The sequence below is a fragment of the Panicum virgatum genome, chromosome 1N, assembly GCF_016808335.1.
Source record: "Panicum virgatum strain AP13 chromosome 1N, P.virgatum_v5, whole genome shotgun sequence".
Classification (NCBI taxonomy): domain Eukaryota; kingdom Viridiplantae; phylum Streptophyta; class Magnoliopsida; order Poales; family Poaceae; genus Panicum; species Panicum virgatum.
Window position 1 is genome coordinate 20278663 of NC_053145.1, and position 72089 is coordinate 20350751.

A 72089-nucleotide genomic window follows, 5' to 3' on the forward strand; every position below is an offset into this window, starting at 1 on the left:
ACCGGTCTGACCGGTCCCGCGGGTATAAATACCTCTTCACTTGTGTTAGGTTAATTGCGGCTTTTGTAATCTGTTCGTGGATTCTCTGTTTCTCCAGGCCGCCGCCCCTGCGTCTCCCTCCCTCTGTTCCTCTTGTTTGAGTTGATTTTGTCCATGGATTGTTGAAACCTTGTAAGGGATTTGATTGGGAAAGGAGGCCCTATCCTCCTCGTGCCCTCTGGGCTTTTGATTTGATTCAATCCCCTAGTTTTGTGCCTTGTGCAATGGATTTTCGATTTCGTTTTTGGCACACTTGATTGAGAGGAGGCTACGAGTTCTTTGCTGTGATTCCCGTGCTCCCAACCCTGACCTAAACCCTCTGGAATCACTGGCGTGTTCGAATTCGAGTTCTTGAGTGTTTGAGAAAACCCCAATCCCTTTTGATCTCCCCCATAATTCTCACGATTCGTTGATCTTTGGGACGAGATCTTTTGGGGATATGTTCACGGGGTAGGGGCGAAGCAAACCCCCAAGTTTCATCGGTTTTAGTGGTCGTTTGCTCGGGTTTCACCGTTTGAATCCAATTTCTCGGGGGTTTTCTGGGTGCTACCGGTCAGACCGGTAGGCACGACCGGTCAGACCGGTCCAGCGCACCGGTCAGACCGGTCCAGGCAGATTAGTTCTGCAGTTTTCCCGATTCGCTTCCGATTTACTTCGTGGTTTCGCTCGCTCGTTCGAGGTCTTTTGTGTTGGTTTAGCTTTTCCATAGCTATTCCAAACTTTGGCCAGAACGCTTGAGGGCTTGGGTGATTTTCGGGATATAGACCGACGGTTTGAATTTTGGAAGAAATTTTGATCGGCTCCCATTCACCCCACTCTGGTCGCCGGCTTCGGTCCCACGAGATGCCACCGCAGTTACGCTGTTACCACCATTAGCCGTGGTTGGTGTTGCATCTGCTAAACATCGACCTCGTCTACGTATACCATTAATTCCCTTTCCTTCTGTACAGAGTAATCACGATGGCATGGCTGGAGTCCTCGTCGTGTTCCTTGGTCAGCAGTGGATGGTCGCCGCCTGGTCTTACCGTATTACGCTCCTCTCTCATTGCCGGTGTAGTTGCCTCGAGGTAAGAGCACCTCCAGTGTTGGGCTGGAAGCGAACCGTGGGACTTCCAAACCGAACCATCACACTACAGATAGCGAACCATACATGTCAGAATTTAAAACGAACCGTGTATAGAAGCCGAACCTTGACGATTAAAATAATATGGGCAGCATATGGCCATTGCTATTCCTTTTCCTGTTCAATAAAATAGTACGTCTACAAGGCCCACAAAACCGATGCCTATACTGCAGCTGTCGAACCATACTTTGAATTCGATGTCTCCCAACCGTTCGGTTCGCTCATACACTGGAGGTGCCCTAACAAATTAAGACCCTACTGATTAGTATATTTAATCTACGGACTAACATGCATGCTGGTGATGCATATATAAGCATGATTTATATATGTCGTGCGTGAATCAGTGCCAAGTTTGATTTAAGTGAAGGAATATAAATCTAAATATCCTGGAGGATCTGATTTTGATTTTGTCAAGCACTTGCATGTGAGAGCCAGCTCAGCTACCCAATTTTGTTTTTGCGAGCTGTGTCATAGCTGCACCTGTTTAACCAATACAAAGTCAGCTCTTAGTGTGTCGTTAGTAGATAATCATCAGCTCTGTTCCTTGTGCCGAAAGTCTTACGATCAAAGACTTAAATCATTTAGTACAAACTAACTATTTTCAATAAGAAAAATCCTCACATAATCAGTACTGTTTTGGTAGTGTCGCAAAGGCAGAGTCTTTCGCACGTCTGAGTTTCGGTGACTACATTTTCTGTTTTCTTGAAGTGTTCAACTCTTTTTCCTTCTCAACTGTTGCAGTTTGCAACAATGCCCTCCAAATGTATGTTTTTGTATGGAAATAGCACGACATTGTGAACCGACTGTTATATAATGGATCGCCATGCTGATCATGAGTATAAAAGAAATTCACCTCTAACCTCAGATTCTTCAGTCATCATGCCAATCAAAGCTCTGCAGCCATCTCGGGAAAAGGATTTCTCGCATCTCAGCTGCATGTGTTGGGGAGGGTCAACAATGCATGATGCCGCATGCGCACATGTGACGGCAGGGTCCACTTCTTGTTGTTATCTTTGCCTGAATTTATTTATTTTTTATTACGAGGATTCAATCGCTCTTAGGAGGGCATCAGGGAATCTGTAAGCACCTCGGGCTCTATTGGGGCACTACCACAGAACGGTGTGTTTTTTCCAGTGTGCCATAAACTCCCACAATAGGAAAAACCACCAGAAAATTGATTCCGGAGGCACAATAAGAACCATTGTAGTGGCGCAAGGGTGGAGAGTGATCCACAGCACGGAAGCCATGGCGGAAGTACGTAGCAGCAGGATTTCTAACATCCGCGGTCGTCAATGTTGCTTGCGATAAGTTAAGCTCCGCCATCGTGGAAAAGGCAAATTTGGCCTTCAACTTCAAAGACGATCTCGGAAACCTGAAGGATACGATGGAGTCCATGAAGGCTTAGAGAAGCTATCAGTAAGACCAAGAGCCAGCACTGTTCACCTTGCTTTTTTTTTCTTTTTAGAACATAACAAATCAAGCGTAGTACAAACGATTCGATAATCTACAGCAATAAGCAATAAGCTCTTTTAGAGCAGCAAAAGCCTCTGCACCAAGCACACAGCTCATTATTTTAGCACGTTTTGAACCATTGCACAAAACAGGAGATCAACAATTTCCCCTTCATTGAACGTACTATAGATGGCGGGTCATGGCATTTGGAAGGAAAACGTAACCATGTGAGATCCAAAATTAATCTACATTTTATTAAATACGTAAATAATATGTGCAACATTCAAACAGAGCATATATAGGATATGAGAAAAAAGATCGCTTGATGTCGATATGTTTGGATGAAAAAAAATTGTAATATGATCCAAACGGTTTTCTGGGAGTCCTTGATGTATTATAAAATTTTTAGAAAGTGTATGCTTTTAGGCTGTCGGCACTGGGTACCAGATAGCATCCGCTATCCCGCCCTGCGGTACCGATTTGCCGTTTTGAGTCCTGCAGCGGCGAACGTTATCAGGAACGCTATCGTTCCGTATTGCCCGCCGCACGCCAAATTGAGCGGGGTAGAGCGGTATCCACCGATAGGGCATGGGCCCGCTCTACCGCGCGCCATCCCAACCAACCACGCCGGCCGAAGATGGAGGTCGAGCTCGCGCCGTTGCTGTCGCCGGCGACCACTGCGGCCCACCTCGTCACACGTGCGCCTCTGCCTCGCCACGCGCCGCCAGACCTTTGCGGCCCGCTCACACCCTGCCCCGCGCGGGCCTTCGCCGCCGCTGGGGCTTCAACTCCTGCCTCCCGTTGGGGCTCCGCCGAGCCGCGCTCGCGCCGGCCGAGGCCCGTCGGCTGCTGTGGCACCGCCGCGCTACGCTCGCGTCGACCGAGGCCCGTTGCCCGGCGCGCAGGCCGCCCCGGCCGCCGGCTCCAATGAAGCCGAAGTCAGAGGTCCACCCGCTATGAGGAGCTTTCGCCGCCTTCCCCTACTGGCAAGGGAGGAGTAGGCGCAGCAAGGGATGGGGAGGGAGGAAGACCGTCCGCCGCACGCAGAGGGGATTTGAGAGAGCAGGGGAGGGAGCGGCGCGTGAAGGCTGTGGTGCTCGAGGTAGGCGCAGCGCTTGCCCGGTGGGGAGGGAGGGAGGGAGGGAGGAAGGGGGGAGGAGGAGGGAGGAAGGAGGAAGGAGGGGGAGCGGCCGTCGGGGAAGAAGAGGGGGGTGGGGGGAGAAAGAGAGAGGGGAGAGGGTGGGGTAAAAAATTAGAACGGGAGACTGACATGTAGACTCCATCGATGGGTAGTTGGGATAGAGGAACATAAAGAGTATAGATGGCTGCAGAAAAACTAGATATAGTGGAGAGAATATGGATGATCAGGATGAAATATTCCTTTTAGATGATAGGTCTAGAGTACGAGGAGTGCAGATAGCCTTATTGGGAAGGGACTTTAATTTGAAGGCTTATTTATTTTCTGAATCAGCTGTTCCAGCTGGCGAAGGGGCACTATCCATATTTTTTTGAGACCATCTAAACCTGTAAGCCATGTAAAGAAAATACTAAAATATTTGTTCTGCTGAATACATAAAGGAGCACTTTGGGCTCCTCCGTAGGTCCTCGCGCACATAACCATTCTAGTGGCGCAAGCAAGGGTGTGTGGAGAGTATTCCTGAGCACTGAAGCCATGCCCGAAGTAGTAGGAGGATGGCTAGCGTCCGCAGCCGTCAATTTTGCTTGCGATAAGCTAAGCACCGCTATTGCGGAGCAGACCACTTTGGCCATCGACTTCAACAGCGATCTCAGCAATCTGAGGGATACCATGGAGTCCATGAATGCTGTGTTCAAGGACGCCGAGAAGCGATCAATCAAGGAGTCCGCGCAAGAGCGACTGTGGCTCAAGCGACTCAAGCATGCCGCCTTAGACATCTCCGACATGATGGACGACTACCAAGATATTGAAGCAACTCCAAAGGTGCGTAATTAAACATTTAATCACTTATATTGCAAGTTGTAGACCAACGCATGCCGCACCACGCGTTAACCAAGGCCGCTAATGATTTTTTTCCATCTTAGAGTATGTCTGTTTGTATTTGTTTTATTTTCTCCTTTTTAGCAATTTTTCAATTACGATAACTTATAGGTAAACTACGAATAATGTTATTTTAATAAATTTTATATTAATAATATATACGTAACTTAGATATATAACTTGTCCTCTAGCTTATATGTATAATAAATTATAGTTAACTTAAATTTATAACTTATATACAATAGTAACTCAACGTGCACGAGAGAAGAAAATTGTCATCAGTCTGTCACACGAGAGAGCAGGCTCTAGAAGCGCATGTGAAATTTGCCCACATGACGCAGGGTGACAGATGAAAAACAGAGAAGGGGGGTATTAATTGGTACGCAAAGAATAGGAAAGAAGCGTGTGGTTCCACTCGGCCGTAACTTCGTAAGATACGGACACACATAGAAATGAATTTCCTGCGGGGCAGACACGATGGAAGATGTCAGCTCGAGTGTGAGGTGGGTGGCCCACTATCGACGCTAAGAATAACGATGGGCTTATACCATCAACACAAGAACTAGAGCCACCCGTCTCGTCTTTCCACCCCAAACCCTAGAGCTGCCGCTGCCAGCCCTGTTCGGCCCCCTCTCTTCCTCCCACCGGCGATCTCGCCGGCGGTGAGAAGGAGAGGAGCCGTCCCGTCTTGGACATGTCTCGCTTTTTTTTGGTGTTCTCGTGGTGCTCTTCTCAGTGGTCGCCGCCGGCGGCTTTGTCCGTCGCGATGTCGATATCCGGCCGGAGTGCCGCCTGAATAAGGTAATGGTAGGTTTTTTCTTCTCAGTTCTTTGATGAGGGATTGGATATGTTTTTCCCTCTGGTGGAATCGTTTTTCCGGCCGTTGGTGATACCACTGGCAGCAACCAATTTCCTCTTCTGGCCGCCATTGGTGATGGCTAACTGCGGCGTCGGATGTTATGGGCTTTTCAACCATCAGAAAATATAGTCGATGTGCTTTTGGCGCCTTTACTCCCTAGAATGGTTGGGCATACAGTGCCTCTTTTACGGCCTCCACATCGTGGAATCTTCTGTTGGTGAGAACCTAGTTCAGATCCAGTTCTGTTCCATGGCGATGGAATTTTTCGAAGCAGTGAACGGTGCTGGTTGCAAGGAAGACAAAGGGTAGAGACCTAGTGGTCGCCTTCAATGTAATTTTATTTTATGTTGAGGTCTTGTAAACGGAGTTATATTTTAATGAAAACTGATCCCTTTCTCTGTTTCTGAAAACAAAAAAAGAATCACTATGGGCTTGTTCGGTTAATGGTTGAACCTAGAGGATTCAACATGAATGAGAAGGATTAAATCCTTAGCTAACTTGCAGAGGAAGTAATTATATTCAATCTGACTCTAATCCTGGTGAGACCGGGAATAACCTCACTCTAACCTATTGAGTCCGGGAATAATAATGGAATCATGCCTAAGGTGGTGGGTTGTCGGATTACAATAAGAATGCTCCTATACGTACGACTGGTTCATCCGACCCGGCCATGCAACCACCGCAGTTAGCAAGGGATGAATCAGTAGGAACTAATCATAATTAGCATCCAATAATAAACAGTTGGACAACTGGGTCGGACAATCAAGTTGGACGTGGAAAATTTCCCATTAATAAATTATACTACTACAATCATAATAAATAAATAAATGCTGTGTTTTTGGGCTTCATGAGCTCTTGTTCTTAATAGTAATAGGGAACATATCTGGTACAAACCACAATTTTATGAAAACACGTGCAAACCACAGCAAAAAAGTCGTCTAAATTCACCAAAAAAATTACACATGTAGATGATATGATGCTATACAATTTTGTAAAATTCACCAAATAAGCATTAATAGGTCAATTCTGACCTCTCTTTTATAGTAAAGAAATGTCAAATCCTTTGATGGGAATATTTGGTAGCAGCAATATATAATAATTCTAATCTTATTTTGTCTGATGCTTCATCCTAGCATGCCAACTGAAAGAAATGCAACTATTGCAGATGTCAGGAATGTTCCTTTGTCTCACGGCTCAATGCAAGAAGCAAACCCTGGCTAATAAGATGAAGAAGATGAGAGAAGAATTGGAGAGAATCAATATGGAACGCCAGAATTTTAATTTCACCATAGAGGGCAACACCGCTGCTAGTCGTCAGGACCAGCAGCGTGGTGATGGACGTGAAACAACATATAAGAGTGAAGCCAAAATCATCTTAGGGAGAGATGGAGAAAAAAAAGAAAATTATTGACATTTTATCTGGAAGTCACAGTGAAGATGGAACTATGTTCCTCCCTATTTATGGCCTTGGAGGAATGGGAAAGAGTACCTTGGCACAACTTGTTTTCAACGACACTGAATTCAAAAGGAGGTATCAGCATCATGTATGGGTTTATGTTTCTGAGGTATTTGATTTGAAGAAAATAGGTACATCTATAATTTCACAGCTACCAAGAGTTGGATATCAACAAAATTTGGATGATCTGCAGAATATACAACTGTGCCTAGATAAATTGCTTCCTGGCAAGAATATTTTGATTGTTTTAGATGATATATGGCCGAATGAAGTTTTGGAGTTGAATAAACTGAAAACAATGCTTGAAATAGATAACAAAGACAGCATGCTACATGTCATTGTAACCACACGTAGTGAATCCATTGCAAACAAGATTTGCGCCAAAAAGGCATACAAGCTACAACCTTTAGATGATAATTTATGTTGGGATATCATAAAGAGTTGCAGTGGCTTCGAAGATACAAGCAATAATGGGGAACTAGAATGTATAGGATTGGAAATTGCAAAGAAATGTGGAGGTGTAGCATTAGCAGCTCAAGCAATTGGATACACATTAGGATCAAAAGATTTGGATGAATGGTCAAAAATAAACAACAGTGATATCTGGAATGAATCTTTTGGAGTTGATGTTCCACAACATATGAAAGTGCTTTCTTCCTTGATGTTAAGCTATGAAAGGTTGCCGCCAATCTTGATGTTATGCTTCTCCTATTGTGCCATATTCCCAAAAGGCTATGATATCTTTGAAGATGATTTGATTCACCAATGGGTTGCTCTTGATTTTATTAAGAAGCCCTCAGAAGGCAAGGAATATATTAAGCAACTTCTGGGAATGTCCTTCCTTCAAGATTCGAAGTTACTCTCGGTAAGTTACTGCACTTTACCGCATTATGATCAGTTATTCTCAAGCTATATTTGTTTATGCGTATTATACACAATGTATAGATTATACAAGCATTCTGCACTCTGATTAGTTACTAGTTCTCAAGCTATATTTGTTTATGCGTATTATAAACAATGTAGATTATACAAGCATATATAGGATGCACATATTATTTGATAAGTACACAATTCGAAGTTTTAATTATGTGTAAAAGGTTGTTCTAGTTGCGTAAAAGAAACAAAGAGAAAAATTCTTATATTATGTGTGAGGTACCTGTAACTAATTGGTTAAACTTTATGAAAATGGTGAAGTGTGGTACGTACATAGTGCCAAATTAATTGAATATAACTCTATCTCAAGAAACTCAAATAAGAATATTGGCCATGTTATTGAGATGCAATAATATTATGCACGTATATTCTAGCTAGTTTTATGGGTTCTTGGATGGCTGTGTGAGCACAGGATGATCGATAATGGATATCAAATATTTTGTTTGTTTGTTTGTTCATTTCCTGTATGTTGAGGTTATATATTTACTAAAGTATTCAGAAAAAGAAACAATTTAGCTTGGTAAAAATAATATTTCTTGTGCCAATTAAAATTAAGGTAAAAAAATCTTTCTGTGTGGTCAAATTTGTTCACAGTATTATTTTAGATTGTAGAGATATACATATAAGCCAAGACCCAGCAAATGGTTACTAGCGCAATCCATAGATATGGCACAATAAAATTTTTGACCACAAGATCGATATAGATGATATTCACAATAAATAAATAAAGTACAGAGCGCTGATAACGCCTGGAAATTAAAGGATAATATATCACATTGTTTACAAAACCAAATAGAGATGCACGTGGCCACCTCCACGCAGATACGACGTACGTGCCGCAGGACAGAGAACGCATATCCCTTGCTCCGGCACCCAGCAGCAACTACCGTTAACTAATTGTTTGAATTTGTAGAAAATGTAGTTCGCAAAATTGATTGTACGTGTCGTGGGCTCAGGTGGAAATAGTGAAAGCTGCAAGTCCCGCTCGCCCGACGTGTCCTCCTCCAATGTTTTACCGGTCTGAATTTCTTTTTCCTTTTCTTCTTTTTTTTTAACATGAATTTCCACCGGATGAGACCGCCCTACAGCCTGTCGGTGACCCCGGTATGTTGGTCCCGATCCCTATCACCGCCACCAACTGCATGCGGCCTTGAATGTCGCGGATCCGCTGGGCCGCCTTCCTTGCTTCCTTGGCGCATGCGCTCGGGTCTTTGGTCCGTCACTCGTGCAGAGCCACAAGGCTAGAGACCGCACAATGGCCCGTCGGTATCCGGATCGCGTAGACTGGCACTACACGCCATGGCTATGCTTTTAATTATGTCTGTTATTTATTTTAAGATACAATATAATATAACAAGATTTTTTTTTCTTGACATCTCTAACGATTCTACTGTGGTGTTATTTTAGGCGTCTATGAGAGGGGTGCGGTACACCATGCACGACCTAGTGCACGACCTGGCCACATCAGTCCTCGCTGACGAACTAACTACGGTTGACGCTTCACACAAGAGTAGCAGCAACACAAGAGAGCAGAAATACTGTCGGTATGCACTGCTCACAAATTATGATGGCCAGGCCAAACTATCAAATACTTTGCCTGAAAAGGTTCGGGCACTTCATTTTGCCAGTAGCAGCAAATTGTTGGCCTCCCATGAAGGTTCATTGTCTTTCGCAAAGTGCTTGCGTATTCTGGATTTAAGGGGATGTTCTGGTACAACATTGTTGCCGTGCTCCATTGGCCAATTGAAGAAGCTAAGCTGTCTTATTGCTCCACAAGTGCAAGATACAGAACTCCCCGAGTCTATAGCAAAGCTCTCGAAACTGCAATACATAAACCTGCAAAATTCTCCACTAATGTCTGCATTGCCTGAATCATTCGGTGAACTAAGAAATTTGGTGCATCTAGATATGTCATATTGTTCGGGAATACATTTTCTTCCGGAATCATTCGGTGGATTGAAAAGTTTGACCGAGCTCTACATGATTGATTGTTCTGGAATTATTGGCCTTCCAGAATCATTCGGTGGATTGGAAAGTTTGACACATCTCCACATGAAAAGTTGTTCTGGAATTACTGGCCTTCCAGAGTCATTCGGTGGATTGAAAAGTTTGAAACACCTCCACATGGAAGATTGTTTTGGAATTACTGGTCTTCCAGAATCATTTGGTGGAATGAAAAGTTTGACACATCTCGACATGAGAAGTTGTTCTGGAATTACTAGCCTTCCATAATCATTTGGTGTATTGAAAAGTTTGACTGAGCTCTACATGATTGGTTGTTCTGGAATTACTGGTCTTCCAGAATCATTTGGTGGATTGAAAAGTTTGACACATCTCGACATGAGATATTGTTCTGGAATTACTGGCCTTCAAGAATCATTTGGTGGATTGAAAAGTTTGAAACACCTTGACATAGAAGGTTGTTCTGGAATTACTAGCCTTACAGAATCATTCGGTGGATTGAAAAGTTTGAAACAACTCCAGATGGAAGGTTGTTCTGGAATTACTGGTCTTCCAGAATCATTTGGTGGATTGAAAAGTTTGACACATCTCGACATGAGAGATTGTTCTGGAATTACTTGCCTTCCAGAATCATTTGGTGGATTGAAAAATTTGACACATCTCAACATGATAGATTGTTCTGGAATTACTGGCCTTCCAAAATCATTCGGTGGATTGAAAAGTTTAACAATTCTCGACATGAAATGTTGTTCTAGAATTACTGGTCTTCTACAATCATTCGGTGGATTGGAAAGTTTGACACATCTCTACATGAAAAGTTGTTCTGGAATTACTGGCCTTCCAGAGTCATTCGGTGGATTGAAAAGTTTGAAACACCTCCACATGGAAGATTGTTTTGGAATTACTGGTCTTCCAGAATCATTTGGTGGATTGAAAAGTTTGACACATCTCGACATGAGAAGTTGTTCTGGAATTACTAGCCTTCCAGAATCATTTGGTGTATTGAAAACTTTGACTGAGCTCTACATGATTGGTTGTTCTGGAATTACTGGTCTTCCATAATCATTTGGTGGATTGAAAAGTTTGACACATCTCGACATGAGAGATTGTTCTGGAATTACTGGCCTTCAAGAATCATTTGGTGGATTGAAAAGTTTGAAACACCTTGACATAGAAGGTTGTTCTGGAATTACTAGCCTTACAGAATCATTCGGTGGATTGAAAAGTTTGAAACAACTCCAGATGGAAGGTTGTTCTGGAATTACTGGTCTTCCAAAATCATTTGGTGGATTGAAAAGTTTGACACATCTCGACATGAGAGATTGTTCTGGAATTACTTGCCTTCCAGAATCATTTGGTGGATTGAAAAATTTGACACATCTCAACATGATAGATTGTTCTGGAATTACTGGCCTTCCAGAATCATTCGGTGGATTGAAAAATTTGAGTGAGCTCTACATGATAGATTGTTCTGGAATTACTGGTCTTCCAGAATCATTTGGTGGTTTGAAAAGTTTGACACATCTCGACATGAGTGATTGTTCTGGAATTACTGGCCTTCCAGAATCATTTGGTGGATTGAAAAGTTTGAAACACCTCGACATGGAAGGTTGTTCTGGAATTACTAGCCTTACAGAATCATTCGGTGGATTGAATAGTTTGACATATCTCGACATGGAAGGTTGTTCCGGAATTACTGGTCTTCCAGAATCATTTGGTGGATTGGAATGTTTGATATGTCTCTACATGGAAGGTTGTTCCGGAATTACTGGTCTTCTAGAATCATTCAGTGGATTGAAAAGTTTAACAATTCTCGACATGAAACGTTGTTCTAGAATTACTGGTCTTCCACAATCATTCGGTGGATTGAAAAGATTGAAAAGTCTCTTCATGGTTGATTGTTTTGGAATTACTGGTCTTCCAGAATCATTTGGTGGATTGGAAAGTTTGACACATCTCGACATGGACGGTTGTTCCGGAATTACTGGTCTTCCAGAATCATTTGGTGGATTAAAAAAATTGATGGTTCTCAACATGAAAGGTTGTTCCGGAATTATTGATACTAGTAAGGTGCCCGTGCTAACGCCACGGATAAATTTTAAACGCACATTAATAAAACGTGATCCATAGTTCAAACTGGGAAATATTTTCTTTACACAAGAACACAGGATCTTAAGAAATGCTAGACAAAGAGCATAAACCATCTAAACAAAGAGCAATCAATGTAAATCAGCTTGTAGCTATATTATTGAACTTTCTAGTGTTGTACCCAGAGACCATAACATAACAGAATGTCAACAAGAATACATGGAATTCATATTCATATGGCTTCATCTTTGTATATGTCTTTGTCAAGGTTGTCAAAAAGGCTACCAATACGCACTCAAAAAAAAAAGGCTACCAATACATATCATCGAAGGAAACTGAACTTTTTCTCAGCGGTGCTCAAATCTCTTTATGTGAAAGGAGGAAACTAATGGAAGCCTGCGAATGGACATTTGCTTCATGGATTCTTGCCTCTCATCGCAGCGCTCACAACAGAACTTTTAATCAGCATCAAGGCTCTCAGCGCTTGTTAACCACTCCAAACATCTCATTAGAATTGATGATTGGAATTCATACCAGCCCAACCCCGTTCCCCCTTGCGCACCAGAAAACACTCTGTGGGCAATGCAACAGTCCCCATGGCCTATTATGATAATAAATTACACTATTAGGATGGGTCATTAACTGAGATTATTTTTACTCAAGAATAGCATTACAGCACACCCAAGTAAAGAATGTTATTCTACACTTCATCCAAGAAAATTAGGCTTATTTGTTCACCTAATAATACAGGAAGACTATTCTGTTCCTGTTTGCCTTTGTTGGTGAAAAGCTCCTGCAGGGCTATTGGTGAAAAGCTTCAAAGACACATGGGGCCAACAATGAACATTGTAATTAGTACCCTCACCAACAGGTTCAACAAGTTTTGCTATTCTAAATTTGTAACACATGGATCTGGCTGAACTTGTATTATCAAAAGCGAAGGTTTACTACCTTGGGCATGTGACTTGTGCTGATCATCCTCTATATTTTCATGGATATGGTCAAGGATGGAGATAAAATAATTCATGTGCATCCTGTTGCTCGTAGCTTGCGAGGTTAGTTGCATGCTTCCTTCAACTAAAAAATCACAATAATACTCAATAATCAGAAGAAAATTAATTACTTCTATTCAGGGGGTATAATAAATAGATGATATATTGTTCTATATGCTTGGTCTAATAGAAGACTACCAAAACTAACCTAAAGCATGCGATTCATATGATTGAGAACAAAGAAACAGTGACAAAATCCAATCGGTACGGTAATACAGCAAGTGCCACAGAATACCTTCAAATTCACCTGGCAAACCGTTACCTGCATTGAGTTTACAGCTATTCATGCATTTGGTCACTTTTAATTTTCAGCATGTCAGTTTAACCTGTAAGGGAATGATTCACTAACCTTGCATGATTGCTGACTGTAAGGAGTTCATGCAATAGTGAAAATATATCACCCAAAACTATATAATAGTTGGCCCTAATGATTTATAAGAAATGCCACGGCGATAAAAATGGAAGTTAACAGGCAAAGTCCAAGAGAAATATTAGGATATTTTTTACAGTTAATGGGAAAATGGTCAGAAAATGGAGGTTCAACCCACAAGCATGAATAGTTGAGAATATAACCAACCTAAATACATCATGCTTTGATCATAATCAAAATGATTCCCATTTGCCTCCTCCACTTTGATGTTGTACAGTTTGGGTATCATATATCAGCAAAACCAAAGGACGTAATCCAGTCAAGAGGGAACAATAAGACAAATAAATTATATATATATATCAATTGTAAAAAGACTATGGCAACGTGGAAATGAATATTTAAATCAAACAATGTGGTTAATGTGGTTAACACATACATCATCCAAGATCAATGATGTAAAGCTTCTTATCAACTGGCGATTCAGCCTGACCAAACAGAAAATTCTCCGGTTTCACATCACCATGCACAAACCTGGAAAAATAGGGTCTTTTAGCATAGATCATAAATTTAAGGATTTAAAGTGAGTAAAGTTCTATTTGGTATATTTAGCTTCATCAAAACAGATGCAACTGTAACACTCTTCCAACAATACAGCCTAGCTTGCATAGTGACAGAGAACAACAAGACTCAGTGTGTGTTGGTGAACTAGGGCCAACACACGAAAACGCTTGAACGCGCAGCGAGCGACGACACGATGCAGCGCCGATGCTCAGACCGGTTAGACCGGTCGGGTATACCGGTCAGACCGGTTGTCGCCGGGCAGGCCGGCGGTGAAACCAACGAACGTCGCCCGGGAAGGACCCGTCGGGGCAGGCACACGCAGGGTTGTTCTAGGGTCGGCAGGCCACCTAGAACGCCCTCAATCGACGTAGAGACGAAGGAGGAACAACAGATAGTAGATGGGAAAAAGCTAGGGCAAAAAGAAAGTAAAAAGATAAAAGTTGTATTGATTTGATCGATTGGATGCCCTAATCGGCCGTGACCCTTTATATTTATATGGTGGGGTAGACTTATCCCGCAAGAAATCCTATTACAAGATCTAAATCTATTAAAATCCCTAGTTGTACTCGGATTACACTTGGACCGGTCAGACCGGTCGACCCTACCGGTCAGACCGGTCGGCTGCTGCCGAACCAACTACAGCGTCTGACCGGTCAGACTGCTAGGGCGTACCGGTCACACTGGTCTGTATTGTCTAATGCCAATTTTGGTCGTCAACAGTGTGCATGCTAGAAATGCAAAATAAGAAACCTGATTAGGAAGGCTCATCAATCTCTTGAGGTATTTACAATTTAGCAATGGCTAATTATGTTTGACCCTCTTTATTTTTGAGCATATTGCGTCTGCTCAAAAGTATTACAAAAGGTTAAGTCATGACTTTATAAGCTAGTTAATCTGAGAATATAAATAGGGCAAAACATAGTTGACTTAACATAGATTATGGTCTAGGGAGGTGAGTTATTAGTACCTGTGACCAAACCATGGCAGCAGCTAAGAATGCAAGGGTGTGTATTATCTCATTCACAGCATTGAAACCAACCTGTGTAACTAATTCGCCAGATCTCTGCAAAAAGAAATGATCAGCCAAAATACTTACTTGCACAAGGATATTGATGGAAGCAAGGGATTCATTCAATCTTCAAAACCAGGGAGGAACTTTATAGTACAGTGTTACGTCATCCAGTAATATAGTCACTGCCTCATGAACAAAATGGAAGTAGCTGTCAGATGAAGCAGAAATTTCAGAATCAACAATCTAGATAGATAAGTCAGCTAATGAATTTGGGCATCAGAAATTATTTCAAAACGCGAAAAGGTACAAAAGCATTGTATGAACCTTTTGTCAAGGCTGTTAGGTTGATCTCCACCAGACTTGGCCCAACGCCCTTGTTTGGGCCCTTGACTCGCACCCGGATCGGGGGTGCCCAGTCCAAGAAGAGGCTGGTGGGCCCCCGTCGTGAAGCTCCATATAGAGGGGGTAGGGACTGGCGGCTAATGAACAAGATTCACTGCTGCCGCCAGAACTGCTGCCGCCAGAACTCCCCACCTAGAAACCCTAATCCGATCAGAGAGGGTGGCTGCAGCGGCAGGAAGCACCACCACTACCGCCCTCTACTCCGACCCACTGTCGCCGTCGGCCATGCTGCCGCCATGTGGCTCTGCACACCTTCTCCAACTACTGTGTCGCGCCTCCGTCGCCCCTGTGTCACGCCGCCCCATCATCCTCAACTACTCCGGCGGACTTCCATGGTGCCATGGAAGTCGGCAATGTTTTCTCCCTCTGTAAAGACTACTCCCATTCGATCTACTCCTAGATGTATTAATAGATTCTAACATTGGTATCAAGAGACGATCTAGAGAATGGATCGAGTGTGGGAAAAATGGATTCGTGCGCGAATTGAAAGTACCAGAAAGAAAATTTAAAGAAACTCGATGCAAATCGAAGAACACAGATCGGATCCGGCATCGAATCGAAAGAATCAGAGAAGAGTACATCGATCTCGGATCGAAAATGTTAAATAAATCTCAAACCCTAACACTAGCAAGAGCAAAGAGGCGCGCGGGATTTAGCAGCACATCGCCGGCCACTGCCACGCGTAAAGGTGACCGCTAGCCGCCGCCGGCCGCCCCGGTAGAGCCACGAGCTCGCGCAGGAGAGAATCGTCGCGGGTTTTCCCCTGCGCACGGAATAACACCGACGAGGAGCCCCTCGACGGTGGCGCGCCCACACTCTGGTGGACGGGCGCGCTGCCAAGAGGGCCCACGCCGGCACCAGTGCGTCCTCCGCCCAAGGGCACGGGAAAGAAGCACAAGAAACTCAGTGGTCGCTGGCACGATGGCTGCGCGCACGCATGCGCGTGACGGCCAGAGCTGCCGGCAGCGGCGCCACCTCCTTCCCCATCGAGCTCTGCTCGGACAGTCGTTGGAGAGAACAAGAAAGGAGGAGAGCGCAAGATAAGAGAAATGAGGCTCGGGGTCGCCGGCCATGGCCTGGCGACCGGACCGGCCAGCTTGGTGGCAAAAGGCCGCCGGCGGCGCCGCCGGACCCGAGTTTTTGGATAGAAGGAAAAGGGAATTGGTTTTTAGGGTTAGGGTTCCGCTGGCCGCCGCCGGTTTTGATGGAGCGATAAGGCCGGATGGCCGTCCGATTTGAACTGACGGTCGGGAGCGCTCAGATGTGGTTTTGGGCTATGGGCCGAGTTCCTCACGAGCGGAGCTATGTGCCGAAAGCCCAGGCGAGCAGGCCGAGCCGCAGGCCGTCTGGTGGGCCGGCTTAGCAGGCTGAGCAGGTTGGGCTGTGCCGCTGGGCAGCCGGGCCGCGCGCTAAGGCGTGTCAGTGGGCCGAGCTGGGCTGCGTCCTCGGTGTGGGCCAAAAGCACAATAAAGAAAAGAGACTATGTTTATTATTTACAGAAGAGAAGCATTTCTTTGTTGATTTTGGTATAGATCATGTTTAAAGAACTTACTTTGAGTAAGTTTTGTATAGTTTTATCTCTATTCAATTTCGAACCAACGAGATAAATTGTTTAGAGAGAAAATGAGTACAAAGTACTCTTTCTGAAAAGAAAGAAAAGGTTTTCCGCTGCCATAAAGAAAGGAAAAGTTTTCTGCTGCAAAGTTAAGCTCAATCTTTCAATTAAATCGGAACCAACGAGAAGATTTAATTGAAAGAATAGTTTAAAGGTCTTAGATGAGCTTTTTCCCTGTGGGTAAAAGATAGAAAAGCTTCCGCTGTTTAAAGTAAAAGTTGAGTCTTGGCATTATTCTACCATTTGAAGTCTCAAAGTTGAGCATTACTGGAATCATAAATATATTTCTCAAGGACGAGAAATTTAGTGTTAATTATGGTATTGTTATTTTCTGACCAACGTTGATGATAACAATATTATAATTTTTTTATGAATCATATCTTAAAGGTTAAAGTCTCTGATAAATATTGCATCAAAGTACCAGTTTTTAGAGAATAGATAAAGCACTGCTCCTAAACTAGAGAAATGTATTTTCCTAGTTTTTGCTGCAATAAAGTTAATTATCCTCTAATTAAATTCGAACAACGGGAGGATTTAATTTTGAGGAGCAGATATATGGTTTTAAAGTTTATTGAGTTTATCATACGTTAATTCTTTTTGTGCCCAACGGTGATATGGAATTAATATAAAATAAAGGGTATTTTATTCTATTTCTGCCCAACGGTGATATAGAATAAACTTTTAATTATTGTTTTTTTCAAACAAAGATTTCCATGTAGTCCTTCTTGAAGGTACAAAAGAAAATGAAGTGAGTACTTGTTACTCAGAAAGAAAAAAAGGACATCACATGATAAAGTGTATTCTCTGTAAAGACCGGCTTGAAAAGAAAAGTACTTATGGATATTGATCCAAGAAAAGCAGATAGAGCAATAAGAGATTGTTTTGAGAAATGTCTCTTATGTACTCTCTATCAAGTAGAATTTATTTTTAGTTCATTCAAAGTTGTGATAAGTCATACATGTTTAATTTGACCAATGTCGGATTAAGCATGTGTGTCATGGAATATTCAGATTTATTTCTGAATTTGATATGAGCCAATCCTGATATTTATGTCAGAAAAAAGTATGAAATAATACCCGCATGACGGGGTAAAGTTGGCATAGTGCTAATCCTGCATGGTGGGAGAAAGTTGTGATGGCTCATGTGCTGGTTTATCCCACATTGGGAGAAAAGTTTGGAGTAGCTTTGCTATTCTAGAATTGATCGGGCACTTCTATTGTGTCACAGTGATTAAGCACTCAATGAGTTTAAGAAGAAAGGAAAGTTACATACGAACCTCAAGATAAGGAAGATATGCGAGCGTGACTTGCTAAAGTACTGGTAATATAGGACTCTGTTGAGTTCATGAAGTGAAATGAGGAAAAAGTACTGCCATATCGAATAAAGGACTCTATTGAGTTCTCAAAGTAAAATGAATGAAAAGTACTCCCATACGAAGTAACAAATTACTTGATTCTGCATGTCGTAATCATGTGGATGAAGTAAGTAATAAAAGTTTCCTCATTCACAAAAGTTGTTAATAGTTTTCGAAATTATGGCAGAAAAGTTCAAGCCACATTTCGAGGGGGAGAAATATGAGACAGTTAGAAAGATACTTCCCTGTAATGTGTATTGAAAAGCAAGAGATGATCTATTAAAGAATGAATGTGACCGTCAGGGGGAGTACAACGGTCACTATATTGATACCCCTATGTAAAGAAATAGCTAAATTCCAGCATTCGTTCTTGACGACCCTCAGAGATAGTATGATGGTGCTTACATAGCACATATAAAGTTTTTAACAGATGGAACCAAAACAAAGAGATTTACGGATACACTATGTAGAGACCTAAGACTTGAAGAGGAGTAGGAATGCGTATCCACTTCAATGATTCAAGAACAACAAGTATCTCATACGTGCTGATGTTGTATACAACACATGTTGTTAGCTCTCAAAGAAAATGAATAAAGTAAAGAAGGATCTTGTTATGCAGGATCTAATTAGACAATTGCCATTTGGCGAAAAGGAGCAACAACATCCCTATACAAAGTAAAGAAAATCAAATGGAGGTTGTTCACCTCATTTGAGGAAGTCACAAGAATTCAATGGGTTAAGACCATGGAAAAAGAAATAATTCCTAAAAGAGCCATCACAGAAGGTTATAATGGACCTACAAAATGCAATGTGACTCCAGAGGGAATGTTGAAAGATATAAAGCAAAATTTGTGACAAAAGCTTTAGTCAAAGAGAAGAAAGAACATACGGGATACCACAATAGTAAATTCATTTATGGATTGAAGAAAGCCACGAGACAGTGGTATCTAAAGTTTAAATGAAACATTATGAAATTTTGGGTTTTCTAAAAAGATTGAGGAGACAATAGCTTTTAAAGAAAAGTTAGAGAATGGGGAATCTAATTTCCACACCTTAAATGAAGATAACATCCTATTTTCTAGTGGTGGTGTTAATATACTATTATAGATAAAGAATTCTTGTCCTCAAGTTTTGATCTCGGTGGTGAGTTTTTCATTCTACGAATTGAGACTCATCAAGATAAAAGAAAGGGGTATTATGATTATCACAAAGGCATACTCAGAAAAGATTCTAAAGAAATGAAGTATGCAAAGGAGTAAACCTACACCTGTTTCTATCATCAAGGGTAATAGTTTTGAGAACCTTAGTGTTCCAGGAACCAATGTGAAATGAAAACAGTTGCATATGCTTCAGCTGTTGGAAGCTTTATAAGCGCGCAAGTAAACAACTTACCATGACATATTTTGTGTCTCCGGGTTATTTTGGCAAAAGTACAATCCAGATATGGATAACTGGAATGAAATTGAGAATGTTGGCCTCATGCTAAGTTGGAAAGATCGAGTACTCTCAAAAGGTTGTGAGTACAAAAGTATAACTTGTGAAATGTGTAGCGAAATCCACAATTGTCGCTAACATTCACACTTGGAGGTTTTGTGTGGAAAAGATCCAAAATGAAGAAATTATGATCAGTGTGATGCAAAGACATGGTATAGCATGATACGAGGCTGAGGGACAGGCAAAATGGTTAAAGGAATATGTACCTGGAGTTGATAATGGTTGATAGCAGCGACAACCATTTAAATAGTTTTTACTCCTATGACAAGGAGTCAAGTGTGGTGCCAAGAACATTGACACAAAGTTATACGTTGTAAAGGAGAAAGTTTGGACTATTTAAATAGTTTATATGCATTATGAGTATAAATGACAGAAAGTGTTTGCGGATCCTCTTACTAAAGGCTTGCCGCCCAGTGTGTGCAGAGAACACACAGTCAACATGGGTTTGTGGTATAGCCTATGTTTTCCGGACGATAAAGGGCCCAAAGTTAAAGAATCTGTTTTAGAACAGACACTTGTATTGTAGCTGTTGAATCTATTGGCAACTGACCGTGATGATGAAACTGCTCTATGCATTATCTGTGACGAAATTTGAAAAGAAGTAAAAGATATAAAGTTGACTGTATAAGAGGAGATCAAGGGGGAGAATGTTAGGTTGATCTCCACCAGGCTTGGCCCAACGGCCATGTCTGGGCCCTTGACTCGGACCCTAATCGGGGGTGCCTAGCCCAAGAAGAGGCTGGTGGGCCCCCATCGCGCTGCTCCATATAGAGGGGGTAAGGACTGGCGGCTAACGAACAAGATTCACTGTTGCCGCCAGAACTCCCCACCTAGAAACCTTAATCCGATCAGAGAGGGTGGGCTGCAGCGGTGGGAAGCGCCACCACTGCCGTCCTCTACTCCGACCCACTATCGCCATCGGCCACACCGGCCGGCCTGGGGTTGTCCCCCCTCGGCCCTCAGTTCCACCGACGTGTCAATCAATGCTTGTATTTTCCTCCTCAAGTCGGTTTAGGACTTGGTTCTGAGTTTGGTCAATGCAGGTGGACCCAACTTGTCATGGCTCAAGCCTTTCGATCTTGGTTTGTGCATTTTGTATAAAACCATGTTGGATTGGCTTGTATTTGTACTCATGAGCACTCTGACAAAAAATGAGCCTGAATTGCCAATGTGGATAGGCCGGCCGGCCGGCCTGGGTTTTCTCCCATTTTGGCCAAATTTCGTACATGTTGTTCCTGCATTCAAATACTCACCAAAACTTGTGGAACTTGTTAATATATTTGACATGAATATGACCTTTGTTTCATGAAATCAGGCGGAGCGTTGGCAGCGAAAATCACCAATATCGACCGCCAACACACCCCCACAGCCAGACTTTGCTCGCCCCGAGCAATAAGGTCGGAAAAGAGCGAAGCCTGGTTTCATGAACTCAAAGAATGCATAAGATTTATTTCTAAACTTTTCTCATACCTTGGATTCCGGGTGGCTAACACCTTCACCTTCGAATATTGATCCCCAGAACAACTAGATGGAGAATATGATTCACTTCCTTTTCTCTGTACTTGGAGGTTTTGCAAGATTTTCAAAACAGGAGGCATGCTCTCATCTCTTTCAACTCACTCTTTGTCTCTCATTTTGTGTTTGAATCTCACTAAGGCATTTAGAGAAAACCTCTCCTACGTTTAAATAGTCTTTTGTGTGACTCAAGGTAGGGATAAACTTGCATATCTTCCTCATTTATTTTGCAAGGTCAAAGATCTTGTCTTTGAGAGATCATGTCATCTTTTAGAACTTGGTCATGTGCATGTGTATGTGAGGGATGAATGTCCCTTTGAGTGGTGTTTGACTTTGGCTTCTCCATTGTTTCCGGTAGATTTCGATGATTTATACCGCCAACATTCCTTCGGATTTCATGCTTTTGGAACTATTTGGTTATGATTTGCTCTAACATTAACAAGTTCCATAAGTTTTGGTGAGTATTTGAATTCAGGAGAAACATATATGAAATGCAGCCGAAATGGGAAGAATCCCAGGCCGGCCGGCCTAGGCCAGGCCAACCGGCCTACCACTGTGAGATTTGATCTTGCAGCTGTGTGGCTCATGATCCTGAGCCCAAGAACAAGCCAACTCAAGGGTGGTTCAAGCAAAATTCACAAGTTGAGATCGAAAGGCTTGAACCAAGTCAAGATGGGCTCAATGCCAATAACAAACCAGAGAATTGAGACCCAAACCGGCTTAAGGAGCAATGTGGAACCTGTGAACAATGTGCCAGAGCGACGGAGGCCCGAACCGAGCTAGAGCCAGGCCGACCGGCCTAGGAGAGGCTGGCCGGCCTCTAACTACCTCCGTTGGATCCATGCAACCGCCACCGACCTCAGGAGGGAATCAAGAGCGTCCACGAAAAGGTGGTGGCCAGATGGCCGCATCCCCAGGCCGGACGGCCTAGGGGAGGCCGGTCGGCCCAACTTGGCGGCCTCTGGTGCTCTCCCTTGGCGTGAAAGACAAGCAAAACTGTCTTACCTGCATACAATCGACGCTCAGCTCAGTACCGACCCTGAAGTAGTATAAATAGAGCTGAAACCCCCCTCTTGTAAAAGACACCATCCATTAGAGAAGAGAGTCTCTTTGTTACACTCTTGTGCTAGAGTAGGAAGAGAGTGAGGTGAGTGCTCTGGTGAAAGCCGAGTTAAAGGAGCGGACTCGAGTTCTCTTGTTCTTACTCCACATTTTGTATCCACCTTGGAGGAATGTACTTTGAGTAAGTTCCTTGTCTCAACTTTAGTTTCTCACTAGCTTTACTTTCTGTCTTAGTTACTTGTTTAATTAATTTGTTTGATCTGCGAGATCTTGAGTCTGCGTAAGTAGCAAGTTCTGCTTATTTCTGATTGCTTTCTATCTAAGTACATGGTAGGAGAAAGTAGCTCGAGAGCTGTGGGCGTGGTGCCCAGACTTGGTAGTTATCTCAAGTTGTGTTCCACTCCATGGAACCGTTGTGGTAGGTGGTAGGTGATGACAGCCCTATCCGTCCCTCGTAGTCCACCACGTTCGGGTGTTTTAATAACAGTAGTGCAGGTTGCTGTTGGACACCCCTCTCAGCCTTTTCTGAAGTCCTTCCTCTTCCAGCCGCCGAAGCAGATCAAGTCAGCAGTTAACTTGTCAACTAGTCAGGACAGTAGGTTATCTGGGGTTAGGCACTCTTCCCTTGGTCTTCTTCTCGCTGGTTATGTCCGGTTGAAGATCTTTAAGTCTGGTCGAAGCTTTTCCATTCCTTGGATTCGATATCACAGGTATACTCCCTGGTGAAAGCTATAATCAGTCTCTGTGCGCTTGCGGAGTAATTCGTTAGGCTAAGAGTGCCAACAAGCTTTCTGGCGCCGTTGCGGGGAATGGTAGTGACACTAGACTTAGAGTTAATCAGCCGTATGACCTTCCATCCATCGATATGGAGTTTTCTCCTAGTTATCCGGCAGTTCCATCTCGCGAGTACTTGGAGCCGCCACCATCTTGCCATCCCATTCTATCCGATGGTTACGAGATCCGTCCCAGTCTCATAGCCATGGTTCACGCACAGTCCTTCTCTGGCAAAAAGGACGAGTGTCCCTATGCTCACTTGCAAATCTTCGAAGAGAATTGCTCTCTTCTGATTATAACCGATATGGCCCAAAACACATTACGGTGGAAGCTATTCTCGTTCTCTCTGACGGGGGAAGCCAGGATTTGGTACAACTAGACAACAAGGAGACTTGGAGGAGATTGGATACAATTGAAGGATGAATTCTGCTTGTTCTTCTATCCTATCTCCAAAGTGATTCCCCATCAGAAACAACTGCTATCATTCGAGCAAGGCGATGAATCACTTGGAGTAGCCTGGGCTAGATTCATGCATTTAGTAGACTCTGGGCCACCGCATCAGATGCCGGAGGAAGTACTTATGCAACACTTCTTCTATGGCTTTAAACCGGAAAGTGCACATTTCATGAATGTGGCTTCTGAGGGATCCGTCATGTACAAGACAGTAGCTGAAGTCAGAACTCTCCTGGAGAAAGTTATGAACAGCACTGACTACACCGGTATCTATGATGATCCACTAGAGCCGATAGAGCAGCCCAGCAAGACACAGCAGCTGCAAATCCTCTCAGCCACATCCTCTCCACCTCCACCATACATAGAGGAAATCACCGAACCACCAAAGTCCCTAGATCATGAGCCCCTCATTGAAGACATGCCTATGTTCATACCCGATCTCTTCACAGAGGAAGAGTTTCCGGAAATCGGTAATGTTGCAAGCATGCCGAAGGAGCATAAGTGTGTATGCTCAAGATCTGAGGTGTTCATTCCCGAAGCTTCATCGCAGATAGAGGGTCTTTCTACGATCATAAGTAAGGAATGGACAGAGGAAGCCGAGGCCAGCAGTAGCATTATTCCGATCTACTGCAATCCTAGAGTGCTCCTCTGCACTATTGGGGACGCTGAACCACAAGAAACTTATTATGACCCGAAGGTTGGGATGAATGTGATGTCTAAAATCTTGGCAGATCACGTTTCATGTGAGCCCTTGACCTTCTCGCGTAAGCACCTGAAGTGGATCGGCGGCCAGATAGTGGAAAGTAAGGGAATTCTCCATTCTATGTCCCTAAAGATGGGATGTAACAAGGTCTTCCTGGACTTCCACATCTTTGATGCCACGGAAGGTGAAGAGTTCGTCTTGATTGGCCAGCCAATAGAGCCCCTTGTCAACCTAAATGGAGACCGAGCAACCCTCGAGGTCAAGGTTGGCAAAGAAAAAGTCCCGGTCAGTCTAGTCCGTTCATGCAACACCATTGCTGAGGCTAGGCCAGAGCAAGACCCATTGGAGCACGCAGTGAACATCAGCCAAGAAGAGCAAGCTCAGCCCATTCTTGAGGAAGATGTCTCATACTTCACCCAGGAAACAGATCCGGCCGGCAAAAGTAAGCTCAACGAAGAGGAGATACCACAACCTCCTCTTCCTGAGCTGAAGCCGCTGCCCCTTGTTTAAATATGCATTCCTCCACGACAATAGAGCCATGCCGGTTGTCATCAGCGACAAGCTGACAGAGAGTAAAACTCAGTGGCTCGTTGCAGTCTTCGAGAAATATCGGTCCGTCATTGGATATTCTCTCCAAGACTTGAAAGGGATCAGCCCCAATTTATGCACCCATCGCATTCCAATGGAAACGGAACATAAGCCGTCACGAGAACATCAACGATGGCTTAACAATGCGATGAGGGAGGTAGTCAAGAAAGAGGTGCTTAAGCTACTACACGCGGGTATCATATACCCCGTGCAAGACAGTGAGTGGGTCAGCCCAGTTCAAGTGGTCCCGAAGAAGGGAGGTATGACGGTAGTCCGAAATGAGAGGAACGAGCTCATACCTCAGTGGACAGTGATCGGATGGAGGATGTGTATTGATTACCGGATGCTCAACAAGGCTACCCGAAAAGATCACTTCCCTCTTCCCTTCATCGACGAGATGATTGAACGGTTGGCAAAGCACTCATACTTTTGCTACCTCGATGGATACTCTGGTTATCACCAGATTCCTATCCATTCCGATGACCAGAGCAAGACTACCTTCACCTGCCCCTATGGTACATTCACCTATCGGCGAATGTCTTTCGGTCTATGCAACGCACCAGCATCATTCCAAAGGTGCATGATGGCAATCTTCTCAGACCTGATTGAGCACATCATGGAAGTGTTCATGGACGACTTCTCAGTCTATGGCAAAGACTTCGATCAATGCCTTGAGAACTTAGAAAAAGTTCTCAAGAGGTGCCAAGCGACACACCTAGTTCTCAACTGGGAAAAGTGTCACTTCATGGTCAGAGAGGGAATTGTTCTCGGACATAGAGTGTCTGAGCGAGAGATAGAAGTGGATCGGGCAAAAATTGATGTTTTCGAACAGTTGCCACCCCCAACTGTAACACCCCAGAAGAAAACAGAATAATCCTCTCGGGAATTACCACATGACAGCACAAACAAATAACAGAGTATGCGAAAACAAAAGAAATCATTCAGATAGAATAACACAGATTTCACTGTGGTGAAATAAACATTTCACAAACAGAACAATGTGAGAGAATTTAAAACAACATCAAAATCTCCACATCCGAACATTTTATTATAAGACATTTATTCAACATATATTGAAAAGTGAGTGCACATGTGCTGCTACTCCCATCCCAAGCATGCAACGTCAAGGCTGAAGCACCTGTGAGGGGAAAATTAAAGTGTGAGGTTTATGGAAAAATCTCAGCAAGCAAACTGCTTTAACCAAGATATTTAAATCACAATTTGATTAAACATCAGATTAATAGTCAGATAAAAAGAAGGATCATACTGAGACAACGAATAACTTCAGGTAGTTAAATATATGAAAACTTCATATCAATACTTCAATGCACATGCAAATGGTGCAATGCAATGCATGACTTCACTTCAGACAACGAATAACTTCGGGTAGAGAAATATATGAAAACATCATATCAATACTTCAATGCACATGCAAATGGTGCAATGTAATGCTTGACTCCACTTCTACCCACAAATCCCAAGAAAGGAAGTGAGGGCTACAACCACATTGCTATATCTCAATGTGTGTTGCTGTACCGGTACTTCGGCTACTTTAATTCTGATGGTCCAAAATTCTGATATTTTGCCAGAAGAAAGATAACTTCATAGCCTACAACTTTCTAGTTATCCAAAAGTAGAGGGAAAATCATCATCATTGGGTAAATTTGAGGTGAATCTTAATCTGACAATCAAACAGATCCTGCAGAACAGTCATACTAAAACTGTCGTAACTGTAGCTGCTACTGTAGCGTGGGCTCGCCCGCCTAGCAGCTAAAAAAACTATAACTTGTTCATCAGGACTCCAAATGCGTCCTGTAAATAGTCATATGGAATGTACTCGACGACCTCTACGCAACCACATTGTCTGTTTGTCCATTCGATTAATGGATAAAAAATAATTTTGGCTATCAACTTTATGCTTTCCCATGTAGAAAGCGTATTTTGCTCTTTGTTCATTTTGGGTGTTACATTCTCCCCTCCTTAAAGGAATTCGTCCCCGAATTCAGCATCACTAACGCATGGTTGGGAAAAAGAACCACATATAAACAACCTATTACTTACCAGGCTCGAAGAGCTCTGGATATTTCTCACATATCTGCGCCTCCAATTCCAATCTGACTTCCCGCTCTGACTGATTAGTCCATTGCACCTTCACATACTTGATGGTTCTATTCCGCATAACGCGAACAGAAAAAACCAATATGCACACTTGGTGACATTCCATAGTCAAGTCCTTCTAAATAACCACTAGCTCAGCATCAACCTTCCATTCGGGATTGTTAAGATACTTCCTCAAAATTGATACAAGAAACACAGGGTCACACCACTCATCGACTCAGGCAACTGTAAACGATAAGCCAAGGCTCCAACTCGAGCGGTAATCATGTAAGGTCCAATGTACCTCGGACTGAGCTTTCCTCTAGTGCCAAAACGAACAATACCTTTTGTTGGTGACACCTTGAGAAGAACCTCACCAACAACTAAGAACTCTAAATCCCTCTATCTGACATCTGCATAGCTCTTCTAATGGCTATGAGCAGTCAACAAGTTCAGACGGATCTTCCATACCTTATCATGAGTCTGTTGTACCCAATCCGGACCAACCAAAGACCTCTCACCTACGACATCCCAGCAAAGTGGGGAAATATACATGCAGCCATACAATGCTTCATATGGAGCCATTTTGATACTGGCCTAATAACTATTATTATAAGCAAACTCTGCCAAAGGCAAGTGGTCTTCCCAACTACCCTTCCAAGAGAGGACACAGGATCACAACAAGTTTTTTAGTGTCTGAATAGTATGCTCTGACTGACCATCTGTCCGAGGGTGAAAAGCATTGCTGAGATCCAATCCAGTGCCCAAAGAACCATGCAAACTTTTTCCAAAAACAAGTTTGGAATCACGATCAGAAACAACATACTTAGGCACACCATGCAACATCACCACTTCCTTGATATACAAGGGAACCAAATCCGAAGCAGAATTTGTAGTCTTCATGGGAATAAAATGGGCAACCTTCGTGAGTCTATCAATTACATCCCAAATAGCATCATTACCCCCAGGGGAACAAGGTAAACCAACCACAAAGTCCATGGTAATGTTCTCCCTTTTCCACATAGGGATCTCTAAGGGTTTCAACAATCCAGCTGGCCTCTGATGCTCGTCCTTCACTTTCTAACATATACCACAAGAAGCCACATATTTAATAATATCAACCCTCATCCGCTTCCACCAGAAGCTTTGCTTTAAATCATGATACATCTTCATCTCACCAGGATGCACTGTATATGAACTACGATGTGCTTCCCTCAAAATCTCCATCTTTACTGCAGCTTTCTGTGGTACACAAAGACGACACCTAAGAAAAATAGTACCATCCTCCTCCATACTGATCTCGCGAGATCTCCCCACCAAAATACGCTTGCGAACAACCTGAAGCAAGCGATCCTGCGATTGTGCCACTCGCATTTGCTCACGCAATGGTGATTGAATCAACAGTCGAGTCTCCTCACGGGCAACACCAACATAGCAGAGAGAAAAACCCATACGGTCCAAATCAACTATCAAAGACATACAAGTCTTAGGAACACCGGTCCTACTGAGCGCATCTGCAACAACATTTGCTTTGCCAGGATGATACTGGATAGTCAAATCATAATCCTTAATCAGCTTAAGCCACCTCCTCTATCTCAAGTATAACTCCTTCTGAGTGAAAATATACTTGAGACTGATGATCCATAAAGATATCACACAACACACCAATAGAGACAATGTCTCCAAATCTTCAATGCAAAAACCACTACAGCTAACTCTATGTCATGTGTAGGATAATTCCCCTCATGCTCAACTTCCTGGATGCATAAGAGATCACCCTACCCTCCTGCATGAACACATAACCATGACTGACACGGGAGGCATCCGTGTACATTAGGAAACACTTGCCACTGTCTAGCAAAACCAAAATAGGAGCACTCATCAGCTTCTTCTTTAGAGTACAAGAACTGACCTCACAATCATCATCCCAAACAAATGGAGCGCCCTTCATATTTAGCTTCATCATCGGCTTTGCAAACTGATGATAGTATCCATAAGACCTAGAAAACTTCAAACAGCTATGTTAGTTGTCGATCTCTCCCACTCGACCACAGAAGCAACATTCCTAGGATTAGCAATGATTCTGTCCTGCTTAAGTCTTCCATAATGTGCACAAAGCCTTTTGGTTCTGTCCTTCTTCTCCACAAATATCATAGGAGCGGCTCAAAGCAAGAAACTTGTCTAATAAGTCCCTATGTTATAAGATCGCCAATCTGTTTCTTTAATTCCTTTTGCTCAATGGCTACCATCCATTTGGAGATCTAAAGATGGGCTGAGTTCCCTAAATCAACTTAATCCTAAATAGAGTCTCCAATTTAGGAGGCAAACATGGCAGCTCATCAGATGAATCCTTTGCCTTCTAACCATGGTAACAAGGGTTATCCTTCCCTATCTGGCAAAACTGCATAATAACAACACATTCTTGTTGACATGCCTCAAAACAAAGTGCATACTATTAGAACTAAGCTTAGAGAAAACGATTCTCTAAACTTGTCTTTGAACTTCTTGTAGATGATGGTAAAAATGCTTGACCTCCTTTGCATCCATTGAAAAAGAAAAGACTAAGGAATCACATATGGATCCTTTGGGACAACACTATCCAAGCATTAACTTTCTTCACTTGCAGCTCCAACCACATGGTCTCTCATTGTCAAGGGAACAAACCTTTTTGGTATATCAATCATGCTAATCACTTCAATTAGCATCTACACAACAAAACTTAGCTTCAAATAATCCACTTATTGAGAATATTGGGTTCCATCTTCTCGTTAATGATCCTAGAACAAATACTCATACCTACACTACAACCTGAAACATTAGGCTGCGAGTTAGCTTCACTTTCTTAGCCCCACTCGATCCATCAGAGAATATAGGAGAGAAATCAGAGAACTTAAGTCTCTTGAAGAATCGTCATAGTGACACTACATCATTTTCTCCTTCAAAGCCAAAATGTCTTAGAGCTTCCCTTGACACGAGCTTCATTAAACAACAAGAACCACTAGGTCAACTGCTAGTATATTTGTAGACTCACACCAACATAGCATCACATCTTTATTCCATTTGTATATGCCTTCTAGAAAGTCCATGCTAGACCAACCACAAAGGGTTATGCTCATAACATCATATTTCTGAAACATTGTGTCAACCATGACAGGTTCACCAAAAAAGCATGACAAAATCACCATTGAACAACCTCCAAAACTTTTGTCCGCATAGGCACTAGCCAAGGAATAACTATAAGTCATCATCCTCGCAAATTGGTCCCTTGCACCAAATTGTAGAATGTCATTTATCCTATGTGAATAAAAGAACATTTGATAAACTTCTACTATTAGATCATCTGGACCACTATGGTAGGATAAAACAAAACCACTGAGATCCTTATTGTAGCCATCAAGGCCACTAAAACACATAGACTAGTCAAACAAGTCCACAAAGCCTTTGCGACTTCAAGTCACATTAAGCATCCAGACTAGCACCAAGCGCAACACTAGGCTTAAACAATAACAACCACATAAAACTCCAACTGAGTCTGTTATCACCTTATCTTGATGACCAACACTAAGGTGGACTTTGAATAGAGTGGAAAGAAACCTACACCAGGCTAAGATTTGGCTGAAACGTCGCCACTCCAATTTATAGGACAAGGCACACAATGACCCACCCATTTGATATATCAAGAGAAAATAGTTACAATGCATGGCATGGTGGCCAATCCATCCATCATCGAACCATTTCCTTTGAATATAAATAGTTGGGTCAACCTAACCCTCGGCCAACCTCACTTGGCAAAGCAGAGAGGCATTGTGGGGGCCCACCACTCAACCCATCTGCAAAGCCAAACTTAATCAATTCTATAGGATTCAAAACCTATTGGATCTTACAGGCCACGATAACAACAAAAGCCTCCAATATTTAGATCATTGAAGAAAAGATATTCACAACTATTTAAATGAATAGCACAAATAACACCAACAAAAAAAATACAATAATAACACAAGCCATAGATAAAGCAAGGAAAGGTATTGCGCTTTTACATAAAAACTCCTATTCCTATAGGTGCAAGTGTGTCAAGTTTTATTGTTGGTCAAATTTTATCATAACAACTCAAGCCTATAATCTATAACCTAGGCTCTGATACCAACTGTAACACCCCAAAAGAAAATAGAATAATCCTCTGGGGAATTACCACACGATAGCACAAACAAATAACAGAGTACGCGAAAGCAAAAGAAATTATTCAGATAGAATAACACAGATTTCATTGGAGTGAAATAAACATTTCACAAACAGAACCATGTGAGAGAATTTAAAACAACATCAAAATCTCCACATCCAAACATTTTATTATAAGACATTTATTCAACATATATTGAAAAGTGAGTGCACACGTGCTGCTACTCCCATCCCAAGCATGCAACGTCAAGGCTGAAGCACCTATGAGGGGAAAATTAAAGTGTGAAGTTTATGGAAAAATCTCAACAAGCAAACTGCTTTAACCAAGCTATTTAAATCACAATTTGATCAAACATCAGATTAATAATCAGATAAAAAGAAGGATCATACTGAGACAACGAATAACTTCAGGTAGTTAAATATATGAAAACTTCATATCAGTACTTCAATGCATATGCAAATGGTGCAATGCAATGCATGACTTCACTTCAGACAACGAATAACTTCGGGTAGAGAAATATATGAAAACTTCATATCAATACTTCAATACACATGCAAATGGTGCAATGTAATGCTTGACTTCACTTCTACCCACAAATCCCAAGAAAGGAAGTGAGGGCTGCAACCACATTGCTATATCTCACTGTAGCGCAGGCTCGCCCGCCTGGCAGCTAAAAAAACTATAACTTGTTCATCCGAACTCCAAATGCGTCTTGTAAATAGTCTACGGAACATACTCGACGAGCTCGACACAATCACAGTGTCTGTTTGTCCATTCGAGCAATGGATAAAAAATAATTTTGGCTATTAACTTTATGCTTTCCCATGTAGAAAGCGTATTTTGCCCTTTGTTCATTTTGGATGTTACACCAACTAATGTCAAGGTAGTCAAGAGTTTCTTGGGTCATGCTGGTTTCTATAGGATGTTCATTAAGGACTTCTCCCGTATAGCCAGACCCTTGACAAACCTGCTGGCAAAAGATGCCCCATTCAACTTTGACGAGGAATGCCTCGTGGCCTTCTATACCCTAAAGAAGGTACTCGTGTCCGCTCCCATCATCCAGCCTTCCGATTGGAAACTTCCTTTCGAGCAGCATTATGCTATATTCTACGCTAGTAAGACATTGACCGGACCCCAACTCAACTACGCCACAACGGAAAAGGAACTCCTGGCGGTAGTATTCGCCATGGATAAGTTCAGATCCTACTTGGTTGGTTCAAATGTGATTGTGTACACAGACCACGTAGCACTGAAGTACCTCCTAACCAAGAAGGATGCCAAGCCACGACTCATCCATTGGATTCTGCTCCTCCAAGAGTTTGATCTAGAAATAAGTGATAAGAAAGGAGTAGATATGTGTGTGGCAGACCATCTCTCAAGGATGCAAGTACAAGGATCGGATTTGCCGATCAATGATTACTTGAGGGATGACACTATCCTGAAGGTCACCTCATCCAGTCCATGGTACGCAAACTTGGTGAATTTCATGGTGACTGGATATATACCTCCAGGAGAAGACAAGACGAAATTGATACACCTCAGCAAATTTCATTTATGGGATGACCCTTATCTATTCAAGGTCTGCGCTGATGGTTTACTCTGCCGCTGTATCCCGTTATGTGAGACCCGCAAGATTCTTGAGCATTGTCACTCCTCACCCTATGGAGGACATTACGGGCCTTCCAAACCCATGCAAAAGTTTGGCAAAGTGGATTCTTTTGGCCAAACATGTATGGAGATGCTAAAGAATTCGTGCGGCGTTGCCCAAGATGCCAAAAACACGGGAATATCAATTCCCGAGACGCAATGCCACTGAAGAGCAATCTGCAAGTGGATATCTTCAACAAGTGGGGAGTCGACTTCATGGGTCCCTTCCCAATGTCGGAACAATGTGAATACATCTTGGTGGCAATGGACTACGTGTCCAAATGGGTTGAAGCACTTCCTTGTGTTGCGGGCGATTCAAAGAGCTCCAAGAAAATGTTCCTAGAAATCATATTTCCTCATTTTGGAGTCCCGAGAGTCGTGATCAGCGATGGAGGCTCACACTTCATCGACAAAACCATCAGGAAGTGCCTCAACGAGTTAGGAGTAGAGCACCGGGTTGCAACACCATACCATCCCCAAACAAGTGGTCAGGCAGAGACGTCCAATAAGAAAATCAAGAACATCTTGCAGAAGACGGTCAATGCCATGGGGAAGGGTTGGAAAAGCAAGTTACCCGAGGCACTATGGGCTTATCGGATGGCTTTTAAAATGCCAATTGGTATGACATCGTATCAACTAGTTTATGGCAAGACCTCTCATTTGCCAGTTGAACTCGAGTACAATTCCCATTGGGCAATCAAGAGGTGGAACATGGACCTCCAATCAGCCGAAATCAAACAACAAATCAAACTAGCTGAATTGGATGAATGGAGGGAGAAGGCCTACCACAGCTCTAAACTCTACAAAGAATGAACAAAAATATGGCATGATAAGCGTATCAAGATCAAACAGTTCAAAGTGGGAGATAAGGTACTCCTTTTCAACTCCCGTGTTCGTCTGTTTGATCACGGTAAGCTTAGAAGCAAGTGGGAAGGCCCCTTTTTACTGCTCAACGCCGCTGACCACAGCGCTATAACCCTCTAGGACAATGATGGGAATATTTTCAAGGTCAATGGCCAGAGATTGAAAATATTCCTCGAGCCCGAAATTCTGAAGCTCGAAGAAGTAGATGTCTACGAGCTTTCCGAGATAGAATAACCATCTACGGTCGTCGCCGTACCTAAAACGTGCCCTATCTTAGGATAAATCTTTCTTTTCTCTTCCCCCTATTCTTTATTTCCTTTTCTGGACCAAGACACCACATTACCCGAGAAAGGAAGGAATGAGAAGAAACCTCCAGAAGACCGGAGCCCACACCTGACAAGGTGGGGCCGGCTGGCCTACCCTAGGCCAGTTGGCCTGGCTCCGAGTCTGATCGGCCTCATCCTCTCATGCAACATTCCTCTCAGTGCAAATGGTTCGTTCCTGGGTGTTCGAAGTGCGATAAGTTGATTTAAACTGAAAGGCTCCCTCTTCTTCCTCATTCCACAGCCTTCCACCGGATCTCATTCCAAGTTTCGTCCCCTTCTCTGAGATCATTGCCATGGCCTCGCAATCTTCCCCAAGAACACCGAAATCCGAGACCATGGACACACCCACTCCAAGAGCACCCTCCAAGTCCAACCAAACTCGTGCATCATCGAGCAGCATCAGGATTCTGGAACCTGTGGAGATCGCCGTGTTCTCTCCATCACCGCCGGCTGGCCAGGGGCGCCAACCCCAGGCCGGCCGGCCTCAACCCGAGGCCGCTCGTCTCCCGGTTTGGTGAAGAGCTCCATCCAGGGCCCGGGATCAGGGGCCCTCGTGCGCTCCTATGTGCGCAGCCTGACACGACCTACCACAGAGATTCTTTCCCTTAGGAAGGTTGTGACAAAGCGTGCGGGAACATTGTCGGGAGGGGCACGTGTTGTGCAAGTTGCTGCACTCCAGATGGTGCAGCAGGACTTGTCCACGTACTCCACGGAGTACTCTCCCGCCAGTCCTAGCCCTCCACGCCACCGCATGACTGGGGCCAAGGTTGGCAGGGGGAAGGTGCTCACCCCTCCACTGGATCGTAGCGGTACAGATCTTCCGCCAGGTTCGGTGCGTCGCCACATCCGGCAACCACCGATCTGTTGACCGCCAGAGATCCACGCCTACACCGACTCCAATGACGACAACGAGGAGGATGAGGAGCCCAATAACATTGCTTCGCTCCGTGAGCAGCTTGCCGCTCCCAGCTATGCCTCAACAATATGGATGAGCGCGTAGCCGAAACGGAGAGTTATAGGGGATAGGGTCGACACCCTCCGCAAGGCTGTTTGTTCCAAGATCAAACGCCTTGCGAAGGAAACTGGGAACAAGGATCTCTACAGATCTCTGGATCCCAAGTAGGTGTTAGGTCTAGTCCTAGGTTTAGGTTGGGTGCTTATTTTCCCTTCATTTCTTTGTTTTATTTAATTTGTAATCAACAACACCCCCCATCTTTTCTTTGAATAAATGAAAAAGTTTATCCCTCCTAGTGTTTATGTGGTTGGTGCACATGTGTGTGCCAACCACACCCCTGTTCTCATATTTTGTCTACTGTGCAGCAATTCTGAATGAGGAGGGTGAACTCAACATTCCAGAGAAATTCAATTGAATTCCGAGAGAAAATCGAGCCGGGCAGCTTAAACCAGGCCGGCCGGCCTGTGGTTTTTGCAAAATCACCAAGACAACTTCCTTGGAGTAGAACATACCGAGCCTGCACCTGTGCAAAAAGATCACGAAGATTAGCCACTGGTCTAGGCCGGCCGGCCTCTCCTAGGCTAGCCGACCCCACCTATCGGCCGCTCTCCGGCCCCCTTCGCGTGTTGACAGTTTGGTACCTCTACCCCCTGACCCTTCTTGGTATCGTTCAAATTCATTCAAAATCATGGTAATTAAATTCAAATAAAACACGTGAATGAAATGGCTAGGAATAGTTGAAATCTTTTCACGAAAATGGTTCTGCTAAGTTTTATTTCTTTTGCAAGTACCGAATTGCCTCCGGAACTTTGTGTTAGAATCGCTTGATCATTTGCTTATTGTTCTCTATGATATGATGACATGAAGTTATGCTGGTTCCTAACTCAAGGTCTTGGAAGTTTGTTATTTTGAAAACTCAAATCTAGGCAAGCTCTTATGCTCAACTTTACCGATACCCAATCTAGAGCCATACATATAAAGTCCAAACCTATGGCTATCTTCTGCATTGTGAGTTTGCTCAAACTTAGTGTCTCCAAAGAAGTTTAGATTGATTCATCTTCTTGGGTCATCCACGTCCACGTCCATCACTCCCAAAGTCCATGAATAATGGTCGCAAAACGGCACTGCGCCCCCTAAAAAAGAAAGAAAAACATGAATGGCATTCATGCCTCTCAAAAAAAGGGGGAAAGGTGTAAATGCTAGATACAAAACCATTATAGACATATATCTTCATTCTCACTTGCACTTGACCCATGAGATTAGCATCTGAACTACTAAGAGACACTAGGTTTGATCTTGCAATATCAATGTTGAGGGTATGCGGCATCCTTCACTTAGCTCCACATATTCGTATACAAAACAACTTCTGGAAGAGCCAGTTAGGTTGTGAACAAAAATCGAGTGAATGAGCGACTTGAGCAAAAGAGTATGCCTTGAATTTATTTAAAAACAAAAATCTTCCAAGTACTGCGAAACAGGATCTAGTGATGACCTTCGCAGAATTATTCTGGAGACCAATAGGTGAACGTAAAGGCGTTAGCCACCCGGAATCCGAGGTATGAAAGGAAAGCTTTGAAATAACTCTTATGCATACCTGAATTCATGAACCCTGGACTTTGCTTGATCCTCAGGATCTTTGTCGACTCCTTTTGCTCAGGACAAGCAAAGTCTAGGTGTGGGGGTGTGTTGGCGGTCGATTTCGATGATTTATACCACCAACATTCCTTCGGATTTCATGCTTTTGGAACTATTTTGTTATGATTCGCACTAACATTAACAAGTTCCATAAGTTTTAGTGAGTATTTGAATTCAGGAGCAACATATACGAAATCAAGCCGAAATGGGAAGAATCCCAGGCCGGCCGGCCGGCCTACCACTGTGAGATTTGATCTTGCAGCTGTGTGGTTCATGATCCTGAGCCCAAGAACAAGCCAACTCAAGGGTGGTTCAGGTAAAATTCACTAGTTGAGATCGAAAGGCTTGAACCAAGTCAAGATGGGCTCAATACCAATAACAAACTAGAGAATTGAGACCCAAACCGGCTTAAGGAGCAATGTGGATCATGTGAACAACGTGCCAGAATGACGGACGCCCGAACCGAGCCAGAGCCAGGCCGATCGGCCTAGGAGAGGCCGGTCGGCCTCTAACTACCTCCGTTGGAGCCACGCAACGGCCACCGACCTCAGGAGGGAATCAAGAGCATCCACAAAAAGGCAGTAGCCAGATGGCCGCATCCCCAGGCCGGCCGGCCTAGGGGAGGCCGGCCGGCCCCACTTGGCGGCCATTGGTGCTCTCCTATGGCGTGAAAGACAAGCACAACTGTCTTACCTGCGTACAACTGATGCTCAGCACAGTACCGACCCTGAAGTAGTATAAATAGAGCTCAAACCCCCCTCTTGTAAAGACACCATCTTTGCTCGAGCAAGATTGTTGCTCACTCTTTTTTTCAGGGGGATGGAGAGCTTTTGGTGAACCACTTTTGATGGACTTTATTAATGAACGTGCACAGTGGATGACCAAAGTACTCGATGATCATGACATTTCTCGAAAGGCAACGATGTTTGATCAAGCTCGAAATGTCAAAAGATAGCTATATGGGTTCAATTCTATTCATATATGGCTCTGGATAGGACTTTGTATGGTTGAAAGTGAATGAGAGTTGCCTCTTTTTAGCTTTTTAAAGAAACACTCCAAGAATTCGAATTAGAAAGAACATGTCTCTCATTTCATTATATCATGAGGGTCAATAAACAAAAGTTCAAGTGATCTATCATGTAATAAGTTCCAAATTAACGAGTACTCGCATACGAAATAAAACTTAGGCACCTTTGGAAGTCATGAGTTCTCTTCCAAGAGTTTCATTCAAAATTTAATTTTATATCATTTAGAACTAATTTGAATGAAATCAAGGAGGAAAAGAAGGATGGGGTCGTAAACCTCCGTGACGAGTTGTTATGTCGATGGTTTGGTTAGGCACGGGTCTAATCTAGCTACCTGGTCTTGAGTTGCATCAAATTTTGCTCAACTTCGCCAAGGAGTCCGTCTCAGTGTTGTTCATGATGTTCTTTTATGCACTTGATGAAAATATTAGAATAGGGGGGTTGGTTGGCACACAAATGTACACCAACCAACTAAAGCACAAGCATGAAGCATTTATTTCATTTTATTTTAGTTTTTTTTTCAAACATAATTGGGCGCTTGTGAAACAAAACTTGAGAAATAAAGTGGCGCCCATTATCCTAGACTAGGGTAAGGCACATTTAAGGTCTGGCGATGGCCATAGACGGGGGCTCTAGCTTGGATAACTCGAAGACGTCTATTTCTTTGAGTTCCGGTAGTTCGGACTCGAGGAATATTTACAATATTCCCGTCATCATCCTGGAGGGTTTATTAGATAAGGCTCTTTCCACATACTTCTAAGCTTATCAAGACCAATCAAACGAAGGTGGGAATTAAAGAGTAGTACCTTATTTTCCCATTTTGAGATGCTTGATCTTGATCCGCTTATCGTGTCATCTTTTCATCTGCTCCTTGTAGAGCTTGGAGTTGTGGTAAGCTTACTTCCTCCATTCATCCAATTCAGCCCATTGGATTTCCCTTTTAACCACGGCTTATTGAAGATCCATTTTTCAACTCTTAATTGCCCCGTGAGATCTGAACTCAAGGTCAACCGGTATATGGCAAGTTTTGCCATATATCAGCTGGTTCGGTGTTTGTCCTATCAGTGTTTTTGAAGGTTGTTCAATATGCCCAAAGTGCCTCGAGTATCATGCTATTCCATCCTTTCCCAATGGCATTCACTATCTTTTGTAGAATGTTTCTGATCTTCTTGTTAGATGTTTCTGCCTGGCCATTGGTCTAGGGATGGTATGGAGTAGTAGCCCGATGGTTTTACTCTCAATTCGTTGAGACACTTCATGTAGGTATTGTCCTGTGAAGTGTGAGCCTTCACTACCAAACATGACTCTTGGAAATTCAAAGCAAGGAAATGTGATTTCCTGAATCATCTTCTTTGAATTCTTTGAGTCGGCCGCAACACAGGAAGTGCTTCATCCGTTTGGACAAATGGTCCATGGCCTCCAAGATGCACTTGCTCTGACATAGGGAAAGACTCACAATGTGAACTCCCCATATGTCGTTTACTTCCAACTGAAGGTTGCTCTTTAGTGGCGTAGCATCTGACATCTTGGGCACCGCACAGATTCTTTAGCGTCTCAAAACTTGGTTGGCTAGAATTATGCATTCTGCCAAACATAAGCATAGATACGGAATACTCCATAGTGTCATCCTTATGGTAAGGAGTAGCATGCTCAAGAATCTAGCGGGTCTCACATAGCGGGATGCAGTGGTTGGAGTAAACCAATAGCACAAACTTTGAATGGATAGGGGTTCTCCCAAGGGTGGTATTTGCTAAGGTGTATACCATTATGCACCTTCCTTTACTGATCAAGCCCACTATAGCGATAGTAGAAATGAACAAGAGCAGCAAAGCTTATGGTCAAATATTTACCAAACAACGATGGCCAGAAATGATAAATATAAGCCATACTTCAAAAGTCTCGAGTTTCAATGAACTAGTCAAATAGTGATGGCTAAAATGAACTAGAGCAACAAAACTTTGTGAACATGTATCCATTAATCAGTGATGTCCAGAATAACGAATAAAGTCACACTTAACTTTATTTGAGATGATTTGCAATTATGGAGTAGTTCTCATGTCACAATAGTTTTTAGAGCATTCTCCATCATATTCACTCTTTATATGAGCCGTTTCTCTAATTTAGCCTTTTGAATATCAATGGGCAAATAAAATATGGTGATAAGTTATAGCTCTTTCATAGTCTTACATCTAATGACCAAAGTATCTCTAATTCTTATGAGACATTAATTACAGGAGTATCTCTTATACTTGATGAGACATTTCAATTCTCCCCTTCTAAATGTGATCTTTAACTAATAATATCACAATTTGGACAAGGTCTCATCAACAACTAATTGAAGCATTACACAATATGCAAGAAATATATAGAAAATTCCTTGACAAATAGCAAAACCAACAAATGATGATGTCTTTATTATTTTGAAACTTGACAAAATGTTCAGAATCACTTATTACTGAAACAAATATGCCTTTACTAAATCCCATATATCATCAAAATAAACACTAGAGCCAAGCTAATAGCTACGAGCTAATGCGAAGCTTCTAATGTCTTTGCCTTTCCATCATCACTTGTTGGATTTTCTCCCCATGTCTCCCCTTATCTTATGGTTCAGACTTAATGACCTCTAGGGGAATGCATCTCAATCATTCCACCAAATTTAGGGGAAACTTTAACTTAATCCAATTTATGAGACAACTTTATTACCCTTATTCTCAATCCATTGCTTAAACTCAGGGCATTGATTCATGATATGACCAGGTGACTTGCAGAACTTGCAATGAACTTTTCAAGCTTTCAACTCAGCCGCCATATCATGCATGCTACCATTTTGCCCATCATAATGTGAGGCACACGACTTATTTATGAGGAAATTGCCATAATCATCTTCATAATTTTCCTCAATGGAGTTTAGAAACTCCTTAGCACTTAGTTCCCCATCATTCTTTATACAGTGAAGTACTCCTCTTATGGTAACTGAGATTGATTGTACTCCCTCCGTATTGGTAAAAGAAGACATTTCGGACATGGTTTGGGTCAAACATTTAAATCATCAATAACTTTTAACTTGTTGAATTTGCAAATGTGAAAATTATATGAATAGATTTGTCTAGAAAAATACTTTCATAAAAGTATACATGTAGCACTTTTCTATAAATATTTTATAGTAACAAGAGGTCAAAGTTGTGTTTTGGAGACCGTGTCGCTGTCCTAAACGTCTTCTTTTACCAATATGGAGGGAGTATTATAATCATTTTTCCAACCTTATTGGAATGTTTCCATTTCTCCAAGTTGGAGTTAAACTTCCTTATTTGCTCATTATAACTCTCAGCACTTGCTGCAGGAGCAACTGGTTCATCCTCACAAAGTGCGTAATCAAGGTCTAGAACCTTGAGAACAGCACACACCTCTTCATTCCACTTGGGAAAATTGGTGCCATTAAAGGGCTTAATGGTGCTTAGCAAGCAGTCATAATTCACTGAAAATCATAAATTGAAGTCTCAATAATCTTATACAATAAAAGACACATGAAAGCACAAGATTAACCCTACGATGGTCTGATTCAAATCATGCCATAAGTTTCAATTTGCATCATCGATGGGGAAAACAAACGAAACTTATCATTAACTCATAATTAATACAATAATGGTTAGAATTAATTACAAGTGTTCTCTAATCAAACTTCCGATGGTTCCATTTTATTAGAGAGCATCTTAATTATACATGGTGGGAAACATATAATTTTTCAGCTTAAACAATGCGAACTGATACAATGTTCATCAATAAAGCATATGGAAACATTAAGACAAATACATTCATTTTGGAATTTTAATTCAAACTTAAACAATGAAAATAGCACATAATTCATGAGGAGATCAAATTTCAATGTAAACATATACCTCATAAAACCTTAAACTTTGCCTTATATAATCAGTGCATAAAATATTATTAAACTTAATTGCACTGAAATTTAAACTTTATTGCACTAAATGATAAGGCTCATTAATCTTTAGATTCTTGCTTATTTAACAAGCACATCTGAAATTATGAATTAATTGTGCTGACATACAAGACTCATCAATAGCTCGAAATTGAAATCATTATCTGTGATAATTTTCCATAATTATTCTCATTATCAGTGATAATTTTCTATAATTATTCTTAAATTAACCTTATTACATAAAAATTATGGAAACTATTACTATTCATAATTGTGAAATATCTATCATAGATAAATTAAGTAATAAACTTATTTGCGAAATTATAAACAATAGATATCTCAAATATGAAATAAATACTCATGGGCATTAAATAATCATAAGGCTGGTAATCATAAGTGCAATAGAAAATAATTAAAGCCTTTAATCATAAACATCATGATAATTTAGCTTAAAACATCAAAACAGTAAATACAAAGACTTTAAAACTTAACAGTGCCCAAAACTCAATATCAGCCGCCAAGCCCACCAGCGCATGGCCCATCTGGCGCGCCACCAGCCCAGCTCGGCATGTCTGGCCCATCACCCACAAAATCCTAATGGGAGTAAATCTGGACCGTTTATCAAATTCAATGGTTGGCATCTCCAGTCGCCTCATATAAAAGAATTTTGGGTTGTCTGAGGGGTACCCTAATCCCCTCACTAACTCGCTTTCTCCTTCACGCGATGGCAGCCACTGGGCTCTGGATCCAGCGCTGCTCTGCTCCTCACGAGCCCTGCACCAAGATCTGGCCTCCGCCGCCGTAGCTAGCTAGCCGCCGACCACCGTCGAGATGCGCCCGCTGCTAGCGCTCCTCATGCGCCACCGCATTGCAGCTTCGGGGCTCGGCCGCCAGCGCCGCTACGGCTAGCTGAGCGCGCGCACCGCGCGTCTGCCCTGGTCGCTGGGCCAACATCCCCGGCCGGCCACCGCCTCATGCGGGCCCTACAGGCCACCACCTTGGGCCACGCGCATGGGTCCCGCAATCGTGCCACGCGCCTGCGTTGGGGCCGGCGTGCGCCTTGTGGTGGCCGCGAGCTGCAGCGCCGCAGCGCATGACCATAGTGCCGCCCGCTGCCATGGGTCCCAGCGGGCACCGCACCGCCGAAATGCGTGCTCGAGCGTAGGTGCGCTGGCCGCCAGTCGCATGCGGGTCCGAAGGCCCCGCCTCCTGATGCACCGGCTCATGCCCTCTCGGACCCTCTCGCCGGGGTGTCGTGCGACCGAGTCGCACGGCTCTCCATCGAGGGGCTCCATTGGGGTGTCCTTCCCCTAATCTCATGGCTTAAACACACCCTCCTGGTAAGAACTTCAATCTTAGAGTTAGAGTTAGGAAAAATTGGGACTTTCACTTAATTGGCCATTATTTTCCCAATCCTCTCCTTCTTACTTGCTTAATGATGCATCAATTTCATGGATCTAACTTCAATTTGTGGAAAAATTAACATGAACAGAAGCATAATAGTGAGGAACCAAACCCTAATTCCTCAATTACTTAACTTAATCACGAAATTCATCTAATGTTGGCTCTAATTTGCTAGCTAATAATGCACTAATGAACCAAAATTAGGTCAAATTCGGCCTTAATTACATGAACATATTAACAATTAGTCTTGAACCGAATTAGATTAGGGCTAATTGCAAATGAACTTGCATGAACCTTCACTGCAGATGCGCATTAATTCACATGAACATGGATCTATTTTACCATTATTACACATAAGTTAAACTTAACAGATCCAATCATTATTCGTTGCCCATGAATAAGTATTGTACATCGAATCCACTAATTGCATCACACTAATTTGCACATGACATTATCAGATTAGGGCTTAAAAGTACATAAAAAAATCTGCAATGCACTAAACACATGATTATGCATAAACAGATCTAATCTGTTAACAGAGGCTTAGAACTTAATGGCTCTGGATTTAGGATCATGACAGAATTAAGAAGGCTCTTGATACCGATTGTTAGATTTAATTAATTATAAATAGGATCTTAGCTTAGCCTAATCATGATCACTAATTAAATTTAATGCAGAAATCATAAAACTTAGGACTAACCATAGTCTTGAAATGCCATAGATGCCTATGTTCTTGTAGATGTGTTGATGTAGATGAAATAGACTTGAGTCTCCACCAAATTGTAGCCCTAGTTAATGAAGAACGTGTTGTAGATGTGATGAACAGCAGGTCCAAGAGCTTCCGCTCCCCTCCACACGCTTAGCAATTGGATTTAGGGTGGCTAATTATATTTAGGGTTATGGACGTGAAAATGAGTCAGCCACCCCTTAGATTTATAGTGCTGCGGGTGCAGGGCCTTAGCCCAAGTTTGGAAACTCATCTGGCCCACTGATTACAGCCCAATAACTTTCCTTAATCTTGTTTAGGTGGTAAAACATGTCATGAATTAAATTAATTTCTTAACTGTGAAGATCACATTCCAAATATTCCAACAGTCACTAGTAACTACTCTCTCTTCTACTTTTTTATTGCCACATCATATCTACACTAGTAACTACTCTCTCTTCTACTTTTTTATTGCCACATCATATCTAACTAACTAAATACTAACTGTTGTGGACGCCCAAAGCTACGCACACATAATACAGCTTCACTGCTTGAGGCTCGACTGTCTGAACTATGAAGGCCCGAGTTCCATGCGGAGAGGCACTGCGATAGACGGCGGCGGCGTGCAGCTTGCGAACTAGCTAGTGCATGCGGAGAGGCACGCGGGCTGCCGCAACGCCCGCAAGCAAGAATAGAAGGTTCGCAAAAGTCTGGGTTGTTGCCTTCCATTTGGAATGTGGAAACGGAGGGATGTAAAGCTACACTCACATGCTTGGAGCCAGATTTTCTGTTCTCGGTTCGTTCTAGCACACCGTCTATATTTCTCAACAGAAGTCCAAAATTCACTCTGTCCAAAAGTGCAACAAGGCTTAAAACCTTCCATTGCTTCTAGTAAAAAAGTACCTGCATAGATCTCTCCAGAGATCACTAAGCCAGAATCGCACAAAGATGACACAGTATTTGGCGACGCTGATTTGAACCACGTCCGCGTCACCTATGTACTAGCTACAGTCGAGGAACCTCAAAACGCATCACCTATATCGGGTAATCAGAGACTCTGATAGAACAAACGCGTCACCAAAAATGACCTCAAGAATAGGTGACGCGTTTTTTCAACTAGCGTCATTGATAGTGTTCATAAAAGGTGACGCGAATTGAACTGTAAGCATCTCCGATTAATTGACATCAGTGACGATATGCTTGTGCACTCGCGTCTCCAATGAGCTCGTCATCTTTTGCTGATCAGCCTGCAATAATACCACTCGTTGTTCTGCTCTGATGTCAGCGCTCGCGGACAGTAGTACCACACTCCCTGCCGGCCGGCTAGCTGTCATCAGCACCGCGCGGCGCCTATCCTCCGATCGATTCTCGCAGCACCTCCGGCCACGCCGCCGTGCCCCCGCCGCGCGTGCGCTCCTGCCGTGCACGACCCCGGCCAGCCGTCGCCTCCTACGGGCGGCTGTGTCGCCGGCCCGACGCCCTAGTCGCCTCCTCCCCGGCCGGCGCCTCATCAGACGGGCCCTACTCGCGCTGTTGCCTGCTGCCCGCCGGCGGCCCGGCCGGCCAGCGCTGCCACCCCCTCCACGCGCGCGCGGCGCTGCCTCCAGCACCGGTCTTAGCGTCCCCCTCCATCAGGAAGCCAAGCGCGAGACTCCAGCAGCACTCCAAGCACGAGACTCTGGTCTTGAGCCCGAGGTACTAAATTCCCCATTTCCCCTCCTCTCTGTTTGGTACTCAATTCCCCATTTCCCCATTTGCTATTTGTTCTGATACTGCACTCCTTTATGTTTATTGTATTGTAGATGGCGGACAGAAGTTGGATGTATCTCAAGAACAGGACTTGCGGGGAGTATTTAAGTGGTCTGAAGACATTCGTTCTAGTTGCATTTGTTGTCCATGTGTGGATTCTGAGAATGTCATAGAGTTCTCTAGTTCAATGCATGTCCATGCCCATTTGATCATTCGGGGTTTCATGGATGACTATAAATGCTGTAACCGGTATGGTGAAGAAGGTGTTAATGCTCGAGACCTTAAAGCCGGTCGTAAGGGTGAAGGAATACCTGCCAATCAACAAACTGATTATCAGGATGCTAGTCAGGATGGCGGTCATGATGGCAGTCAGGATGGTGGTGAGGCTCTCGGGAATGATAGTGAGGATGACTTAGTTCACATTGGTGACAATTATGTGCATATTGCTGACCAGTTGGAGGAGTTGGTGCATGATGCCATGGGATATGATGGGTATACTAGTAATGAGTTGGAGAAATTAAAAACTTTGGTGACAGATATGAAGATCCCACTGTATCCCGGCTGCAAAGAAAAGTACACTAAGCTCTTCACTTCACTTAAGCTTCTCCAGCTAAAGGCTACCCATCATATAACTGATCGAGGCTTCAAGGCTTTGTTGGATCTGCTAAGGGACATGCTGCCACAGGGAAATGAAATACCAAAGAACACCTATGACGCCAAGCAGAATGTTTGACCTTTAGGACTTGAGGTTGAAAAGATTCATGCTTGTAGGAACGACTGCATCCTGTACCGGGGCGATTATGTAGATCTAACTGAGTGCCCCGAGTGTTCAACTCCTCGATACAAGCATAGAAATGATGGTGGTGATGAGAAAAGGAGGCATGGAGCTCCTCAAAATGTGGCATGGTATTTCCCAGTAATTCCTCGCATAATGCGTTTGTTTGCATCAAGCAAGGATGCACAGCTATTGCGATGGCACAAGGAGGGCCGCAAGCAAGATGATCTTATAAGGCACCCGGCTGATTCAAGCCAGTGGTACATCATTAACTACATCTATGAACAGTTTTCTAAGGACTCAAGGAATCTTCGGTTCGCACTAAGCACTGATGGGATGAACCCATTCGGTCACATGAGCAGCTCGCACAGCATGTGGCCGGTGCTACTATCAATCTACAACCTGCCGCCCTGGCTTTGCAACAAAAGGAAATACATGATGATGTCGATACTCATCTCAGGACCACATCAGCCAGGCATTGATACCGATGTGTACTTGAGACCACTTTGTGGATGATCTAAAAAAACCATGGTCAACAGGTGTCACTGTCTATGATGCATACAAGAGATAACAATTCACACTACATGGCATGTTGTTCACCACCATTACTGATATTCCAGGTGGCCATTCTGTGTCTGGTCAGTCTAAAGGGGACAAGGATTGCATCCATTGCTTAGATGACACCGAGACTCTTTGGCTCAACAATTCACAGAAACAAGTATACGTACGGCATCGGCGTTTCCTCCCCGCGTCCCATGCTTACCGAGGCATGAAATGTCAATTTGATGGCACTAGGGAGGGAGGGAAAGCTCCAAGGCATTTTAGTGGGGAGTACGTCTACAAACAGGTCAAGGATCTCGCCGTTACACATGGGAAGAAAAGCACTACCATCAGAGGAAAGAGAAAGCGGGATAAACAAGATGATCCAAAGATGACAAAGCGGGATAATAAACTAGATGATCCAAAGATCAGGTGGAAAAAGAAGTCAATCCTATGGGAGCTACCTTATTGGATACACTTAGCCATTCGCCACAGTATTGATGACATGCATGTAAAGAAAAATGTGTGTGGGAGTTTAATTGGGACACTGATGAGTGACAAGCACAAAACCAAGGACCATGCAAAAGTACGAGCTGACCTAGAAGAAATGGACATAAGGCCTGAGCTTTATCCTAATGGCACCAGTTCGCAGCTACCAGCATCTGCCGTAAATCTAACCAAGCCAGAGAAGGAATTATGTGATTTCTTTTGCAGTGTGAAAATACCTTCAGGATATTCATCCAATGTCAGGAAACTTGTCCATCCGAAGGAGCAAAAATTTCTTCCCATGAAGGCACATGACTGTGATGTCATACTCACCACAATGCTTGCGGTTGGTATCCGGAACATATTACTCGAAAAAGTCTGTAGGGCCATTATGAGCTTATGTTTTTTCTTCAATGCAATATCTCAGAAGGTGCTTGATTAGCAGACACTGGATGACCTTGAAAAGAACTTGTTTGACACAATATGTCTTCTTGAGGCATATTTCCCACCCTCGTTCTTTGACATATCAGTACATCTCATTGTTCACTTGGTTAAAGAGGTAAGGTACATTGGTCCGATGTTCTTACATCACATGTATCCATATGAGAGATTCATGAGCACATTGAACAAGTACACTAAGAGTCGGGTTCATCCCGAGGGAAGCATTGTTCAGGGTTACTCAAGTGAGGAGGTAGTCGATTGGTGCCTTGATTACATAGACCCTACAAATCCAATTGGCATACCAAAGTCTCGCCATGAGGGAAGACTAGCAGGAGTGGGTATCCTTGGGGAGAAGACATTCAATCCAAATCCTGATGCATTTCGACGGGCCCATTTTCTTGTGTTACAACACACATCAAAAGTGTCGCCATACATTGACGAGCATAAGCAGCTGCTGCTTGAAGAGAATCTAGAGCGGAGTGAAGCTTGGTTAGCAAGGGCACACATGAACGGGTTCAACATTTGGTTTCGGAACCGAATCCAAAAGTCGGATTCTAGCGCAGATGATGCTGTTAGAGTTTGGCATGCGGCCCTCTATTCACAATCACTAGCTATCAAGGTTATGACATAAATGGCTACACATTCTACACCATTGAGCAAGACAAGAAAAGCACGTATCAGAATTGTGGTGTCCGTATAGATGCTTTTGACAACAATATGCAAAAGTCAGCATACTATGGACAAGTAGAGGAAATTTGGGAGTTAACCTATCCGGACTTTAAGGTGCCAGTTTTTAGATGTCGCTGGGTTCAAGGTGCAAAAGGTGTCATTACAGACAAGTATGGGTTCACCACTATTGATCTTGAACAAGTTGGATACAAGGAAGAACCATTCGTGCTTGCAGATCAAGTTTCCCAGGTCTTCTATGTGACCGACACAAGAAACAGGAAACGACATGTTCTCCCTAGGAAGAGACGGGTTGTGGGTGTCACGAATGACATGGAGGAGGAGGAGTACAATCAATTCAATGAAGTCCCTGCTTTTGATACCAGCATCATTCCTGTGATGTTGGAAAGCGAGAAAACTCCTTATCTAAGAAGCAGCCATGAAGAAGGGGTCAACGTGACAAAAGCCAAGAAAAAAAGGCCAAAACGAAAAGCTAGGAGACGATGAAGCATGCTGTGAGCTAAATTATGTACAAAATGTCTCAAATGTTTGATGTAAGATAATATGTACATTCGAATGTAATGCTTTTTGTAATAAGGGAATATGTCTCCAATGTGGATCTGTATGTGTTCAAGCAACAGAAGTAATGTATTAATGCAACTGGATTGACCTCTGGTTATTAAGATTCATAGCTGTCCATGCTCATCTTGATTTATATATGATCTGTTTATGCTCATCTTGTTATTAATGCAAATGTATTAATGTCTCGTAGCTCCATATATATGATCTGTTCATGCTCAACTTAGCTCCATATATATGATCTGTTAATTCTCATCTTAGCTCCATATATATGATCTGTTCATAGCCACATTGTTCATAATCACAACACAGATAAGTCATTTTCCAAGCATAACAGCCATATATTAAGATTCATAGGCACATAGCATGCCAGGTTCACAAGGAACATCACCCCACATATTTACATAGAGTACATCTCACATGCAGCATCAGGCCACATCACCAAAATAAGACTACATCACTATTTAGCAAACACAGATAAAAGTTCTGCTAGGGCACTAGATAAGTAGCTTCGATTCTTCATCTTTGTTGTGGTGAAATCAGCTAGATCCCTTCTTCATTGCTTCTTCAAGTACCTTCATCCTTGCAGCCTGCTTGTTCAGTGCATCTTCAAGTACACACATTTTGGCTTCTAGCTTTGCAATGGTTTCCAAAAAAAAAGCTCACCATTCTTCTGGAATGCGTCTTGAATTTCAATGTTCTTCTTCTTTTCTGCCTGTTCTAGTGCTTTCACCTTTGATTCGAGTAGGCTGATCCTGTCTCCATTATTGTCATCATCCTGGAATTTCCCCCACTTGAGCTTCTTGATTTCTTCACAGATTTCATCCAGCAATTTCCTTTGCTTGTTGATTGCATTCCAGATTTTGCCAATGTCCTCCTCGGCTACAACATTTGCCTGAAACAAATAAAAATTGTTGATTGTTTCAGAAGTCATATAATTTCAAGTACAGTATTTACATGCATTTACAATAAGCAAAAGGTGGTTCAAACTGCAATCATGTTGTTGCTAACATCAATTGGTATCACTACTCTCTCAGAAAACAATGAATACCACTACTAGTTATCACTTATCACTCATCAACAGAGAATCAGGGTCGAAAATGTTTAAATGGTTGACATAAAAGCACTCATGGGCATAAGATTGCCCCTAATATATGTGAAGTACATGCTAATTGTGTAGAATGTGTCACTTGAACTAGTATGTGCAGTACCAAATAAACAGGCATCAAATACAAACATTGATTGTTTCAGAAGCATAGTTTCTGTACACATATAATTTGGTTCATATAATTTGTGGCCTTGAACCAGAAACTAAACGGAACCAATCACATCTTAATCATGAATAAACAGTAGAGGCAACACCTGAATATTCAGACCAAATTGGCATCAACATTCAGAGTCATCAACACCTGAATCTCTCAAATTTTTCATCACAACCTAATTTCATGAATACAAAAAATAAGGCTGCATCTTCAGATTGTTTAGCTAGCTAAACTATTTGTGTAAGAACAGCAGTACACAATCACATCTTAATCATGAATACAAAAAATTCAGAGGCAACACCGCAATATACAGACCTAATTGGCATCAACATTCAGAGTCATCAACACCTGAATCTCTAAAAATGTGTCATCACAACCTAATTTCATGTTTTTACCATATGATTAACAACTAAAACAAAGGAAATCATCTTTGCAAGAATCAAAGGAAGCAACTTGCCTGCTGCTTGCCTCCGCAATCGTCGCCAGAGGAGTCGTCGCCGCTGGACTCGCTGGAGGAGTAGTCGATCTCGAACATCTCAACCTCCGAAGAGGACTCGGAGTCGACGTCGGAGTCGAGGACGAGAACCTCAACCCCCTTGCGCGGCGCTGCGCGGCGGAACCTCTTGGTGGCTCGGTGCGGCGCCGGATCCTCCTCCTCGCATTTGACCCTCTTGATGGCGCTCCCTCCGTGTGGCGTCGGCTTTTTCTTGCCGAAACATCCCGCCGCAAACCCGACGCCGGAGGCCACCCACTTGGCGCTTGCGCGCGTGAACGGCTTGCGCGCCGAGGACAAAGCACCGGCTCAAGGGCATAACCAATGTTGCATGATTTGCAAGGCATATCTTTCAATCTGCAGGCTCAAGGGGTGTGATGAGAAGTCATTGGTACATGTCACAAAGTTTCCAGTAAGTGCATGAACAACAGAGTTATCTTATGTTAGTTTTTACTTAACTTGAGGCAAATTTTGTTGTGAGTCAGCCCACATGTGCATAGTGGCATAGTGGTCTGCAAGAATTCCATAGCCCAGGAATAAACTTCTATAGTACCCTATTTAACCTAGATCAGAATAACATTAAAGTTGTGATAATCAGCGGGTGCAAATTTTCGAATAGGTTCAGGAAAAACTGTGTTGCTGGAGCATTTGTAAGCCTAAAGGGCATCACCACAAATGCTCTCAATTCTGATATTCTTTTTTGCCCAGCAAGCTAAGCATGACCATGTAACTGTACACTTTTTTGCAGTGCCACCAGCAACCTGCGGTCGGCAATGAAAGTGGGTTCTACACAGCCAATCATATGATGGATGCTCTGCGAATACTAGATGTCGAAAATCCCAAGGTACCTATGTGCTGAACATATCATTTCTGAATGTTTGTTGTAGCTGCATGTAGAACATATCATTTCTGAAAGTTTCTGAACATTTCCCAAGGTACACAGCCAATCCAAATTAGAAATCACAATATCTGAATGTTTCTTATGAATGTTTTTTTCTGAATGTTTGTTTGTGAAATGATATTAAGTGAAAACGCTGACTGTTACTTGTTCTTAGGTTGTGAAAACGCTGTGGGGAATTCCTGTACTATCCAGAATAGTTGATAGTTTCCACTTTCCAGTTTCAGCAAAGCATAAAACTAGTCATTTTTTATTGATTTAAGAATAGTATTGCAACTGCCACTTAATAGTTCATTTTCAGAAAAAACTTGTGTAGCTGATTGTTGAACTGTTGAACTGTTGAAGCTGCATCTGATTGTGTTTATGGACAATGCACTAGAAACTTGTGCAAGTAGCTTTAGCTAGATCTTGCAGCTTGTACAGCATTTTGTAGATGTGTTTCATACAAACTGATACCTAGCTCTTGTTGTATGTACACAGGAGTTCGAAGTATCAACTACTCCTCTTGACAAAGATGAGTTACTCAAAATTCAAGAAAAAATTGATTCATTCATCATGGACCAGGTCATTAGTAGCAATGGGGATCACCACTACCAAAATCCACGTTTCTCAGCACGTTAGGTAATGATGTGTGAAGTGCAAGAACATGAGATTAACCTATGTGATGTACTCTGAAGAATCATCTCTTATGCTGTCACCTGTTATTTGTGTTGCTACTTGTGTGATGAACCTAGTTAACATTGCCGTAAACTTCTTGTGATGGAATCTATGTGCAATGCATGTGTGATATGGCTTTGTGAAATGTGGCTTTGTGAAATGTGCTGTGATAATCATATCGTGTGATATTTCAAATGTGCCTGTGTGATAATCGTGTGAAATGTGAAATGCATGTGTGATATGGAACGTCTGTGGCATGTGGCATGAAGCAGGTGGTAAAAAAAATTGAGATTGCAGACGCGTCTAGACTACTAGTGTCTGTCAATATGTAAGTTATCAGTGACACTATAGTTGCTTGCACACGTCTCTGTCACACAAATGGTGACGCGGATCAAAGATCTGCATCACCTAAGATAAGTTACCGGAGACGCGATTTATAAGGAAGCGTCACCAAAACTGAACAGTTAGGAGACACGGATTTTTCACGCGTCACCAATGTAACGTTATGGGAGACGTGGAAGTATAACACGTCACCAATATACAGATATAGGAGATGCGGAATTCCGTAGTAACGTCACTGTTTGACGATATGGGAGACACGGGTACATAAGAACCACGTCTCCGAAAAGTCATCATTGGTGACGCGAGTAATACACGTCACCAAGGACATTGACATCGGTGACGAAAATTTGGTGACGCGAGTTTTTTTCGTCTCCGATGCTTGTTTTTCCGCGTCTCCAATCTGCGATTCTGGCATAGTAGATGTAAAACTCTCTGTCCTTGTACTCCGGAAATCGCTCAAGACAGTTCACTAGGAAGCTATAAGCATCTTCAGCTAAAAAACAAAGAGAAAAGGATTCCAAAAAAATCTAATTTGTTAGTTAGCAACCACATAACAACTGAAACTCAATAGCACGGAAAATTTTAATCTTTAGAAGAAATGGGGTTTTTTAGGGGCATCTTTTCGAAGTAATAGAGGGTCAGGCAAAACGTCTTTTTGATCAATTTACCTACAAAGTCATCATTAAGACTGTCAAGGTCAGAGGATGTGTTAGTGTAGGAGAGAGAAACCAACCCCGACAGGAGACTCCAAGGATAGCAGGTTAGCCTCTGAAAAGCACAAAAAAAAAACTTAGCATTGAGCTTCAAACAAATGTGACTAACCTTGAGCATGAAAAGAGCAAGAAATTCAGGAAGCACGCTTGCAACCAGACAACCTTTGTTCCGGGCATATTCATCGAACTTCAGCTCTTCTCCTTGTCTGACAACTCTGAGAGGCCCCAGGTCAGACGCAGCTCCATAGCCAATCGAGGAGCAACCGGGTCCTAAAGTGGTAATAAAAAATTAAAAGTTTTGACAATAAAAGCGTGAAAATTATCAAGAACAGAAGTGCTACCATGAGACAAAGCAAATTCATGCATCACTGTGTGACAGAAAATTATTATTATTAAATGCACATGATCACAAATACCAAGGACATGAATCGACAAAGAAGTGAAAAAGAAGAACAAATGTACTAGCAACCACTTTGGCAGGCCATCACTGCTCAACAACTAAAGAAGCCAATTACAGATTGTAACATCAGTACACTCAACTCAAGAGTCTCAAGGAGTATCGCTAATTTCCAATGGAAGTGAAAACTTGAATTTTTAACTGCTAATGGCAGTGCAAGCGACCTCCGTTGAGCCAGAGGAGGGGCGGCTTCACCGGCGTCGTCTGCGCCTCGAAGAACCAGTAGAAAAGCGTGCTCCCGTGCCTCTCGTTCACCGTGACGTTGCCGGCAAACTGAGACACGCTCCGGCTCCCTGGCTGGCCGGGGAGGCGCGCCACCCTGTCGGCGTCCCGCTGGTCGCTGGTCAGCAACAGCGAGCACGCAGAGCAAGGCAAGAGCAATGACGAGGCAGAGGCTGAGACCTGCAGCTACCATCGCCTGTGGGCAGATGGTTAGTGTGCCTGGGGCTGGGGACGCGCAACTGTCGTTTTTAGGGGTGAGGGACCGAAGCCGGCGACCAGAGGGGGTGAATGGAGCCGATCAAAATTTCTTCGAAATTCAAATCGTTGGCCTATATCCTAAAACCACCGCAAACCCTCGAACCTAGGTCAGCGAGAATAGCTATGAACAAGCTATCTCGAAGCAAAAGATCCGGGTCGCAAAGCGGAAGCAAAAGCGAGAGAAACTTCTCAAATCGCAGCACAGCCTACACAGACCGGTCTGACCGGTGCTCTGGACCGGTCTGACCGGTCGGGCAATTCAAACTCTGACTGACCGGTCTGACCGGTCTCGCCCACCGGTCTGACCGGTCTCGTGCAGAAAACCCGGAAACAAACCTTCAAACCGCGGATTTTGAGCAAACGAGGTCCAAATCCAACCAAACTTGGTGGAAAGCTCCGTACTTACCCCGTGAACATATCCCTAGAAGATCTCGCTCAAAAGATTCACGGATCAAGAGAAATCGAGGAGAGATCAAAGAGGATTGGGGTTTTCTCAAAAACACAAAATCGCCAATTCGTGAGAACTCATGATTCCAGGGGGTTTATCACTAGGCCATAAGCATAGGAATGATTCCAAAGAGTTCATCAAACCACGAAATCAAGGGCTCGATTCCTCTAAACATGAATCATTCAAAAGAGAGGAAATCAAGACTAAAACGCAAAGGAGAAGGGAGAGGACGAGTACTCAGCACACAAAGGTGAATCTCAACAGGATTTCATTCATAAATTTCGGAGGAATTCACCTATACAAAGCTAGAGCCATCCGCCCATCATCCACCCTCTAGAATTGAGAGATTAGCTATATCTAACCCTCTTTTGCGTTGGAGTCCTTGGCCCTAACCTAGAGCAGGGGCTGGGAGAAGGAAAAACTCAGAGGAAACAAAAGACTCAAGAGACTCAACCAGCCATGGGCTAGTGGGGGGTATTTATACCCGGCTGCTGCGGTCAGACCGGTCAGACCGGTCCAGGGGACCGGTCAGACCGGTCGGGCAGCAGCACCCCGCTGTACAGCCTCGATCGACGGCGGAGCTCCTTTCTTCGACTCGAAGTCTTTGCTGCGATGCCGCCACGTCGACGAAGATCCGGTTCGCGGTTTTGGAGGGTCCGCGAAACCCGGGTAGGTGGCCGGTTTTGTGAAAACCGCCAAAACCTCACGCGCGGGAAGATTCCCGCCTCCACGCCGTGACCCTAGACGCCGTTCCCGCCTTGGCCTTCTGACGGCCCTAGACGCCGCCCGACGCCCGTCACCTCCTCGCCCGCAGTGAGGCCCTAGACTCCGTCGACGCCCGTCGCCTCCGTCAGTCCCGAGACCGACGCCCGTCACCTCCACCTCCATGACTTGGCGTCTTCAACTGCCATCCGCCTCCTTGGTTTTGTGGCGCAAACCAAGAAACCCGCCTTCCGTCGCCGCTTGCGCTCTCGATCCAGGAGTGGACGCCACAGCTGCCGCCCGGTCCGAGCTCCGGTCCCGGCTGCCCTTCACCGCCGTCCACCGCACGGTCCATCGGTCACAGCACCTCCACGGCAGCTCTCCGTCGACACTCGACGCCCGTGTACCTGCAATCCAAAGACCAAGCGCACGATCACATCGCACGATTGACAATTCACTCATCACAGGCAGGATAGAGTACTCTCGTTCCTCAATCTCCCCCTTGATGAGTGCATTGTCAACACACCACAAACGAACCAAGAGAAGTGAAAAGAAGAGAAACAAGAAGGCGAAGAACTCAAGCAAGTGACACAAAGCTCAGAAAAGCAGAAACAGTCACTTACTCAAGCAGAGATCGATCCCCTAAGACAAGGGCAAAAGCTCGACGCAATCGATCAAAAGCCAAAACATGACTCCTCAAAGACAGAGGTAACGCTCGACGCAGTCATGCAAGAAGCAGAGGGAAAACCAGGAGCCAAGAACAAAGCAGAAACTCCCCAAGCAAAGCTTTTCCCTCTCACAAGTGTAACTATCCCAAAATGATGCTCTCTCGAAGCCCTATGCACAACATGTTTTTCAAAAAATCAAACAAGTCTCTCCCTTGTTCGATCACTTCTCTCAAAATTCTCCCCCTTGTTGGCACATGCACACATCAAGCCTAAAAAGACCTAAAGCTCCCCCTGAAGCTGAGACTCCCCGTGAACAGATGCTAAGCAATGAATGCAATGCAGGAGGTGTAAGTGAAAGCATTCTGGGATACAATGATATGAGCAACAACTAGTCACAAGCACGTGTGCATCCATAAACAAGACCTGCATCTAGCTCAACATGGTATATCAAATCAGTCTAGAGCTAGGCAAGTTCAGTTTAGGAGAAATAAAAGCATCACCCATGATCTAGCACTAACAAGTAGGAAATGGAAAGCAGTGCTACTCAAACTCATACAGGTGAGCCAAACCAGCCAAAAGCATATTGCACACATTCATTTTTCAACCAAATTTATATGAAGCAATTCTTAATGCCAGGGGTTGAAAGCTTGTCATGCTTTACTTAGCAACGAGGCCAAGCCTATGTAAAAGACAATCAGAAGCTTAAAGCACTCATTTCAGTCATGCACAGCCTTGCCCGGGTTCTCACAAGTGCAAAGTGAGCCGTCCCGAAAGCTCGATTAGTGCGACAAGCAATCCCACCTGGATCTTTTCAATCTATTTCAAGAACAGTTCAAACAATTTTATCAGATTTAGATCATTTCAAGTATGAATTGCTGAATGAAAAGCCACACTAGCATGAATAAGATAGCAAAGCATATCAACACGCCCTAACATGCTAGTAGCCAAGACAGGGTGATCATGTTTTCAGATTTTCAAATCAAAATAGCTTAACTCAGATGATGTCATATGCACAGTGGAGCAAGCTATACATGATCAAGTTTATCAACTCACACTAGCAGGCACTAGAAGATCATAGCAATGTATACAAGAATGTTAGTGCAAGTGAGACAATGCAAAATGCAGACATGTACAATGCATATGCACAATGCAACTACCAAACCTAGAAAACAAAGAGAAGCAACTAAAATCTACAAAGCTAACCAAAGAAAAGTCAGCAATCAAAAGGGGTAACAAACCCCAAGCTCCCCTCGCAAGCGAGCAAAGGTGTCCTGCTCAAGCGGTTTGGTGAGAATATCTGCGGTTTGCCTCTCTGAAGAGACATGGATCAGGTCTATGCGTCCTCTCTCATGGTTATCTCGCAGGAAGTGGAACCGGATATCTATGTGTTTGGTTCTGGAGTGTAGGACAGGGTTCTTTGTAATGCTAATGGCTGACATGTTGTCTACAAAGATGGGAACCCTACTGTGGCGGAACCACCCAAAACTACTGGGCCCGGGTGCACTGATCTTTGTTGCTAAGCAACTCTGACCCAATTTGGCACTCACCGGTAGTTCCTCGAGTGAAGCCTCGATTAAAGCCACGCTATTCCAGGATCAGCAGACAACACTCACACGAAGGTGAGCCCAGAGATTACAACACAGAACATTTCATACATTTCAGAGTGGTTGCAGCGGAAAGAAATTTATTACAAACCGTTTTCAGAATAGTAAAGTACTACAGAGTTCCATCTACTCAATTATTCAAGTCTTATTGTTCAGCGGAAGCATTAAAAGATAACTAGCATAATAATGTGACGCATCGATAAGCCCGTACGAAAGCGTCACTCAGCGGGAGGGTGGTTAGCACCAGCTGAAGGGCCATCCCACTCAACAGACCAACCCGGAGGCAAGGTACACGGCCAAGTAAGACTTGCAAACAGATCCTCGAAGTTAGTACCTGAAAAACAGTGCCACCAGCAAGGCTGAGTATACTAATACTCAGCAAGACTGACCCGTCTCCGGATATAACATAGTCCGATAACTAGACATGCAAGGCTTTTTGGTTGGTGGGTTTTGTTTTGCCAAAAACGCCGCTAAGTGTTGATCCTTACTTTCAGGTTTTACTTAGCCATATTCTAGTTGGATTAACCATTCTAAATTTGCAACTAACTCTACACAAACGTGGTAGAACAACCATTTAATCATCCAGCAGTATTATCATCATCATGTTTCACTTGTTACTCTGTGTGACCGAAAATATTAAGCAATCTCATGCCGTGAGAGGCGGACGATTCCGAATCGAATTTCAACCTGGCCAGGGGAACCTAGACCACATGCATGGGGATCGACTTCGCTCCCGCCCACGCTACAGTTCCCTTTCTTTCCAGTCCGTGGATCCGGCACACCCTCCCCGACTACAGAGCCCGACGTCTCTGTACCCGTACGTCGCGACAAAAAAATATAACCCTACTTCTACCAGGAGGGTGCGAGATCGTTCCACTCGCCGGTCCAATCAGGTAATTAAGCTTACCGATTACCATATTTCTCGGTATGTGGCTAGTACTTTCAAACGCTTAACGCAATGAGCCACACACCGCGACCTTAGCCATTTTTGACTATACCAGCGGGGTATCACCACTACACAACCCCGCCCGTTGTCCTTATATTTCAGCAGGAATTAAAGTCAGTACAACTCCTATTTACTCGCGAGAGGCAGGAAACCCCTCGACTTTTACCGTTCCTAATTAGCATGGCAACTAGTCGATAAAAGATCCGGGATCAAACATAGGTACCTAGGGATCATGCATCTAAGATTTTCGATCAACGCCTAGAAAACTTAAATGCAGAAAGAAACTACTACCACACATTATAAATAGATAAAAGAATAATAATTCGGAAAATAAGGCATAATGCACCGGGGCTTGCCTTCTTGGGCACTGTCAGGCAGAAAAGCCTCTGGGGCATGGCCCAGGTCTTGAGACAAGTTAGCACAATTCAAATTGACCTCCTGATCCACACGAGAGTCCGCGGGCACCAGTTCGTAGTCACCGTCCGCGAGATTAACCGTTTCTATATGCAATGCAAGATTATGAATTATTCCTGAATAACAATTTCTTTCCTTCACGATAAAGTTGTAGTTCAACAAAGTTAATTTAGTGATGATTTCAACATTTCATTTCATGGGCAGTCGTTTATAGAGTAGTAACCATAATTATGTTTCTTCATGAAGGTGCGTGGGTTTGTTTTTCCTTTCCAAATTAAAACATAACATGCTATCAGTATTTCATAACAACAACTCTACTCATGAACTCGTGATGAAAAACTAAAGTAACACAGATCCAAACTTAAGCATTGATGGTATAAACTTCAGCCTTTAACCATAAAGCAATTACCATTATTAACCATATAAGTAGATTATTCTAGTTGCTTCACCTTTTTTTCCCAGAACGTTTGAAATGGTTTCTGGTGCTACAAATTTTATGGGAGCATCTATCAAGTATCCACTTAGTACTGTAATTTTTCCAGATTTTATTCCCTTATACAGAAGAGGTGACAAAAAGAACAAAAACAGCAAGCCATTAACCAAGATTAATTCTACAGAGAGTTATACTAGGAATATGGTTCTCAAATTTTTACCAGAGCCTACTCATAAGCTAAACATACTCCATAAAAATTATCAAGCTTTATATCCACCATATAAATTAGTTATGCATTTAACTTAACATGAATTAGCAAAAAATTCTCAAGGTACATTTAATCAGTACTGCATATGAACTTTTTATTACAGATAGAATATACTCTAAACAAGATTATGTCCAAAAATCAGGATCAGTTATAGTGTAGATTACTCAGAACAAAAACAGTAAACCTAGTCCTAAGATGCTAAGCATGATTATTCGCCAAAGCAAAACTCAGTAACTGCAGCTCAAAATTTTTAGACAGGAACAAAGAGCTAAAAAGAGACTTCAGAAATAAATATAGATTTGTCTGAGTATAAGAACTATATATGAAGAATTAAGTTGATTAAACAAGCATAAATCATGGTATATAGCAAATGAACTCTAATAAATCTGAAATTTAGGTATTAACAGGGTTTCAGTTGCACTTGCACGAAGTAAAAATTCCAGAGCAAGTTCATGTGCATATTTTCCAGTATTAAATCTAGAAGGCTAGCAACAGATTAGAGAATCTTGATTGTTCCATCATGATAACTGTTTTGGTTAGGTGTCATCTTTTTACTGTGATCTTAATATTCCATTATTGATAACATATCCAAAAAATCAAGGTCATTTGTTGAGTAGAACTTCCTGAACATGCATAGGTCGATTTTCTTATTCTTTTTCATACATTAAAATTGGTTGAGTTTCTGCAGATGTAACTGTTATAAAATTTGTAGATCTTGTTACAAGGATTCCAGATCCGTTGAGTTTGCATTTTTACGATTTTTTATGATTTGTTCTCCATTTTAGAAGTTTACTGGTATACACTGGAAATCTTGCAAACACACCCTTAAACAAAAAAAAATTACAACCAGGCCCTTCGCCGGCCTTCTCCGCCGCTGCAGCTCGCCCTGTGGTGTTCTGCTAGGCAGGGCTTACCGGGGCTGCAACGGGGAGGCGCGTGGGAGATTAGGGATCGAGGAACACCTACCCTGGTCGGCGTTCGAGTGTTTGGTGCATGGACTCGAGCTCGTCGGCGTCAATGGCAGGGCGGTTGTTCGGTTGGCCGGCGTTGTAGGTGAAGGAGGGCTCGGGGTAGGGGAACAGGGCGTGCACGAGCACCGCGTGAGCTTGAGGATGCACCTGGGGTAGCTGTAGTGCTCGGTCTCCCTCGGAGCTGGCCGGTCCGCGGCGAGCTCGAGCTTGCCGGCGGCGGCGCAAAAGGGGAACGGCGTCGGGAGAAGGAATGGGTTCGATTCCGCGTGCGTGGAGCTCAACTGGAAGGTGGAGAAGCTGCTACGGTGGTTGGATGGGACAATGTAGGGCTGTGGTGGCCGGTCCGCGCGAGCTAGATCTCGCCGGCCATGGCGGAACGGCGGGAGGAGGAAGAAGGAGGAGAAGGCGCGCGACGGTGGAACACTGGGGGTTCTTATAGGCCAAGGAGCTCCTGGGTGAGGGAAGTAGCACCTGGGGGCAGTTGATTTGGGTCCGGGGCGCACAACGGCGAGCGGGCGGAGCGGCCAGCGGCGCGGCGCATGGCGGGGGTGGCGTGGCGGCTCGGGAGCGTGCCTGGGACGCGTGTGAGCGTGGGAGGGTGCCAAGGGGCGGGCCAGGTGGCGCTGGGGGTTTTCCCCGGGTCCATTTGGCCGCGGGCGCGCGGTGGACGAAGTCCACCGGCGACGTACGGCGGGCGGCGCAAAACAGAGCAAGCCGGGAGGAGAGAGATGGAGATAAGGGCATATCTGCGATTTCTGAAATTCCAGGGACCTCTCGGTAATCTAAAAATATCTCCTATTTTGAGGGCTCAAATGAAAAAGTGTTGAGTACCAATTTAGAATAACTTTTCAAGATCTACAACTTTCGTGTTATGCAAATTTTCATTTGAAACTCACATTTTGAACTATTTGCAAATTTGCAAAGTTGCACAAAAGGACTTTGATTTTATTTTGTTTTTGATTGATTTTTGGCTGAAGTTCAATTGAGCACATGTCAATTGAAGTACCTTTCATAAGCCAACAAAATTTTTGTGCACCTATTTGAATTGAAATTTGAGTAGCTTTTCATTCTTTTTCCTTTCTCCTTTAATTTCTTTTATTCACTTTGACTTTTATTTGACTCCTTCTTTATGAATAAATTTCCCCCCTTTTTTTCTTTTAAGTTTAGTAAGGTATAGTGATGGTGTTTAAGGGTACTGACACCTGAGGTGTCACACCTACCGAAACTCAAACCATAATCCTGCAAGGTTTGTTTCATCCAAAGTATCTGGGAGCAGCAGCTAGCAGCGGCAACATACTGAGCTTCTGTGAAAGAAAGCGCTACGCTAGCCTACTTGCGAGAGGACCAAGACAACAAATATGTACCGAGAAATTGACAAGTGCCGGATGTCGACTTGCGATCCAACCGACACCCACCGAAATCGGCATCAGAAAAGCCCACCAAAACCATAGAAGAATCCGCAGAATACCAAAGTCCAAATTCAGGGGTGAATTTCAGATACCTGAAGATGCGTTTCACCACCTGCCTGTGGGAGGTGCGCGGCGAAGCCTGATACCACGCACAGAGGCAGACGCCGAACTTGATGTCCGGTCGCGTCGCCGCCAAGTACAAGAGGGATCCCATCATGCTCCTGTAGTCCTTCTGGTCCACCGCCTCACCGTCCAAGTCCTCATCAAGCGTCGTAGATGTGCTGATCGGAGTCGGCTGAGGAGACAAGTCACTCATGTCGAACTTCCGCAGCAAGTCTCTAGTGTACTTGGCTTGATGGACAAAAGTGCCCTGAGGAGTTTGCTTGATCTGCAGCCCGAGGAAGAACTGCAGCTCACCCATCATACTCATCTCGAACTCCCTGGACATCTGCTCAGAAAACTTGGAGACAAGAGCGTGAGAAGAGCCACCAAAGATAATATCATCCACGTATATCTGAACTAATAGAAAGTCATTGCCAGACTACATGAGGAACAAAGTTTTATCAACACATCCCATTTTAAAGCCCTGAGCCAGCAAAAATGTTTTCAGTCTATCATACCAAGCTCTAGGCGCCTGTTTCAAACCGTAAAGAGCTTTCTGAAGTTTATAAACATGGTTTGGAAACTTGGGATTTTCGAAACCAGGGGGTTGTTTCACATAAACCTCTTCTTCGATAAAACTATTTAAGAAGGCATATTTCACATCCATTTGGAAAACTTTAAAACCCTTGGAAGCAGCAAATGCAAGAAAGATTCGAATAGCTTCCAAACGAGCAACAGGGGCAAAAGTCTCCTCAAAATCAATACCCTCTTTTTGGCAAAACCCCTAGGCAACAAGACGAGCTTTGTTTCGAACAACCAACCCATCCTCACCCTGCTTATTTTTGAAAACCCACTTCGTTCCGATGGGATTACAAGCAGGTGGAGGATCGACTAAGACCCAAATTTGGTTTCTTTCAAAATTTTCAAGTTCCTCATGCATGACATTGACCCAATTAGAATCAGAAAGAGCGTGTCTAATATATTTGGGCTCAAAAGAGGCAACAAACGCTGAATGAGCAAAGCCAGCGATACTTGTTACCTTGGACCTGATGACTCGCTTGTTGAGATCACCTAGCATCTATTGAGGTGGATGGCGGCGCTGAATGTGTCGCGGTGCTTACAGTGTCGAAGTTGCCTCCTCCTCAACCAAAGCTGGTGCCTCCTCAGGTGCAGCTGGTGAAGCCTGAGTCACCTCCTCGAACAGCCCCCGGGAAGTAGACGTAGTCGGGTCGGGGCCGTTGTCATCATCCGAGCTCGTGGCAGAGATAGCTGGATCCACAGCACGCATGGTAGCCTCAGCGTCCCCATCTGCAGCTTCTTCCTCCTCATCTTCAAAGATGGAGGTGCCGAGCTCATCATCTCCTGCAACTTCAAAGACAGAAGAATTGCACGGTGCAGTCTTGTCGAAGGTGACTTCACAATTCTCTCTGACGATGTTAGTATCAATAATCAGCACACGGTACGCTCTAGAGTGAGAAGCATAACCGAGAAAGATACCGTCAGACGAGCGAGACTCAAACTTATCAAGATTTCCATCTTTCAGTACAAAGCACCGGCAACCGAAAACTCTGAGATGGTCAACACGGGGCTGGCGTCCAAACCGCAACTCATAAGAAGTCATGTGCATGAAAGCACGCAAGAAAATGCGGTTGGACATGTAACAAGCGGTGTTAACCGCCTCAGCCCAGTATTTGCGAGGAGTCCTATGCTCATCGAGCATCGTCCTCGCCATCTCAACCAGCGTCCGATTCTTCCGCTCTACAACTCCATTCTGCTGTGGAGTGTAGGGAGAAGAATACTGGTGTTCGAGCCCTTGATCACTGCAAAAGGCGTAAAACGAGTGTTTTTGAATTCTGTGTCATTGTCACTTCGGATCGCTCTCATGGCCTGGGGTAACTCGTTTTTCAACCTCAAGATCAAGTCTCGAACAAACTCGAAATCCTCATCCTTGGTTCTCATGAAAAAGACCCAAGAATAGCGAGAAAAGTCATCCACAATCACAAGCACGTACCACTTCCCACCAACAGACATCACCCTAGAAGGACCAACTGTGTCCATGTGTAGCAACTCTCCAGGGTGAGCGGTCATCACCTGATTAACAGGTGGATGTGAAGTGGCAATCATCTTCCCGTGGCGACACGGATGGCAAACAAGGTCCTTTTCAAACTTCAATTTGGGCAATCCTCGGATCAGGCCAAGTGAGCTCAGTCTCGACAACAAATCGAAGCTCAAATGTCCAAGTCTCCTATGCCACTTCCACAAATCAGAAGGACCAGCCATCAAGCAATGAGAAGGGCCAAAAGGAGTTCCAGAGAAGTCAACAAAGAAAACTCGATCGCGAGGTGTAATCCGGCAAACCAAATCTCCTCTGGAATCAAGAACACGCGAACAGCCCTCCTTAAAGCGAACCTCAAACCCCTCATCAAGAAGTTGCGACACAGAGAGCAAATTAAAGCCAAGATTCGAAACCAAAGCAACTTCTCTCAGGGTAAAGCGATCAGAAACTTGAACAGCGCCAAGTCCACGTACCTTTCCTCTTCCATTATCCCCGAACACAATGTACTCCTTTGAGCGCATCGGGGTGAGGCTGGAGAACCATTTGTCATTTCTGGTCATGTGGCGTGAACAACCGGAGTCCATGATCCACCTGTTCTCCAAGCCTCCGACCTGCACATCAGTAGTGAGACAAAGGGTGAGCAAATGTCTCAGCACTGGGGTTAGCAAAGTGAGAAGCAAACCTGTGCCGAGCCATTTGCTCTACAGAAGGGTTAGCAAAACCAGACAAAGCGTATCCCCCGTCCCGTCTACCGCGTGACTGACGAACACTACCGCGAGGAAAGCGTGGAGCCTCAAAACCTCCTCCAAAGCCTCGGTCCCGTGGTCCAAAGCCGTACTGAAAATGACCAGGAGCACGACCGGCAAAGCTACCACCCGCTGGAGCACGGTAACCACCACCATCTCCCTGACCTCCACCTACATGGCGCGCCCTAGCATCTCGCCTGTCACCACACCGAGAAGGACCATGCACCCGAGCAGAGTACATGTCCACGTTCCATCTCTCCTGCTCTCTCCTCACAGCCCGCTTCCTCCTGAAGCAAAACTCCTCCAGGTGACCTTCCCTGTCACAGAACTCGCAGTGGTACCTCACCTCACGCTTGGGAGGTGGAGGCCTAGCCTGCGGACGGGGAGGAGCAGCCCTCTTCTTCTGGGCAACCTGGGCTGTGGTAGCAGGGAGCATGTCGAGGGGGTTCCTCAGCGCATTGGGCTTTGGAACCCAAACCTGCTTCTGCGGAGGTGCTTTCGGTGGTTCTTTAAGCACACCATCCGCGGGGTCAACAAGCGAAGGTTGTGTGCTCGTGCTAGCAGTGTTTCTAGCAGCCTTGCCAATCTTACCATACAACCTGTCAAAGTCTGACTTCGTGTATGTGTAACCGACCCCAAACCCATCACCACGCTTGAACTGTTTGATCATCATGCCCAACTGCGGCTCACTGCTAGAGACCCAACTCAGAATCGCCCTAAGATAGGTATTCTCATTCTCCAAGTTGGCTTTCTCTACCGCAAGACTATCTAAATCAGCAATCAAATCAGGGCAAACAGAGCAGTCAATAGGTGGGCTAGACTCTATGACCTTAGTCTTTCCAAAAGACTTGATCAAGGCTTTCTTCTCCTCTAGCTCCAACCCCAGTGTGGGACAAAGCTTACAAGCGCCAAGCAAAGCAGGCCTATATCTAAGCTCCTCTAGTTCACAAACAACAGTAGCAAACTTGGACTGCAAAGAAACTAGATCAGACTTAAAGATAGAACACTCATCGTATTCAAGCACATCACTAACAATGGGAGCGTCCTTGACAAGTTCAAGCTCATGCTTGGCCTTGGCTAGCTTGTGAGACACGTCAGAAAGCGAAGTCTTAGCAACATCTAAGTTCGCGACATTCTCATCATGCTTGGCACGGAGAGCAACAAGATCATTCATGTGAGATATGCAGCCAGCACACTCATCCTCACTAGATTTCTCCCTAGCACAAGCTAGCTCAGCCCTAAGCTTTCTACGCTCTCTGGCTGCTTCCTTAAGCAGCCTCTTCTGGTTGTCGAGAGCGGCGCACAACTCCCTAACCTCTGTATCAAGCAGGTCGATCGTGGAGTTTACCTCTGAATCGCTCTCAGATCCAGGAGAAGAGCCGGAGTGCGTCGGTGTAGCATGTCCACCCGAAGACGCACGAGCACCATTGGCTTTGCCCGCCATGGTGCAGAAGCTCCTGCGCCGACCGACCGCCAAGCAAAGGCCGATGAAGCCGGTGGCTTCCTTGTCCTGCTTCTCCTTCTTCTTGTCGTCGTAGTCGGAGGTCGGTGAAGAAGAGCAGTCGGTGTCGGAGCTCTTGTCGAGGTCGCTGAGCTGCGCCAGGAAGGCCTTCTCCCGCTTCTTGGCCTTGTACTGGAAGCGCTTCTTGAGCGACTCCTTGTCGAAGCGTCCTCCCCGGTCACGACTGCGGTGCTTGTGGCGTCGACGCTCCTTGTTGGAGCCACCCTCGTCGCGGTCGCGGTGGCGGTAGTAGTCGAAGGAGTTGTTCTGGCCACCGCCGGACTTCTTGGGGCAATCGGCGATGAAGTGGTTCAGATCGTCGCAGTTGTAGCACCCGGGGTTCTTCTTCCTCTGCCTGTTGTGGTAGACGCGCTGAAACTTGCCGATGAGGAGGCACAAGTCGTCGTTGCCCTGCGTCTCCAGCTGCTCATCTGAAACAGAAGGCAAAGAGGCAAGAGAAAAGCCAAGAGCAGAGTTAGCATTAGAGCTCGATCCACCTGGGCCAGTCACAAGAGCGACGCTCTTGGAAGGAGGGGCACCATTGAGCTTGGCTCGTGTCTGGTTATCCACCTCCGTGGCCTTGAGCTTGCTGAATAGCTCGTTCATGGTCAGAGTCTCATTGCCTGCAGACTCAATGATCGTGTTCACCTTGAGATTCCACACAGAGCGGTCAAGTGCGTAGAGCAACTTGAGAGCCTTCTCGTGCTCTGTGTACTCAAGGGCACCAGCAGATCTGTTCGCATTGACCTTGTTCACAATTGACTGAAAACGACTGAACATGAGGTCAATGCTCTCACCCGGCTCCTGTGTGAAGTTCTCATACTCACGCCGGTGAGTCTCGAACAGTCTGGCCTTCACCTGACGTGTACCCTCGTGGTAGTTCTCAAGGCACGTCCAAATTTTGTGGGCTTCCTGAAAACCCTGGACGCGTGAGAACTCCGCACGAGAAACGCCAGCGAACAAGGCATTGACGGCCTTGGCGTTAGCCTCGTGCTGGGTCACCTGGAGAGGTGTGGTCCGAACAGCAAGCACCTCGTAAAGGTGGTTCGTGGTAATCTCCCAGACATCGGCTCCCATGCTCTGCAAGAAGGCTCTCATGCGAACCTTCCAGTAGGCATAGTCCTCGCCGAAAAACACCGGGATCTTACCAAGACTCACCATGGTCGCCGAGTGGTTTTCGAACCGGTTAAGGTACTGAAAACCTCAACACGCTCTGATACCAATTGAGGGACCAAAGCCGGCAACCAAAGGGGGGTGAATGTGAGCCGATCAAATTTTCTTCGAAATTCAAATCATCGGACTATATCCCAAAACCACCGCAAACCCTCGAACCTAGGTCAGCGAGAATAGCTATGAACAAGCTATCTCGAAGCAAAAGACCCGGGTCGCAAAGCGGAAGCAAAAGCGAGAGAAACTTCTCAAATCGCAGCACAGCCTACACAGACCGGTCTAACCGGTGCTCTGGATCGGTCTGACCGGTCGGGCAATTCAAACCCTGACTGACCGGTCTGACCGGTATCGCCCACCGGTCTGACCGGTCTCGTCCAGAAAACCCGCAAACAAACCCTGATTGTTGAACTGTTGAAGCTGCATCTGATTGTGTTTATGGACAATGCACTAGAAAGTTGTGCAAGTAGCTTTAGCTAGATCTTGCAGCTTGTACAGCATTTTGTAGATGTGTTTCATACAAACTGATACCTAGCTCTTGTTGTATGTACACAGGAGTTCGAAGTATCAACTACTCCCCTTGACAAAGATGAGTTACTCAAAATTCAAGAAAAAATTGATTCATTCATCATGGACCAGGTCATTAGTAGCAATGGGGATCACCACTACCAAAATCCACGTTTCTCAGCACGTTAGGTAATGATGTGTGAAGTGCAAGAACATGAGATTAACCTATGTGATGTATTCTGAAGAATCATCTCTTATGCTGTCACCTGTTATTTGTGTTGCTACTTGTGTGATGAACCTAGTTAACATTGCCGTAAACTTCTTGTGATGGAATCTATGTGCAATGCATGTGTGATATGGCTTTGTGAAATGTGGCTTTGTGAAATGTGCTGTGATAATCATATCGTGTGATATTTCAAATGTGCCTGTGTGATAATCGTGTGAAATGTGAAATGCATGTGTGATATGGAACGTCTGTGGCATGTGGCATGAAGCAGGTGGTAAAAAAAATTGAGATTGCAGACGCGTCTAGACTACTAGTGTCTGTCAATATGTAAGTTATCAGTGACACTATAGTTGCTTGCACACGTCTCTGTCACACAAATGGTGACGCGGATAAAAGATCTCCATCACCTAAGATAAGTTACCGGAGACGCGATTTATAAGGAAGCGTCACCAAAACTGAACAGTTAGGAGACACGGATTTTTCACGCGTCACCAATGTAACGTTATGGGAGACGTGGAAGTATAACGCGTCACCAATATACAGATATAGGAGATGCGGAATTCCGTAGTAACGTCACTGTTTGACGATATGGGAGACGCGGGTACATAAGAACCACGTCTCCGAAAAGTCATCATTGGTGACGCGAGTAATACACGTCACCAAGGACATTGACATCGGTGACGAAAATTTGGTGACGCGAGTTTTTTTTCGTCTCCGATGCTTGTTTTTCCGCGTCTCCAATCTGCGATTCTGGCATAGTGGATGTAAAACTCTCTGTCCTTGTACTCCGGAAATCGCTCAAGCCAGTTCACTAGGAAGCTATAAGCATCTTCAGCGAAAAATCAAAGAGAAAAGGATTACCAAAAAAATCTAATTTGTTAGTTAGCAACCACATAACAACTGAAACTCAATAGCACGGAAAAATTTAATCTTTAGAAGAAATGGGGTTTTTTAGGGGCATCTTTTCGAAGTAATAGAGGGTCAGGCAAAACGTCTTTTTGATCAATTTACCTACAAAGTCATCATTAAGACTGTCAAGGTCAGAGGATGTGTTAGTGTAGGAGAGAGAAACCAACCCCGACAGGAGACTCCAAGGATAGCAGGTTAGCCTCTGAAAAGCACAAAAAAAAACTTAGCATTGCGCTTCAAACAAATGTGACTAACCTTGAGCATGAAAAGAGCAAGAAATTCAGGAAGCACGCTTGCAACCAGACAACCTTTGTTCCAGGCATATTCATCGAACTTCAGCTCTTCTCCTTGTCTGACAACTCTGAGAGGCCCCAGGTCAGACGCAGCTCCGTAGCCAATCGAGGAGCAACCGGGTCCTAAAAGTGGTAATAAAAAATTATCAAGAACAGAAGTGCTACCATGAGACAAAGCAAATTCATGCATCACTGTGTGACAGAAAATTATTATTATTAAATGCACATGATCACAAATACCAAGGACATGAATCAACACAGAAGTGAAAAAGAAGAACAAATGTACTAGCAACCACTTTGGCAGGCCATCACTGCTCAACAACTAAAGAAGCCAAGAACAGATTGTAACATCAGTACACTCAACTCAAGAGTCTCAAGGAGTATCGCTAATTTCCAATGGAAGTGAAAACTTGAATTTTTAACTGCTAATGGCAGTGCAAGCGACCTCCGTTGAGCCAGAGGAGGGGCGGCTTCACCGGCGGCGTCTGCGCCTCGAAGAACCAGTAGAAAAGCGCTCTCCCGTGCCGCTCGTTCACCGTGACGTTGCCGGCAAACTGAGACACGCTCCGGCTCCCCGGCTGGCCGGGGAGGCGCGCCACCCTGTCAGCGTCCTGCTGGTCGCTGGTCAGCAACAGCGAGCACGCAGAGGAAGGCAAGAGCAACGACGAGGCAGAGGCTGAGACCTGCAGCTACCATCGCCTGTGGGCACTGGGCAGATGGTTTGTGCGCCTGGGGCTGGGGACGCGCAACTGTAGTTGATTTCAGGGGGGCTGGGCCTCTTGGTCTTCCTCTGTCCACACACAAAACAATTGTACACACCACCTTCCCGTTGCAGAAGGCAGAGTTTATGGCCTGTTAAATGGCGCATTGGCTAGAGTTTAATGGTGAATTGTTGGCGAATTAGGATGCCTATAAACCTAACTTATCTTTTGCTTCAGAATTGCAAATTTAAGGCCAGTCTCAGTAGAAGTGTCATCGACACAGTTACCAAGACTGCAAATTTGATAACTGTACCAGTGGAGTGTCATGGTGATGATAGTCCTTTCATATTTTATGACACTCCTCTCTCCTCATAATATTGGTACATGTTAGCAAATTTAATGTCCATGACACTCCTATAACACTCCCACAAAAATTGGCTTAAGTAGACTTGGCTAATCGCACGGCCGGGCCATGCGTTAAAGCCTACGGCACGGCCCATCCTTTTATGGCTAGAAGACAAAACCATGCAGACCACCTTTCCACTTATAGTAAAAAAATCTTACATCATCCCATCAATGCTCTCTTCAGATCAACACCACCGGCCCCTCTTAATCTCGCTGAATCTCATAAAGCAAATGCATGGGAAAAATGCACATCAAGCATTCAGACACGAGAAAATGCACATATTCCACATCTACGTAGTTAGAAACTCCCTACTACTATTCAAGGCTTCACTGCAGGAGACGTCATGATGTATACTTCATTCCTATAATACAAAACTTTACAGTGTTGCATGAGGCAACTTAGAAACACTTGTTTCCTTGCTCATGTTTGCTTCCTAGAACATTATTGCACATCGTATTTGCATTCATGTTTAACTCCTCAATCCCCTGCCATATAAAGAGAGAGAAAGATTCAATATAGCATTTAGTGGAGACTAAGGGAACAGAGGTCGTATAAGCTCAAGAACTGGCTTCTGCCAAATAATAAAAATCTCATCTAGTACTAAGCATCTTAGTTAAAAGTTATAGGCACATTATAATCAACTAACTAACAACTTAGAACAAATGTGCAAGTAAATAAGAAATCAAGTCAAGTGCACCCATATGAAAAATAAGATGCAACTCAAAACCCAAACATATCCGTAAATTTTTATGCCAAAGATCTTGATCAACATGGTATCAGTCCATGTGGCACAACCTTGAGAAACACTATTTGTCTTATGCCACTAGCATTTTTCCATTTGAACGTAAGCAGTTATTGGTTACCCCTTGCAATTTAGTAATATAATGTAGGCAATAATATTGTACTAAGTCAAGACAGTTTATCTTACATGGTGTAGCAGTACAAGTCTTTCTTATAGCCTAGTTTATTGTAGTAATAAACAATAATAAGCTTATATAGAATATCTTGCCTTCAGAAGTTCATATTGAGTCAACAAGAGTAAGGACAATAAAAGGCTACCTTTCAGCACAACCAAGGCATGACATTGGAGTCGTCCATCCTTAAGAACTTCATGTTAGCTGCTTCTGACAACAATCAAGGGGTTATGTTAATCTAAAAAACATAGTAAGCAGCTGTTGTTATACTTGAACAATACTTTGCTCCTAAATAAACTGAAGAACAATCACTACTACAAAAATGATTTCTAGGAACACCTCAATTTTTTTCTAGGGGCGGGTCAAGATTTGACCCGTTGCTACAAATGGAGTTGAATTACTGTAGCCCATCCCTAAAAAAGTATTTTTAGGGGTAGGTGATGTCCTCACCTGTCTCTACAAATAAGCAGCATTTTTAGGGGTGGATGATCATTTCTAGG

General features: G+C 43.9%; 2 protein-coding genes and 1 long non-coding RNA gene across 3 annotated transcripts; 2 read left to right on the plus strand and 1 right to left on the minus strand.

Moving 5' to 3' along the window:
• Positions 1 to 6875: 6875 nt before the first annotated feature.
• LOC120653406 (disease resistance protein RGA2-like) lies at positions 6876 to 10903 on the plus strand. The gene is made up of 3 exons (XM_039931157.1): positions 6876 to 7811; positions 9287 to 9423; positions 10132 to 10903. The coding sequence occupies exons 1-3, from the start codon at positions 6876 to 6878 to the stop codon at positions 10901 to 10903; spliced, it is 1845 nt and encodes a 614-aa protein (XP_039787091.1).
• A 4223-nt stretch (positions 10904 to 15126) lies between these two features.
• On the plus strand, positions 15127 to 35110 carry LOC120654015. The gene is made up of 3 exons (XR_005666939.1): positions 15127 to 15262; positions 18682 to 18684; positions 35100 to 35110. It is a non-coding gene; the product is annotated as an uncharacterized LOC120654015 (long non-coding RNA).
• Positions 35111 to 49194: 14084 nt separating this feature from the next.
• LOC120654016 lies at positions 49195 to 50841 on the minus strand. Its single transcript, XM_039931633.1, has 2 exons — positions 50616 to 50841; positions 49195 to 49791 (listed from the first exon to the last, which is right to left on the minus strand). The coding sequence occupies exons 1-2, from the start codon at positions 50691 to 50693 to the stop codon at positions 49528 to 49530; spliced, it is 342 nt and encodes a 113-aa protein (XP_039787567.1). The 5' UTR covers positions 50694 to 50841; the 3' UTR covers positions 49195 to 49527.
• Positions 50842 to 72089: the final 21248 nt, after the last annotated feature.

Coding starts and splice junctions, on each gene's coding strand:
- LOC120653406 (XM_039931157.1), top strand. CDS start 6,876: ATGGAGAAAAAAAAGAAAATTATTGACATTTTATCTGGAAGTCACAGT. Junction 7,812..9,286: donor AAGATTCGAAGTTACTCTCG/GTAAGTTACTGC, acceptor GTGTTATTTTAG/GCGTCTATGAGAGGGGTGCG. Junction 9,424..10,131: donor AGAGAGCAGAAATACTGTCG/GTATGCACTGCT, acceptor TGTATTGAAAAG/TTTGACTGAGCTCTACATGA.
- LOC120654016 (XM_039931633.1), bottom strand. CDS start 50,693: ATGTTCGAGATCGACTACTCCTCCAGCGAGTCCAGCGGCGACGACTCC. Junction 49,792..50,615: donor ATTGCGGAGGCAAGCAGCAG/GCAAGTTGCTTC, acceptor TATTTGTTTCAG/GCAAATGTTGTAGCCGAGGA.